The sequence below is a fragment of the Natator depressus genome, chromosome 13 (genome assembly GCF_965152275.1).
Source record: "Natator depressus isolate rNatDep1 chromosome 13, rNatDep2.hap1, whole genome shotgun sequence".
Classification (NCBI taxonomy): domain Eukaryota; kingdom Metazoa; phylum Chordata; order Testudines; family Cheloniidae; genus Natator; species Natator depressus.
In genome coordinates, this window is record NC_134246.1 from 41,697,365 (window position 1) to 41,769,453 (window position 72,089).

General features: G+C 49.2%; 1 long non-coding RNA gene and 1 gene segment (V, D, J or C); both read right to left on the minus strand.

Annotated features, from left to right (window-relative positions):
• Positions 1-24,917: 24,917 nt before the first annotated feature.
• On the minus strand, positions 24,918-26,690 carry LOC141997589 (uncharacterized). Its single transcript, XR_012641741.1, has 3 exons — positions 25,911-26,690; positions 25,431-25,568; positions 24,918-25,245 (listed from the first exon to the last, which is right to left on the minus strand). It is a non-coding gene; the product is annotated as an uncharacterized LOC141997589 (long non-coding RNA).
• A 42,069-nt stretch (positions 26,691-68,759) lies between these two features.
• Positions 68,760-69,319, minus strand: LOC141997210 (T cell receptor alpha variable 27-like). The segment is given in 2 exon segments: positions 68,760-69,070; positions 69,286-69,319. Coding segments are annotated over 2 exon segments (345 nt in total).
• Positions 69,320-72,089: the final 2,770 nt, after the last annotated feature.

Genomic DNA, 72,089 nt, shown 5'->3' on the forward strand with positions numbered 1-72,089 from the left:
GGTCACTGGGGCAGCATCACAGCGGCGGTTTGCCTCACGCACTTTGCGATATGCATTCCACAGCTCCTTCACTTTAATCCTGCGCTGCAGTGCATCCCAGTCATGGCCCCTTTCCATCATGTCCCTTGATATCTGCTGGAAGGTATCGTAATTCCTACGGCTGGAGCACAGCTGGGACTGGACAGCTTCCTCCCCCAAACACTGATGAGGTCCAGCACCTCGGCATTGCTCCATGCTGGGGATCGCCTGGTGCATGGAGGCATGGTCACCTGGAAAGATGCATTGAGAGCATTCCACACTTGGCTGAGCAAACAAGAAGGGGACTTTCAAAATTTCCAGATAATTTAAAGGGCGGGTCTGATGGTTGGTCACCTGAGGGCAGGGCAGTAGAGTTCAAAGTGATGACCAGAGTGGCTAGAACAGGCATTGTGGGACACTTCTGGAGGCCCATCAGGGCACATTAACAGACCAGGGCCTCTGCACTGGTGCCGCAGCACTCTAGCTGGGGCACAGCAACCGTTATGCTGCTCATGGAGGTGGATCACCAGGAGCGCTCAAGCCGCAGAGTCAGGGCACTCCACATGCCTTGCCAGCATGGACGCATCCTGAGTTAGGGCTCCCGGTGCTGCTTTAATTAGCTCTAACTTGCAAGTGTAGCCATGCCCTTAGAAAGAGCTAATGAAAGATGACAAATACAGGAAGATATAACAGACACACCGCGCGATGACAGAAAGACAGCAGCTACACTCAGGTACACGGGAACCCCACCAGATGCAGGCAGTTATAATGACCACATATTCCGAGACACGTCCAGCCAGAGAGACGGAGTTATCGCCTGGATCCATCACAAGTGATCAGGCTGAGGAAGGAAATCTCACTCTCTTAGAACAGACATGAAGAAAACAGTTGAGACCCAAGATGAACACATCCTTGGGATTCAACGGGTCTGGGACAAAAAGAACCGTAATGCCAAGTGCCAACGCCAGAAAGAATTAATTTGCCTTTGTATCCAGCATCTTCAGGGAAGGGAAAGAGCTTTTGTCTCCCTCTCGATCTGGCGCTCTCTCTGCTAGGAAAAGGTTTCTGAATCGGGGGTCTCAGAGATGAGGGCATTGGGAGGGCAGAGTGGCTGGGTAGAGGTCAGGAGAGTTCAGAGTTATTCAGAGAGGTTTCAGAGTAGCAGCCGTGTTAGTCTGTATCCGCAAAAAGAAAAGGAGGACTTGTGGCACCTTAGAGACTAACCAATTTATTAGAGCATAAGCTTTCGTGAGCTACAGCTCACTTTATCGGATGCAGCCCATGAAGTGAGCTGCAGCTCCGGAACGCTTACACCCAGATAAATTTGTTGTTCAGAGAGAAGAAAACTGTTTCTGGAATTATTTCTCTGGCACAACACCGCCCTCACGTGGCAAAATACGTGCACAGATGGGAAACGGTTCCTGTAGATTTTCTTTGCTGGTTAAATTGAGGTAGAATTTGTCTATTCCAACAAGTGGACGATCTTGTAAAGAGTCACGCTTCCCATCCATGTATCCATTTATCTGGATGGATGGATAATACCTGTCAGGGCTGGTCTAGATAATACTTAGTCCTGCCTTAAGTGCAGGGGACTGGACTAGATGGTCCCTTTCAGTTCTATGATTCTATGATAAATGGCTACATGGATGGATAACCAGATAATCCATCCATTTTATCTGATCTCTCCCTCCATTTATCCTGGTCAGGTAACAATTCCTGAACTGCTCAGTACCAGTTTTCCTATAGAACATGAATTTCTCCTCCATGATCATGGCTGATTTCCTCTGCTGGTTAGCTTTGTCTCAGTGATATTTGATTGTCTGGTTGCACTTTCGTTCAAGAACAGCGCTAAAGGCAGCTTTCACCGGAGTTGTTTTGGATGTGTTCTGATCTTTCCTGATTTTACCTTAATGGGTGATTCATGGCATTCACCATCGTTAACTAGGTGGTTCAACTCCGGATTAGGGGAAAGAAAGAGAGAAAGATTTCTGTTCCAAGTTCAGTATTTGCAGACTTCCCCGCCCCTGAGTCGCCCCCAGACCCGGGTGCCCGTATCCCTGCTGCTCCGCACAGACCCTGCCCGGTTTTTGCGCAGCTCCCCTGCTGCTTCGTGTCACTGTGTTGCTCGCGGCGCAGTAATAGGTCGCGGAGTCGGTCAGTTCGCTGGACGGTTTCCACAGGTGGAAGGATTTGTGCTTTTTATCGTGGGAGGCATCGAACCCTTTGGTGATCCCTTCATCCGAGTCCTCCGGTCCCAGGTCCCTCAGGAAGAGTCTGAGGGCCTGGTTGGGATATTGCACGTACCAGACGGGGTAAGGAAACCCAGAAACCTGATATGTGCAGTTAAGAAGCACCGGGTCCCCTTGGGAGATGAAAACGCTGCCGTCAGTTTGGGTCACTGAGTCCGCTCCATAGGTGCCTTCTGTGGAAGAAACACACTCAGATATAACAGAGCTGGAGCTGATCCACTCCGAGACAATATCCATATAACAGACACCAAGAATACAGCTAGGTACGTGCTAGATCAACACAGGTACAATAGAAAGGTGGTAGGTTCATTAAGACATAATAGAAGCACAATACATGCAGGAAGAGACCATGCAGGCACAAAAGGATGCAATCAAACACACCAGCAACATAATATTTAGATTCGGATTTTATAAAGAATATTGACACAACACAAACACGGCACATGCATCTACATATAAGAGAAACACTATAGTTATGTTCAGATATATTAGAAAGAGAACATTGACCCTCATTGACAATGCAAACATACCAGATACAATCGGATATAACGGAAGCACTTCCTGATTTTAGGCACTGAAACAAACTAAAGTATGAAGACAGGATACAGACGTGGTTCGATAGAATGTAACAAAGCTGAGACCGAGACTGTTACTCACCTAGAATAGCTACCGTGACTATAACGCCGGAGAACCAAGTTGGAGCCATCCGTGGGTTGAATGATTCTTTGACTAAACCGAGCTAATTTCCTAATCCCGGAACAATTGATCTGCCTTCGTGTCTAGCAGCTACAATTTAGAGAAGGCAAGAATTCTGTCCTAGGTACATTAAATGTGCCTGAAAATGAATGTTGTATCTCTGAGCAGGAGCTGTCAGAATAACATAAACCCAGCTTCACACGAGTGAGCCTCTCTGCTCTGTAAAGCCTCCTCAATGGTGCCGTCAGAAACAGGAGAGTCTGAAGGGCAAAAGGGGCTAGACTGGCGTCAGGGGCGGGCAGAGAGCAGGGGGCAGAAGAACGGGCTGTTCCTTGTATTGTTTATCTAGCACCACACCGCCCCCGCGTGGTAAAATGTGTTCACACGTGGGGAATGGTTCCAGCAGATTTTCTTACACCTTTGCCCGTAAACCAGCCTTTCTCACAGAGCTAGTGAGCATTTTTCTGACACAACAGGTCAGGACGGTCTTCTAAAGTCTCTGTCTGTCTGTGTATACAGGGCGGGTGAAGATTTCTGAACTGCACAGTGCCAGTTCTCCTATAAAATGCGAACTTTTCCACCGTGATTATGGCAGATTTCGTGTGTTTATTGGTTTAGTTTCAGTGACATTGAATTGTCCGATTGCACATTCCTTCGAGAACAGGGCTGGGGGCAGCTTTCACCAGAGTTGCTCATGAGAGGGTGGATGTGTTCTGGTCTTTTGTGATTTTACCTTACTGGGTGATTTCACGACTTTCACCACCATTTCTGAGATGGCAACACTCCGGATTAAAGCAAAGAAGGAAAACACAGAGACCGATACAGAGAGAGAGAGAAATATTTCTGTTCCAAGTTCAGTGATTGCACATTTCCCCCCTTTCTGCCACCCAGTCGCCACCAGACCCGGGTGCCCGCATCTCCACTGCTCCGCAGAGACCCTGTCCGGTTTTTGCGCAGCTCACGCGCTGCTCCGTGTCACTGTGTCGCTCGCGGCGCAGTAATAGGTCGCGGAGTCGGTCAGTTCGCTGGACGGTTTCCACAGGTGGAAGGATTTGAGCTTTTTATCGTGGGTGGCATTGAACCCTTTTCTGATCCCTTCATCCGAGTCGTCCCGTCCCTGGTCCCTCAGGAGGAGCCGGGGGGCCTGGTTGGGGAAATGCACGTACCAGAAGGGATAAACAGTAACACTGGAAGAAAATTGATAGGTACAATTCAGATGCACCCGATCCCCTTGGGAGATGGTAACGCTGCCTTCAGTTTGGGTCACTGAGTCTGCTCCATCGGTGCCCGCTGTGAAAAGAACAGAGCCGAACAGACCCACTCAGATAGAACAGAACCAACCGGGGCTGAGACCCTCCGAGACAAAATGCATGTAACAGATACAAGCAACACAGCAAAACATGATAAACACGGATACAATAGAAACGTGGTAGATTAACAAAAAGGTAAGAGAAACATAAAGTCTGCACTGAGAGACCACGCAAGCATAAAAGAGTGCAACCAGACACAACTGCAACATCGTATTTACACTCGGCGATAGTAGAGAATATTGACTCTCAGTGATAATAAAAACACTCTACATGCAATCAGATACAATAGAAATATAATACTTATGCTCAGATATAATAGAGAGCATTGACACTCTAGAGACTGTATACTCATAATAGATACATTCGGATATAAGCACTTTGTAATTTTAGGCACTGAAACAAAATAAAGTATGAAGACAGGATACAGACATGGTTCGATAGAATGTAACGAAGGTGAGAACGATAATTTTACTCACTTAGAATAGCTATGACTGTAAGAGCGGAGAGCCAAATTGGAGCCATCCTTGGGTTAATGATTCTTTGACTAAACAGAGCTAATTTCCTAATCCCCCAAGAACTGATTCGTCTTCATGTCCAGTAGCTTCAGTTTAAGGCAGGCAAAAATTTTGTCCTGTAATCGGTGTCTTAAAAATGTATGATGTATCTCTGAGCAGGAGCTGTCGGAACTGCACGAACCTAACTTCACAGGAGTGATTCTCTCTGCTCTGTAAATCCTTCTCAATGCTACTGTCAGAAAGGCAAAGGAAGCTAGATTGGTCTCAGGGGAGCGTAGAGAATATAGGACACAAGAACGCTGTTGCTTGGATCATTTCTCTATCACCACACCGCCCCCAAATGGCAAAATGTGATCACAAATGGATATTGCAGCAGATATTCTTACACCCTTGCCGGTAAATCAGCCTTTCTCACAGAGATAGGGAGTATTTTTCTGATGTGCAAGAGGTTAGGATAGACTTTCAAACACTCGTCTGTCTGTGTGTCTATGTATATGGAGCAGATCAAGATCCCTCAAGTGAAGAGTACAAGTTTTTCCATAGAATATGAATTTCTGCACCGCGATCATGTCCGAGTTCCTGTGTTTGTTTAGTTTTAGTGACAGTGAACTGTCTGGCTGCACTTTATTTCAAGAACGGGGCTCGGGGCAACTTTCACCAGAATTGCTCATGAGAGGGTGGATGTGTTCTGGTCTTTCCAGATTTTAACTTAGGTGGTGATTCAAGATGATCTCCATCATTTCTGAGATGGTAACACTCCGCGTTAGTGCAAAGGAAATCACAGAAAGAGAAAGAGAGAGAGAGAGAGAAGTTTCGGTTCCAAGTTCAGTGATTGCAGACTCCCCCCCCCCTTTTCTGCCCCCGAGTCGCCCCCAGAGCCCGGTGTCCGCCTCCCTCCTGCTCCGCGCAGACCCTCCCTGGTTTTCGCTCAGCTCCCCTGTTTCTCCGTGTCACTGTGTCTCTCACGGCGCAGTAATAGGTCGCGGAGTCGCTCAGTTCGCTGGATGGTTTCCACAGGTGGAAGGATGCTGTTTTCCTCTCGGCTTTAGCGTTGAATCCTCTCCTGGCACCCTCATCCGCGCCCCCCCTTCCCACATCCCTCAGGAAGAGCGTTAGGGGCTGGTTGGGGTCCTGCACATACCAGAAGGGGGAAGGGTACCCAGGAAACTCATAGGTGCAGTTCAGAAGCACGGGGTCCCCCTGGGATACCATGACGATTCCTTCCGTTTGGTTCACCGAGTCTCCATAGATCCCTTCTGTGGGGATGACAAAGCATAACATAAAGTCAGAGTACATATCCTCTCATATAATGAACACCTAATAAATGTATACAATAATGGGTTAAACTGAGAGCAGATTCAGACAGATCTGATATGCCCAGAAGTGATGCCCATGAATGAGTTCATATACAATAAACTCACAATACATTCGCTCATATACAATACTACACTCAGAGTCCTACATTATAGGGGTAGAAGGAACCCCTGTGATCACCTGGTTTGACCTCCTCTATAGCACAAGCCACAGAATTTCCCCACATTAATTCCTGTTTGAGCCAGAGCAGATCTTTTAGAAAAAAATATCCAGACTTGATTTTCAAATGGCCAGTGATGGAGAATCCACCAAGACCCTTGGTAAATTGTTCCAATGAGAAATAATCCTGCCTGTTTTTTTTTTAAAAAATGCACTTTTATTTCTAGCTTCAAATCCCAGCCATTGGATCATGTTATACCTTTTGTCTGCTAGAGTGAGGAGATTTCTTTCCCCCATGTAGGTCTTGAACAGACTGATCGAGTCTCCCCTCATCTTTCTCTTTGTTAAGCTTAAACAGTTTGATCCTCCTGAATCTGTCCCCATGAGACATGTCCCCCAGTACACCCATCCTCGAGACACACAGTGATGTAATAAACGCACCAGGATCACGGGGATGGAAACAAACTCAGCTACAAAAAACAAAAACAAAAACCCAGGGAAGAATAAAATGGAGGAGGCTGAGAGGTTGGATTTTACTCGCCTAGAACAAGCACAGTTAGAAGAGCCGAAACCCAAGATAAATGCATCCCGGGGATCCCAGGAGTCTGGGCCGAGAAGCTGTGTTAGGAGGACTCAAAAGGATGAATTTCTCTTGGTGTCTAGGCGCTCCAAAGAAGAGAAGGAGAGAGATGACAGCAAAGGTACCCCGGTGCCATTTAATGGCTGTGTTGCTGTATTTTCCACTGCATGCATCCGATGAAGTGGGCTGTAGCTCACGAAAGCTCATGCTCAGATAAATTTGTTAGTCTCTAAGGTGCCACAAGTCCTCTTGTTCTTTTTGGTGTGGCTTTTGGAACGCACTGGCTCCCCCTTGTGGCCCATTTAGTCGCACTAGAGAACCAGCGAAAACTTTGGGAGGTGCAGACGTGAGCAAATGCAGTCTGGTGCCCAGATCCTCTAACTCTCCTCGGCTCCTCTGAAAATCCCTGTCACCGGGGCGTTTCTCTGCCCGGGTTCCCCCTTCCACTCTGCCCCGCACCCACACACAGCCGGGACATGGGTCGGTTACCGCGGGGGCCGCCCCTGGTTGTCACACCGTGTCGCTCCGAGCACAGTAATACACCGCTGCGCCTGCCAGCCGCGCCCTGCCCAGGGCCCGCGCGCTGGGCTTTCTGTCTGGGGAGAAGAACAAAGTCCCCCCGGGTCGGTGCTGGAAGTCCGGACTTTGAGTCCTTCAACGATGATTACGTCGGGCCCCTGGCTGGGGAGCTGGCGGCACCAGAATATCCATTCGCTTGTCACGGAGGGGTGAGAGCAGGTGAGGTTCTGCCCAGCTCCCTCCGAAGCCCCTGAGGAGACCGGCTGCAGGATTTCCGCACAGCCCGGGGCACCTGGAAGAGAGAAGTTGGCACCGAATTCACCCACATACAACCCTTAGGGGCCAATTGCACTCTTCCCCTCCCCCGCTCCCAGGCGCATTGTAAGGAGACAAGATTCTAATCCGCATTAGTGTATTGAGACCCGGCTGGGGCAGGAAACCTCACTCACTTAGAGCAAACACCGTTAAGGCAGCTGCTGTCCAGCGTGACAGCATGGTGAGGTTTTCAGGGAGGCTGGGACACCACTGGGCTGGGCCCCAGACCAAGCTAGGGCGAACGGGGCTGTGTCTCTATACGGTAGCTCCAGAGAACAGAAAAACTTTAAACAAAAAACCCTTGTGTCTTTTGTCTTGAAGCTGCCACTCGCGGGGATCACCCGCAGAGAGGACTGCACAGCCGTGAGTGTCTTTCTCTGTAGGAGGCTGCCCGAGGGTGGTCTGGTGTGAAGGGCAGAGACTGGGGTGGGTGGCCCTTCAGAGGAAGGCAGAGAGCATGAGGCAGGAGAATATGGTCCTTTGTCCTATTGGACACAAATCAGATGTCAAGAATTATAACATTCATAAACCAGTCGGAGAACACTTCAATCTCTCTGGTCACGCAATCAGAGACATGAAGGTCGCTATCTTACAACAAAAAAACTTCAAATCCAGAGTCCAGCGAGAAACTGCTGAATTGGAATTCATTTGCAAATTGGATACTATTAATTTAGGCTTAAATAGAGACTGGGAGTGGCTAAGTCATTATGCAAGGTAGCCTATTTCCCCTTGTTTTTTCCTACAACCCCCCCCCCCACCCGAGACGTTCTGGTTAAACTTGGATTTATGCTGGAAGTGGCCCACCTTGATTGTCATGCACATTGTGGGGAGAGTGGTCAGTTTGGATGAGCTATTGCCAGCAGAAGAGTGAGTTTGTGGGGGGGGGGGGTGAGAAAACCTGGATTTGTGCTGGAAATGGCCCACCTTGATTATCATGCACATTGTAGGGAGAGTGGTCACTTTGGATGAGCTATTACCAGCAGGAGAGTGAGTTTGTGTGTGTGGTTTTTGGAGGGGGGTGAGGGGGTGAGAGAACCTGGATTTCTGCAGGAAATGGCCCACCTTGATTATCATACACATTGTGAAGAGAGTGGTCACTTTGGATGGGCTATTACCAGCAAGAGAGTGAGTTTGTCTGTGGGGGGGCGGAGGGTGAGAAAACCTGGATTTGTGCTGGAAATGGCCCAACTTGATGATCACTTTATATAAGCTATTACCAGCAGGAGAGTGGGGTGGGAGGAGGTATTGTTTCATGGTGTCTGTGTATATAATGTCTTCTGCAATTTCCACAGTATGCATCCGATGAAGTGACCTGTAGCTCACAAAAGCTTATGCTCAAATAAATTGGTTAGTCTCTAAGGTGCCACAAGTACTCCTTTTCTTTTTGTCCTATTTTTCTACCTCAACACCGCCCTCACATGGCAAAGTGAGTGCACAGAAGGCAAATCTTAGTGTATATATATGATACCTCTCCCCCACTCTGTGTCTGTCTTGTCTATTTAGACACTATTGTTCATGGTTTCCTTGTATGCCCTCCTCTGTCTATCTGTCTGTCTGTCTCCACCTGTTTTCTCTTGTCTTGCACTTGGAGGCAAGGACTGTCTTTTTGTTCTGTCTTTGTACAGCGCCTAGCACAATAGGATCTAGTCAATGACTGTGGCTGCTGGGCGCTAGGATAACACCAATAAATAATAATATCTGTCTGTCTGTCTATCTATCTGTGTGCTCTTTGGTTTGGTTTTGGGAGGGGTTGGGGAGGGTTTACTATTTTTCATTTCCCAGGCAGATTATGTAGGTCCGTTCATTCGTTTCCTGTTTCCTGAGTGGATGCTTAGTTTTATTCTGCCCCGTGCATCCTGCAATCCTAAAATCCTGGACTGTCTGCAGCAGAAAGAGGCGATGCAGACTTGAGGAATGGCTAAAGAGGGCCTGTGAGATTGTGTGCGCTCGTTTTGTGAGAGACAGAGAAGTCTGTTCCTACTCCAGTACGTGCAGAATTCCTCCCCTTCCACCCCAGCTCTCTCCCAGGAGCCTGCGGTTCCTGCCACAGCTCCTGGGAGGTTTTCGCTGAGCTCCCTGCCGGTCTGTGTCACTGTGTCTCTCAGGGCGCAGTAATAGGTCGCGGAGTCGCTCGAGTCGCTGGCCGGTTTGCAGAGGTGGAAGGATTTCTGCTTTTTACCGTGGGTGGCATCGAACCCTTTTCTGATCCCTTCATCCGAGTCCTCCCTTCCCAGGTCCCTCAGGAAGAGCCTGGGGGGCTGGCTGGGGAACTGGACGTACCAGAAGAGAGAGGGAGAAGCAGCCTCATAGGTGCAGTTAACAACCACAGATTCTCCTCGGGAGATCAGGACGCTGCCTTTGGTTTGAGTGATTGGGTCTCCATTGCTCCGTCCTGAGGCGGCGGCGGCAGGGGGGGTGGGGGTGGGGATAGCGTATTTTGTGCACTCAAATGTAATAGCAACACACTAGATACACAGATAAAATAAAAACGCAATAATATAAACACTCAAAATAGAAACTGCATGCATCCGATCAAGTGAGTTGTAGCTCACGAAAGCTTATGCTCAAATAAATTTGTTAGTCTCTAAGGTGCCACAAGTCCTCCTGTTCTTTTTGTGGATACAGACTAACACGGCTGCTCCTCTGAAACCTGTCATATACAGTATATACAGAGAGACATAATAGCAACTTAATGACACACAAGTTATTGTACACGTAACAGAAACATATAATAATGGAAACATGCTAAATATAGAGAGATGGGATAGTTACATTGAGATGTAATAGAAACACAATAGATAGGAATACTAAGAACATTGTAGATACATTCAGATATAATAGAAAGACAAAAGACACAGATGTAATATAAACGTATTAGGCACATTCAGATATAACAGTAACATGTTGAATACAAAGTAATATAACAGAAATAGTGCATCGAAACACATTAGATACAGGGAGACAATAAATACATAACTTAGATTCAGATATAATAGAAACGTAACAGGTATGAGAAGACATAATAGGAATATACTATTTCAACTCCGTTCTAATAGACATACGGTAGACACAGACATCATGTAGGCATCACAGATGCATTCAGATATAATGGAAATACAATGCATGCATAACACAGACATACTGTATAAGCACAGATATAATGCATTGTATTTCCATGCATAATACAGACATAGAAGCACACACAAGATTTTAGGCACCGTTAACATCAAGTGATGTATGCGAATAAGGTTATCAACTGGAAGAATACAATGGGAACAGGCTGAGGGATGGAATCTCACTCACTTAGCAAAAAGAAAGGAGTACTTGTGGCACCTTAGAGACTAACCAATTTATTTGAGCATAAGCTTTGGTGAGCTACAGCTCACTTCATCAGATGCATTCAGTGGAAAATACAGTGAGGAGATTTATATACTCACAGAACATGAAGAAATGGGTGTTATCATACACACTGTAAGGAAGGTGATCCCTTAAGATGAGTTATTACCAGCAGGAGAGCGGGGGAGAAAACTACAAAAGGTTATATATTCCTATTTCCTATATATATATTCCTATTTCATGTTAAATTGAGTTTAATGTTATTCCCCATAATGGCAGAAATCGTACACCCACTTTAAGGGAAATCACAGGGCTGACTATGAGCACAGATGGAAAGAAATGTTATTCTGTATTCTCTATATGGAAAATACCTCCAGTCCTCATGACTTCCCAATCGCTCAGACTCCAGCCCGCAGGTTCCTGTGCGCTGTTTTTGCTCCTTTCCACCCTGTTCTGTTTCCCTGTGTCTCTCACGGCGCAGTAATAGGTAGCGGGTCGCTGGCGGGTTTCCCCAAAGGGAAGGATTTTTTCTTCTCATCCTGTGCAGTATTGAACCCTCTTCTGATCCCTTCACCTGAGTCCTCCCTTACAATGTACCTACTGCGCCTACCAGAAGGGATAGGAAGAAACAGACTTAGAGGTGCAGTTGAGAAACACATGGTCTCCTTGTGAGACAATAACGCTGCGTTCAGTATGGATCACTGGGTCTCCATAGGTCCCCTCTGTGGGGGGAGCGAAGCAACACAGAATAAGCGCAGTGACAATGGAAACAAAATAGACATTCGGCGATATAACAACAAAATAGATGCACACAGAGGAAATGGAATCATAATAGATAAACAAAGATATAACAGAAACATAAAAGACATACTCAGACATAATATACAGATAATAGATACATCCATATATAATCGATACATAATACCTGCATTCAGCTATATAGAAACATAAGATACACTCAGATATGAGATACATAATATTTGCATTCCAATGTATTATAAACTTGACACTCAGATATAACAGATACATAGTAGAGACACAGACAGAATAGAAACATAATAGATGCACACATAGGTGATGGAAACATTAAATAGATAAAGATACAATCGAAACATAATAGTTATACTCAGACATAATAGATACATTCAGGTGTAATGTACACATAATAGATACAGATCTATTAGATACGTAATAGAGACACTCATATTTCACAGAAAAATAATAGATACATACTTAGATATTGGAAACATTCTAGCTAAAGACAGAATAAAACACAATAGATGTACTCACAGGCAATGTAAACATAACAGATACATGCAGATATAACACACACATCTTGGATACACACAGAGATATTGGAAACACGATAGATAAACTCAGAGATAATGAACACAGGCCAGAATTTAGGCTTTGGGACAAATGCAGTGATAGAAACAGGGTTATCACCTGGAAGAAAAGACTTTCCCCAGGTAGACAAATGGAATCTTACTCTGCACAGAGAGGATCAAAACATCTGAGACCCACATTAAATGCATTGTGGGGTTTCAGTGAGTCCTGGGAAACCACTGTGCTAGATCCTCACACCACAAAGAACAGATTTGCCTTTGTGTCCAGCAGTCACTGTGCAGGGAATAGAATGGTTTTGCGGCAAAGCCTTAGAAGTCTCTGAAGCCTATGCAGTCCCTGAGCTAGGGACCCCACCTCCATGAATCCCATTGAGCTGACTGTGTAGAGGTGACTGTCTCTGCTATAGCAAATGCTTCTGTGGGAAGCTGTGTTGGCCAAAGCCCCTGCCGTCCTGTTGGGCCATGGAAAGGGGGAATGCCCAGTGTGTTTGTGCCCTGGCCTGCCAGAGTGGGGCAGTGGGAGAGGGTGATTGGGTGGGGCTGGCCCAGGGCCCTGCTGAATTGCAGCTCATGTGTACGGGGTCCCAGTTCTACAGAGCTGTGTGCCAGGGGCCAGGCTTTGTGGGAGTTTCATGGCTCATCATTCCAAGGCCTGTGTGTCAGCAGCTGTGCAGAGAATCCCAGGCCCAATTCCCCCCATGCTGGGTCTCCTGAATATCCCCTGCCCTGGGGGGGTCCATTCCTCACCCAATGGTTCCTGCTAGCAGAGATGTTCTGAAAGACGTCTATGCTCTGGGTCTCTGGGCTTCCTGGGCTGGGAGGCAAGCATTGCTGTCTCCAGGCAGTTCTGCAGACTCTGCCGCAGCTGCACGTCAAGTGTGCTAATGCAGCCCTAGCCCTCTCCAGAGCTCAGGGAGGACCCTGCATTGACAGGGCAAAGGGACCAGCACCGGACTGTCCTGGTAAATAGAACAATGGCTCCTGGCAAGCCGAGAATGCCTGTTCCCCCGGCAACCTCAGTGCCATTCCCTATGGAAGTGATGGTGTCAGCAAAGGTGATGGAGGTGGTCAGGTCTAGTGTTTGGAGCTGGACTCAGGAGGCCAGGGCGTGGGTGGAGTGAGGCTGGAGTGAGACCAGGGCTAGGAACAGGGCTGTAGCAGTCTAAGACTGTTGCCAATGTCAGGCAGGAGCGAGTTCCTGGCCCTGGAGTGATGCTGAGCAGACTGAGCTGCTGCTGTGAGACTGATATACCTGCTCTGCGAGTCACAGGGCCAGTTCCTGGCTTGTGGATTGGCTGGAGCCCAGCACCGGAGGGACTTAGCACCTTACAGATGGCTCCAGTGGGCGCTTGGCTCCCGGCCCCCTCCACTGGGTACTGACATGTCAAGTGCCCCAGAGCCTTATCCTCAGCCTGTTCCCAGGCCTGGCATGGCAGTACATTTCCTTCCCAATCACCGTCCCCTGGCATTAAACCAGGGACTCTGCACTGGGATGTGCACCTGGCAGCGCACAGACAGGCCAGGCTACAGGGCAAGGGCTCCCAGAGAGAAACAGCAGGAGAGCAATGCTGGGAACTCCTAGGCTATCTTCAGCTAGAGCACGAGGGCGCCCTGGCATCCTGGAGAGCATGAATCTAGCTTTAGCTCAGTCTTTGTCCCCCTCCTCCCCGTTCTCTGTGCTAGATGGGTTGGTCTCCTGGAGCAACCTAGGTGTCGATCAGGAGTTCCTGGCTTATGCACTGCCAGTTTCCAGCTCTTGTAAAAAAAAAAAAACGGTGACTTCCCTGGCCCAGGAGCTGGCGCTCTTCAGGCTGTGCTGTGCTTGTACATGTCTCACTTTCGGGGCGTGCACCCAGGGCACGCGAGTCGCAGGCGTTTGCCAACAGCACCACGGAGCAGTGCCTGCACCCCTGCTCTCCCTGTGTGCTCAGGCTTGGGCATCAAAAGAGCACGTCTGCCACCTCCCTCTCAAGTCCTTCTCACCTGCGTGCTGCCAGGGGAACATCCCCATTTCTACTGAGGCCTCAGGGACAAGGTTTATGACAAACTGGCTGGGGTTGATTACCCTGCCCCCAGTTTGGATCCCCTACAGCTAGCTGGGGATCCAAACTGACACTCACCTATTTGAGCCCCTGCCTAGGCAGGCCCTGTTCCCTCCCCACAGGCAGTTGCTGGCCCTGAACCCCGCAAGCAGCCATGAGACACAGGCAGGGCCAATCTGGGGGAGCAGGGCAGGAGGGCCATTTGGCCTGGGCGTCAAGCTCAAAGGGGGTCTCAGATTTAGACACTTGTTAATTTTTTGGCATTTGATAAGTTTCACAACTTGTTTTTATGTGCATCCTGTCACGGAGTCCCTGGGTGATGCTCTGGAACTGCTCCCTATGAAGCCAGGCAGGACTCTGGGGAAGTCTCCTCTCTGTGAGCAGACTGTCCGCAGGACACACAGCTCACACAGTTTCCACCTTCCTGGGTCTGACCTCGGAGCATTCAGCATCCTCTGCCCCTCCGTGCACTTCCCACAGCGAGTCCACCCAGGCAGTCTCCTGGGGAAGCCAGAGGGTCCTGCACCCCAACTCCGCAGTCAGATGTGACTCTCAGCTAGCGTAAAACAGAGGTTTATTAGGTGACAGGAACATGGTCTAACACAGAGCTTGTAGGTGCAGAGAACAGGACCCCTCAGCTGGGTCCATTTTGGGGGGCAGTGAGCCAGACAACCATGTCTGTACTTCACTCCATGTCCCCAGCCAGCCTCAAACTGAAAAACTCTCCAGCCCCTCCTCCTCCTCTGGGCTTTGTCCCCTTTCCCAGGCCAGGAGGTCACCTGATTCCTTTGTTCTCCAACCCCTTTAGCTCTCACCTTGCAGGGGGCAAGGGCCCAGGCCATCAGTTGCCAGGAAACAGGGTGTTGGCCATTCTCTGAGTCCAGACCCCTGCACACACCTGCCCTCTAGGGCTCTGCAATGATCATACACCCTTACCCCACCACCTAGATATTTAAGAACTGCATAGGGGAAACTGAGACATCCCCACACTATTCAGAGGAAACATTAAGAACAGTCCCACTTCGTCACACATCCCTATTGGACCAAAATGTGACACACACTCTCAGCCTAGAGCTGCAAATTTAAGCAAATAAGAGATGTGATTTGGTAAAAGACATAATTTTTGTTGTTAACTGATATAGATTTTGTCATATTAAAGAGTTAAAAATGTTCATATATATTAATAAAAATATATCGGTTCTGATGGCACAAGATTAGACTGTGGTGAACGTGTCCTCTCCGATCAGCTGATTATATAAACAAACCACTACTAGTGGCTGGTGCTGAATCAAGTGCATGTTGAAAGGCAGAGAATTGTTACATGTTCGTGTCTTTATAGTTTTAAGTCTAGTTGACTAAGGAATTCTTTATGTGTGAGGATTCCTCATTATTATCTTCATATGGTAGTTAAAAGAGGTGATTGGTTGGTTGGTCCCTAGCTTTTTATTTTTTTTATATGGAGATATACCTATCTTATAGAACTGGAAGGGACTTTGAAAGGTCATGAAGTCCAGTCCCCTGTCTTCACAGCAGGGCCAAGTACCGTCCCTTATTTTTGCCCCAGATCCCTAAATGGCCCCCTCAAGGATTGAACTCACAACCCTGGGTTTAGCAGCAGGCCAATGCTCAAACCACTGAGCTATCCCTCCCCCAAAGCTTGGTAGCTTGGCCATCATCATAGGCTTTCGTAGTCTATAGGCCTTGGGAGGCAGGCCAATCCTCACTTACAGACAGCCCCCATACCTGAAGCAAATACTCACCAGCAACTACACACCACACCACAGAAACACTAACCCAGGAACCAATCCATGTAACAACCCTGTTGCCGTCTCTGTCCCTATATCTACTCTAGCAACACCATCAGAGGACCCAACCACACCAGCCACACCATCAAAGGTTCATTCACCTGCACATCTACTAATGTGATATATGCCATCACGTGCCAGCAATGCCCCTCGGCCATGTACATTGGCCAAACTGGAAAGTCTCTATGTAAAAGGATAAATGGACACAAATCAGACATCAGGAATGGTAACATACAAAAGCAAGTAAGAGAACACTTCAATCTTCCTGGACACTCAATAACAGATTTAAAAGTAGCCATCCTTCAACAAAAAAACTTCAGAAACAGACTTCAAAGAGAAACTGCAGAGCTACAATTCATTTGCAAACTTAACACCATTAATTTGGGCTTGAATAGGGACTGGGAGTGGCTGGCTCATTACAAAAGCAATTTTCCCTCTCTTGGTATTGACAGCTCCTCATCAATTATTGGGAGTGGACCACATCAACCCTGTCTAAATTGGCCTTCAATACTGGTTCTCCACATATAAGATAACTCCCTTCTCTTCATGTGCCAATATATAGTTATGCCTGTATCTGTAATTTTCACTCCGTGCATCTGAAGAAATGGGTCTTTTTTAACCCACAAAAGCTTATGCCTAAATAAATCTGTTAGTCTTTAATTATGAAATTAACTATGAAATTAGGTCGATCTTATGGAAGTTTATTTTTAGAAATCGGTTTTATACAGTCGATTGCCTATGTCCACACTAAGCGCATTAAGTCGGTGGAGTGCATCCACAGTACTATGGCTAGCGTCGACTTTCGGAGCGTTGCACTGTGGGTAGCGATCCCACAGTTCCCGCAGTCTCCGCTGCCCATTGGAATTCTGAGTTGAGCTCCCAATGCCTGATGGGGCAAAAACATTGTCGCGGGTGGTTTTGGGTACGTGTCAGTCGCCCCTCCCTCTGTGAAAACAACGGCAGACAATCGTTTCGCGTCTTTTTTCCATGCAGATGCCATACTGCTGGCAGCAAGATGGAGCAGTAGGACTGCTAAACATCGTCGTCATCCACTGCTTCCACTGCAACTCTGCTCTGCTGCTTTTGTCTCAATAGTGAATTTCTCCATGTTGTCTGTCATGGGCTCCCCGTACTTGTGTTCTTCCTCGGGAAATGTGCTCGGTGCTAACCGTCCTCCACCACTTCCGCTGCAACTCTGCTCTTCTGCTCTCCTGGTGCCATGAATCCACCTCGCAGGTCCTCTCATTATTCTGTATAAATATCTATTCTCGTGGCATCCGTCATCATCCACCGCTTCTGCTGCCACTCTGCTCTCCTGCAGACACCATACCACGGCAAGCATGGAGCCCGCTCAGCTCACCGCTGCTGTTGTGAGCATTGCAAACACCTCGCGCATTATCCTGCTGTATGTGCAGAACCTGCAAAAGCAGGCGAGGAGGTGACAACAGCGCGATCACGATAGTCTTGAGGACATGAACACAGACTTCTCTCAAAGCACGGGCCCTGGCAATTTGGACATCATGGTGGTAATGGGGCAGGTTCATGTGGTGGAACGCTGATTCTGGGCCTGGGAAACAAGCACAGACTGGTGGGACTGCATAGTGTTGCAGGTCTGGGATGATTTCCAGTGGCTGCGAAACTTTTGCATGCGTAAGGGCACTTTCATAGAACTTTGTGACTTGCTTTACCCTGCCGTGAAGTGCAAGAATACCAAGATGAAAACAGCCCTCACAGTTGAGAAGCGAGTGGTGATAGCCCTCTGGAAGCTTGCAAAGCCAGACAGTTACTGGTCAGTCGGGAATCAATTTGGAGTGGGCAAATCTACTGTGGGGGGCTGCTGTGATCCAAGTAGCCAACGCAATCACTAAGCTGCTGCTATCAAGGGTAGTGACTCTGGGAAATGTGTAGGTCATAGTGGATGGGTTTGCTGCAATGGGATTCCCTAACTGTGGTGGGGCCATAGATGGAACCCATATCCCCGGAGCACCAAGCCGGTGAGTACATAAACCACAAGGGGTACTTTTCAATAGTGCTGCAAGCACTGGTGGATCACAAGGGATATTTGACAAACATCAACGTGGGATGGCCGGGAAAGGTACATGATGCTCGCATCTTCAGGAACTCTGGTCTGTTTGAACAGCTGCAGGAAGGGATTTACTTCCCAGACCAGAAAATAACCATTGGGGATGTTGAAATGCCTATAGTTATCCTTGGGGACCCAGCCTACCCCTTAATGCCCTGGCTCATGAAGCAGTACACAGGCACCTGGACAGTAGTAAGGAGCAGTTCAACTATAGACTGAGCAAGTGCAGAATGGTGGTAGAATGTGCATTTGGACATTTAAAAGCATGCTGGTGCAGTTTACTGACTAGGTTAGACCTCAGCGAAACCAATATTCCCATTGTTATTGCTGCTTACTGTGTGCTCCACAATATCTGTGAAAGTAAAGGGGAGACTTTATGGCGGGGTGGGAGATTGAGGCAAATTGCCTGGCAGCTGATTACGTGCAGCCAGACACCAGGGAGATTAGAAGAGCACAGCTGGGCACCCTATGCATCAGAGAAGCTTTGAAAACCAGTTTCATGACTGGCCAGGCTATGGTGTGACAGTTCTGTTTGTTTCTCCTTGATCAAAACCCGCCCCCTTGGTTGACTCTACTTCCCGGTAAGCCAACCAACCTCCCACCTTCAGTCACCACTTTCAGAGGCTATAAAGTCATTATTGTTTCAAAATCATGCATTCTTTATTAATTCATCACACAAATAGGGGGAAAACTCACAAGGTAGCCCGGGAGGGGTGGGGGAGGAGGGAAGCACCGGGTGCGGTGGTGGAGGAGGAGGGAAGGACAAGGCCATGCTACAGTTCAAAACTTATTGAATGCCAGCCTTCTGTTGGAGTGGCTGGGTGCCCGTAGCCTCCCCCCACCCCTGCATTCTTGGGCATCTGAGTGAGGAGGGTAGGGAACTTGAGGAGGAGGGCATGTGGTTATATAGGGGCTGCAGCAGTGGTCTGTGCTCCTGCTACCTTTCCTGCAGCTCCACCAGATGCCTGAGCGTGTCACTTTGCTCCCCCATTAGCCTCAGCATTGCATCCTGCCTCCTCTCAGTGTGCTCCTCCCTCCTCTCATCGCGTTCATTTAATGCTTTCCTGGACTCTGCCATTGTTTGCCTCCATGCATTCTGAGCTCTTTCAGTGCAGGAGGACTGCATGAGCTCTGAGAACATTTCATCACAACTGTGTTTTTTTCCCCTTCTAATCTGCACTAGCTTCTGGGACGGAGATGATAGGGGGAGCATAGAAACATTTGCAGGTGCGGGAGGAAAAAAAGGGAGAGTAGTATTTAAAAAGATACATTTTAGAGAACAAAGGGAAGACTATTTCACACTGAATCAAGCGAGTCACATTACATAGCACATGTGCTTTTGGTACAAGGTTGCATTTCGCCTCTTATATTGAGTGCCTGCCAGTTTGGTGTGAGACACCACACATGCTCGGCTGGGCAACAGAATTCGACTTGCAGGCAGCCATGGTAAGGCAAAGGGTTTCAGCTTCTTTAACCTTCACAACATGTGGGAACAGTTTCAAACAGCAGCACCCTCCTTTCCCATACCAGGCAAAGCCCATTGGGTTGGCCATTTAAAAGGAGGGGCTGTGGTTTTAGGGTGAATGTGCAGCACAACCCAACCCCCCCACAACCCAATTCTCTGGGATGATCGCTTTACACATACACCGCGTGGCTAGTATCAAGGAAGATCCCTGTCAGCCAAACACAAACAGCTCAGCATGAACGGGCCTCCCCCAGCCACGTGGCTAAAACAGCAGGGATGATTTCTTTTCAGCCAAAGGCAAACAGCCCAGCAGGAACAGGCACCTCTGAATGTCCCCTTAAACAAATTTCCCATATTTGAACCAGGTGACCATGAATGATGTCACTCTCCTGAGGCTAACACAAAGAGATAAAGAACGGATGTTGCTTGAATGCCACCAGAGCCCAGGCCCATTTGCTGCAATGCTTTGTTCTGCAACGATTCCAGACTACTTGCTACTGGTTTGGTGTGTCCTACCATGGAGGACGGAATAAGGCTTACCTCCCCAGAAACCTTCTGCAAAGGCTTTTAGAGTACCTCCAGGGGAGCTTCATGGAGATGTCCCTGGAGGATTTCCGCTCCATCCCCAGACACATTAACAGACTTTTCCAGTAGCTATACTGGCCAAGAATGCATCCCAAGTCTTCAGGGCAAATTAATCATTAAACATGCTAGCTTTTAAACCCTGTATTATATTTACAAAGGTACACTCACCAGAGGTGCCTTCTCTGGCTTCATGGTCCGGGAGCCTGCCTTGGGAGGGTTGGGAGGGTATTGGCTCCAGGGTGATGAACAGTTCCTGGCTTCCGGGGAGAAGGGATTCTCCACTTGCCTGCTGTGCGCTATCCTCAACCTCCTCCTCATCTTCCTCATCCACAAAATCCTCATCCCTGTTGCGTGAGACTCCCCCCTTGCAGATGTCCACAGACAGTAGTGGGGAAGTGGTAAGGATGCTCCCTAGAATTGCATGCAGCTCATCATGGAAGCAGCAGGTATGGGGCTCTGACCTGGAGTAACCGTTTGCATCCTTTGTTTTTTGGTAGGCTTGCCTCAGCTCCTTAACTTTCACTCGGCACTGCTGTGTGTCCCTGTTTTAGCCTCTGTCCATCATGCCCATGGAGATTTTGGCAAATATATTAGCATTTCATCTTTTGGAAAGGAGTTCTGATAGTGTGGATTAATCTCCCCATACAGAGATCAGATCCAGTGTCTCCTGTTCGGTCCATGCTGAAGCTCTTTTGCGATTCTGGGACTCCATGGTCACCTCTGCTGATCAGCTTGCCACGCTGGCCAAACAGGAAATGAAATTCAAAAGTTCCCAGGGCTTTTCCTGTCTACCTGGCCAGTACATCTGAGTTGAGAGTGCTGTCCAGAGCGGCCACAATGGAGCACTCTGGGATAGCTCCCCGAGGCCAATACCATCGAATTGCATCCACACTACCCCCAAATTCGACCTAGCGAGGTCAATTTTAGCGCTACTCCCCTCGCCCAGGAGGAGTACAGAAATCGATTTTAAGAGCCCTTTAAGTCAATAAAACAGTCTTAGTTGTGTGGACCGGTGCATGGTTAAATCGACCTAACACTGCTAAATTCTACCTAAACACAATCAGCACAATGGCTGAGCCCGGATTTGGTACCATCCTTCCACCAAAATCTGTCTCTCTCTACTCCCCTGCAAGGATCAGGCCCCTTTCTCTCTGCCTGGACCCGGTGAAAGTCAGCGAGCGGGAAGCTCTGCTCTTTAGCTACAGCTGGAATCCAAAAGAGGGTGTGACTGTGAGTGACTCCTAGAGCCAAGCAACATTAACTTGGCTCTCTGTCTCTGGGCAGGCTACACTTGCAGATGTAGAGCGCTGTGAGTTAAACCAGCCCTCAGAGAGTGCAGTAGGGAAAGCACTGCAGTCTGTCCACACTGACAGCTACAGGCGCACTGGTGAGGCCACATTTGCGGCACTTGCCACAGTATTGGGAGCGGTGCATTATGGGAAGCTATCCCACAGAGCACCTCTTTCCATTCTGGCGCTGTGGCTTGTGGGAAGAGGGCGGGGGCATGGGGCATTCTGGGTCCTGTCCCAATGCCCCGTGATGCATTGGTTCATATCCCAGCAATCCCTGTTCTTCCGTCCACATTTGGCACCATCTTTCAATGTGTTTTTGTACTGCATGCTCTGTCTTCCCTTTTGGTATGCGGGAATGGAGCCCGAACTGCTGAGGAGTATGCTGACGAGTCTCGCCAGCACGTCGCGTTTGGCAGTCGGGTTACTCGTTAAGTTCCAGACTGACAGTGAGGACTCCGCCGATGATATCGACTCAAGTAACACATACAACTCGAGATTGCTTGAGGTATTCAAGGACATGCTCACCACCGTGGAATGCTGCTTTGGGGCTTGGGAAACAAGCACTGAGTGGTGGGATCACATCGTCATGCAAGTCTGGGATGACGAGCAGTGGCTGCAGAACTTGCGATGAGGAAAGCCACTTTCATGGGACTGTGTGAGGAGCTCGCCCCCACCCTGCGGCGCAAGGACACAAGATTGAGAGCTGCCTTGACGATGGAGAAGCGGGTGGCTATTGCAGTCTGGAAGCTGGCAACTCCAGACAGCTACCAATTAGTCGCTAGCCAGTTTGGAGTGGGGAAGTCGACTGTTAGAATCGTGTTGATGCAAGTTTGCAGGGCCATTAATTGCATCCTGCTCAGAAGAACCATGACTCTGGGTAACGAGCATGAGATTGTGGCTGGCTTTGCACAAATGGGTTTCCCTAACTGCAGAGGGGCGATAGATGGGACGCATATTCCAATTCTGGCACCAGCCTACCTAGCCTCCAAGTACATTAATCGGAAGGGCTATTTCTCTATGGTTCCCCAGGCACTTGTGGACCAACAGGGGCGTTTCACTGATATTAACGCAGGCTGGCCCAGAAAGGTGCATGACGCACACATCTTTCAGAACTCTGGCCTGTTCAGGAAGTTGCAAGCCGGGACTTTTTTCCTAGACCAGAAGATCACCGTAGGGGAAGTTGAAATGCCCTTTGTGATCCTTGAAGACCCCACTTACCCTTTAATGCCATGGGTCATGAAACCCTATACAGGGAGCCTTGACAGCAGCAAGGAGAAGTTCAACAGGCTGAGCCAGTGCAGAATGACTGTGGAGTGTGCTTTTGGCTGTTTAAAGGGCCGCTGGTGCTCTCTGTATGGGACGCTGGACCTGGTCGATGACAGCATCCCCGTGGTTATAGCCGCGTGCTGTACGCTCCATAACATTTGTGAAGGGAAGGGTGAGAGATTCACTCAGGCATGGAACTCGGAGGTTCAACACCTGGAGGCTGAATTTGAACAGCCAGAGAGCAGGGCTATTAGAGGGGCTCAGTGTGGGGCTGCAAGGATTAGGGATGCCTTGAGGGAGCAATTTCAGGATGAAAGCCACCAGTAATGTCTCGTGCCCTGCATGGGAGTGAAGTGCAGTGGTTCCAATGTTACTAGGAATCTGTGTTTGCTATGCTGACTTGCAGTGCCTGTAGTTTTCCTGGGCTAAGGTATCTTTTACATTATGCAATAATAAAGAATGTTTTCAAAGCCAAAAAATCCATTTATTGAAAAGAAAATTCATTTATTGAAAAGAAACACAACTGCTTGGGAAACAGAAAGTGCAAGGGGGTGGGGTGGGGAACGGTACAATCACAGATTTGTGTATGGCCTGTCTGGAGTGCTGTACAATGCGAGCTGCACTTCAGGATGGCTATACTGCATGGTGATGGGGGTTGAGTGCAGTGGGGAAGGGTCGTAGTTTTCAGGGCTGGGTGGTGAAGTTACAGGTGTTGGAAGCAGCTGGTGGTGATAAGAACCAAAATGTTGGGGAAAGTTGGTTGGAGGCAGGGGTGAAAGTAAGTTAGAGGACTTACCGGTATGCCGGAGTCCTGAGCAGGGGCGTGGACTCAACCGTAAGAGGCGTGGCCTCAACCAGAAGAGGCAGGGCCTTAAATCCCCGGGCCCTTTAAATCTTGATTTAAAGAGCCAGGGCTCCAGCTGCGGTAGTGGTGGCTGGGAGCCCGGGGCCCTTTAAATCACCCCCCGAGCTACCAGCTACAGAGACGGCTGGGAGCCCCAGGGCTCGGGGGCGATTTAAAGGGCCCAGGGCTCCAGCTGCTGCTACCGCAGCAGAGCCCCGGGCCGTTTAAATCACTGAGGAGCCCTGGGGACTTCTGGCTGCCACCGCTACCCTGGGTCTCTGCGCTCTGGCAGAGCTTTAAAGGGCCTGGGGCTCCGCTGTGGTAGCAGCTGCCGGAGCCCCGAGCCCTTTAAACCCCTGTCTGAGCCCTGCTGCCCGAGCCCTGGGGTAGCGGCGACCAGGCTCCATCGGGGATTTAAAGGGCCCCAGGGCTCCAGCCGCCCCTACCGCCCCGACCCTTTAAATGCCCACCAGAGCCCCACCACCACTACCTCAGGGCTTCGGCAGCAGGGCTCCAGCAGGGGATTTAAAAGGCCAGGGCAGTAGCAGTGGCTGGAGCTCCGGGGCTCTTTAAATCCCCACCAGAGCCCCCCCACACCCCTACCCCAGGGCTCAGGCAGCAGGGCTCAGGCGGGGATTTAAAGGGCTTGGGGCTCCAGCCACCGCTACCACCCCGGCCCTTTAAATCCCCGCCAGAGCCCTGCTGCCGCTACCCTGGGGCTCGGGCAGCAGGGCTCAGGCGGAGATTTAAAGGGCCCCGGGAGGGTAGCGGGGGCTGAAGCTCCGTGGCCCTTTAAATCCCCGCCAGAGCCCTGCTGCCCGAGCCCGGGGTAGTGGCGGCAGGGCTCTGGCGGGGATTTAAAGGGCCCTGGGAGCGTAGCAGCGGCTGGAGCTCCAGGGCCCTTTAAATCCCCCCCAGAGCCCCGCCACCGCTACCCCAGGGCTCAGGCAGCAGGGCTCAGGCCAGGATTTAAAGGTCCCCGGGGGGGGGGGTAGCAGTGGCTGGAGCTCTGGGGCCCTTTAAATCCCTGCTGCAGCCCCGCCGCCACTACCCCAGGGCTTTAAATTGCCCTCTCGGAAAGCCGGTCCTGGAACGGCGCACCGGGGCGTACCAGCTTACTTTCACCTCTGGTTGGAGGTGACATGGGGGCACAAGAGAAAGAGTTTTGGGGCAAGGGCTGCGGGGAGGAAGAGAGAGGGTGGGCACAGTAGTGCTCCGCCTGCATGCCTGCGACTGCCTGGATCGAGTCCACTTGGTGCTTCATGATGCTTATCAGCTGATCTGGGCTTTGCTACCGGAGCTTCGTACTTTTGTGCTGGTGCTCCTCATTCTGCTGGTGGATCCTCCTTTCACTCTCCCTCCACTCCTGCGCTTTTAGATTCTCATTAAGGCACTGCTGCATTACTTCACGCAGCATGTCTTTGTTGCTTCCATGTGGCCTCTTGTGAATTCCTTGGAGTCTTTTGGCCAGTGATAACACGAACAGCTGAGATCTCAAGGTTGCATCTGTAAAGGCAAAATGCAACACTTAACAGAGGCAGCATTGTTCACACTGACAGCGCAATGGTTCCCCCATACTCAAGGGCAAGCACAGTGTACACAATAGCATAATTTGCCCATCCCAAAGCAAGCACGCACAACCCATGGGAGCCCCAAAATGGTGAGTAAGCACAGGATCAAGGGGAACTGACTGTTTCACGGCCGTACTGTCCTCTGGGTTTCTGCGCCTTGGAGAGAGCCAACAGCTGCAGGTGGCCCCTATGCTGAACACTGTCCCCACATTTTCCACAGAAGTTCGTCCTGGGAGAGATCTCGCTGTTGACGGTGACCTGGGAAGCAAGGGAGGGTCTTCTAATACAATGCAGCTTCCACCCTGGCCCATATGCAGCTTGCCTGTGTGCATCAATGGTTCCCCCACCCCTCACAGCACAGTGGTGTGGACATGTTAGCCTGACTGGGACAAGAACCACACTGGCTCTCCCGAGAAATCTGAGCAAGCGTATTGCCAGGTTCTGGATGAGACCTTTGAAGAGATCACTGAGGCCGATTACCATGATGTGAGAGAGAACATCAATGCCCTATTCCGCATCAAGGCATGCATGCAGTCCTAACCCTCCTCACCCCAAGACCCCGCACCGAATAACTTCCTTCCCAAAATAAAAGCCACTTACCGGGCACCTCCTCTGGTGTTTGTCCTTCCCCAAGCACCAGCCACCGTGACTGGCTACCTTCCTCCTGGCTGAAGAACAGCTCCTGGCTGCATGCATCTAGGGATGCCAGGGTGTCTCCCTCCTCCTCAGCACCCGCACTCCCGCTTTCCTCCTCCTCCTCCTCCTGCCTTGTTGAACTGGGCTCTAAGGTGTCCATGGTGGTCCTTGGAGTGTAGGTGGGGTTGCCCCCAAGTATCGCATCCAGCTCTTTGTAGAAATGGCAGGTAGCAGGGGCAGCACCAGAGCCATTGTTTGCCTCACGGGCTTTGCATTAGGCACTCCGCAGCTCCTTCACTTTAACCCTGCACTGCTGTGCATCCCGGTCATGGGCCCTTTCCATCATGTCCCTTGATATCTGCCCAAAGGTATGGTAATTCCTATGGCTGGAGCACAGCTGGGACTGGACAGCTTCCTCCCCCCAAACACTGATGAGGTCCAACACCTCACCATTGCTCCATGCTGGGGATCGCCTGGCATGTGCAAGCATGGTCACCTGTAAAGATGCACTGAGAGCACTCCACGCCTGGCTGAGCCAACAGGAAGGGGACTTTCAAAATTCCCAGAAAATTTAAAGTACAGGTCTGACGGTTGGTCACCTGAGGACAGGGCAGTAGAGTTCAAAGTGATGACCAGAGTGGCCAGAACAGGCATTGTGGGACACTTCTGGAGGCCCATCAGAGCGCATTAATAGACCAGGGCGTCCACACTGGTGCCACGGCGCTCCAGCCGGGGCACAGCAAGCATTATGCCATTCGCCGAGGTGGAGTACCAGGAGCGCCGTAGCCGCGGAGTCAGTGCACTCTAAGTGCCTGGCCAGTGTGGATGTGTTGTGAGTTAGGGTGCCCGGGTCTGCTTTAATGCACTCTAACTCGCAGGTGTAGCAAAGCCCTTATTCTGTTCTTTAACTGAGCCTCCAAACTGCCTCCCCATGTCCTGGAGGAGGAAGTCCCAGAGGGGTCAGAGAGAGTTACTTGAGAGGAGGTCCTCAAGGAATCCATTTTGAAGCACTTGGAGGAGGGGAAAGTGATCAGGAACTGTCAACATGGATTCACCAAGGGTAAGTCATGCCTGACCAACCTGATTGCCTTCTATGATAAGATAACTGGCTCTGTGGATATGGGGAAAGTGGAGGACATTATATACCTTGACTTTAGCAAAGCTTTTGATACCATCTCTCACAGTATTCTTGCCAGCAAGTTAAAGAAGTATGGGCTGGATGAATGCACATAAGGTGGATGGAAAGCTGGCTAGATCATCGGGCTCAACGGGTAGTGATCAACGGCTCAATGTCTAGTTGGCAGCTGGTATCAAGCAGAGTGCCCCAGGGGTTGGTCCTGGGGCTGACTTTGTTCAACATCTTTATTAATGACCTGGAGGATGGTGTGGATTTCACCCTCAGCAAGTTCACAACTGACACTAAGCTGGGGGGAGAGGTAGATACACTGGAGGATAGGGATAGGGTCCAAAGAGACCTAGACAAACTGGGCCAAAAGAAATCTGATGAGGTTCAGCAAGGACAAGAGTCCTGCACTTAGGATGGAGGAATCCCATGCACGGCTACAGGCTGGGGACCGACTGTCTAAGCAGCAGTTCTGCAGAAAAGGACCTGGGGATTAGAGTGGACGAGAAGCTGGATATGAGTCAGCAGTGTGCCCTTGTTGCCAAGAAGGCTAACGGCACATTGGGCTGCGTTAGTAGGGGCATTGCCAGCAGATCGAGGGAAGTGATCGCTCCCCTCTATTTGGCACTGGTGAGGCCACATCTGGAGTATTCTGTCCAGTTTGGGGCCCCCCACTACAGAAGGGATGTGGACAAATTGGAGAGAGTCCAGCGGAGGGCAACGAAAATGGTGAGGGGGCTGGGGCACACGACTTACAAGGAGAGGCTGAGGGAACTGGGATTGTTTAGTCTGCAGAAGAGAAGAGTGAGCGGTGTGGCAAAATACCTTGTTCGCCTCAGTAGGCTCAGTACTTTTTAGCCTTGGAGACTCAGGTTTGGGGCAAGGCAAATCCTTATAGGTGGCACAGGATCCTGCTACTCCTCTCCTCAGTCAGTCCCTTGGGCTTGTTTTCCTTCCCTTCTGGGGAGCGAGCGCAGCCTCCCTACTGGGAAGGTCTGGTGTCTTGCTGCAAACAGCCTACTGACAGCTTCCCTGCTCCTCTCCCTCCCTCACTCTCCCCCTCTTACCACCCAGGGGAGGGTTTAAAAAGGTCCCAAGTAGTTGGAGTCAGCTGAACCTAATTGGTTCCCTAGCAACCCCTTTTCCAGCTGAACCTTGTTGCCCTGTGGTTCTCTCTCCCCAGTGGATAGGGAGGGGCCTTTTAATCCCCTGGGACTAATTACTACCCCCCTTTTGTAGCTGTTTGTCCTGGGTTTACCACAAGGGGGATTTGATAGCAGCCTTCAACTACCTGAAGGGGGGTTCCAAAGAGGTGGCAGATGATGGAACGAGGAGCAATGGTCTCAAGTTGCAGTGGGGGAGGTCTAGGTTGGATATTAGGGAACACTATTTCACTAGGAGGATGGTGAAGCACTGGAATGGCTTACCTAGGGAGGTGGTGGAATCTCCATCCTTAGAGGTTTTTAAGGCCTGGCTTGACAAAGCCCTGGCTGGGATAATTTAGTTAGGGTTGGTCCTGCCTTGAGCAGGGGGTGGGACTAGATGCCTCCTGAGGTCCCTTCCAACCCTGATATTCTATGATTCTGTGGAAATTCATTGGTCAAATGCAAAGGACGGGAGTTATCAGACTGCAGTGAAACCTTACCAGTTACGACTCAATATGCGCTATGGGGTGGCGAGTGGGGAGGGAGGAGAAATCAATTGGAAGACGCTACTATAAGGTTTATCTGTCTGACCGTCTATCGACCCCCCATCATACAAACTTTGAAGTATCTGGGAATATTGTGGTTACCTTCTTGGTTTCACCTTTAAACCTGCTTCATCTTTTTTTTTTTCTGAATTTGGTTGCCTTATAATACTGCCAAAGAGTCCAACTTTCTCATACTGAAGGAACGGCCAATCCCTGGGTGGTGCGGTAAGGAAGGGGAGTTTACTAGTACCTTGTTTAAAAGACGAGGCTATTTTACATGGTTTGCCTACAGGATTTAACTGCTGAAATACTACGGTTCTGGGGGACATTATAAAACTGATGATAGATAGATGGGTATGTATGGAGAAGGATGGATGGGTACGTATGGGGTGGATGGACAGATAGATGGGTATGTATGGGGCGGATGGATAGATAGATTGGTATGTATGGAGAAGGAAGGATGGGTATGTATGGGGATGGATGCATAGATAGATGGGAATATGGGGAAGGATGAATAGATAACTGGGTAGGATAAACCAAGGAGGATCCACGTGACAGGGATGCTCACAGCGTGACCCAAACCACATTGACGTCAATATGAGTCCGTCTTTTGAGTTAAACTGTTTCTGGCTCAGGCCCTAAATTCGGATTTTCCAAGGAGCCTGGGGGAGTTAGGTGCCCAAATGCCACTGAACTGCATCTGTCTCGGGACTTCTTTAGAACCCAACCCGCTTAAATGTTCTCTTCCTCCTTTCTGGCTTCTTAGTTTGCCCTTCTCCTCTCTCTTCCAGTACCCCCTTGTCTCCCTCCCCATGGACACACACTAGCACCCAGCTCCTGAGTAGGGAATTTATTGTACGGGGGCCGCCCCTGGCTGTCCCACTGTGTCTCTCCGAGCACAGTAATACACCGCTGCGTCTGCCAGCCTCAGCCTGCGCAGGGCGAAGGTGCTGTTTCTTTATCCTTGGAGATGTGCAAAATTCCCTCTGGGTCGGGGCTGTGAGCGGTTTCCCTGAATCCAGTCACTATAAATTCGGGTCCTCGGTTTGGAAACTGCCGGTACCAGGCTATATTATGACTGCTGGCTGAGGGGTGAGAGCAGGTGAGGTTCAATTCAGCTCCCTCCAAAGTTTCTGCTGAGACCAGCTGCTGGGTTTTAGCTCTGCCTGGGGCACCTGGGAAGGAAGACCAGACAGGGAATTAAGTCAGTGAGAATTAAATGTCTAAGGAACTTTAGGGGGTAAATTCCCGCACCACAAACCCCATCCTTCCTGGGACTGCCATGCCTGTTTAATGACAGGTTTCAGAGTAGCAGCCGTGTTAGTCTGTAGTCGCAAAAAGAACAGGAGGACTTGTGGCACCTTAGAGACTAAAAAATTTATTTGAGCATAAGCTTTCGTGGGCTCATGCTCAAATAAATTGGCTAGTCTCTAAGGTGCCACAAGTATGCCTGTTTAAGACAGCTAGGAAGAGAGTATGCAGTAATGGGGGAGGGGGGAGACGGGGTGTATTGGGTTAGATGGATGGGTGGATATTGGAAAGAAGAGATCTTACTCAAAACAAGGACCAGCACAGCCGCTGAGCCCCTGATTGTTCCCATCCTCGGAGAAATCTAAGTGTCTCTACTCTTCTGCAAAGATCAGCCCCTTGTCTCTCTCTCCAGCCCCGAAGACCGTCACTGGGACAGACGCTCGCTCCTTTTTCCTGCAGCTGCAAACCAAAGAGAGACGCGTGCAGTGATGCCAACCACATAAACCTCTCGCTCTCTCGCTCTCTCCTTGGCAACTGCCCTTCAGCTGAGCGGCCAGGCTGCAGAATGCCTCGCTCTGTCCGCCAGGAGGCGGGCTCAGAGCGGTGACAGGACAGCATGGAGAGGCCAAAGGGTGAAATGGACCCGGGGTCACCATTTCTACCCGGAGCGCTCCTGCTTGTTCCGCAGCGCCCTCTGCCGGCCAATGTCAGAAGTGTTCAACAGAAAACCTCTCCAGTTCCACGACTTTCCCAAGGGAGTTCGTCCCTGCAGCATGGGCGGATGGTTTGCAAAAGGCGGGTCTTGTCAGGCAGTCCCAGTGCAGTACTTATTGACGCTGAATCCGCGCTGCATCTTGAGACATTAATAAAGTAGAATGGGATTTACTAACTAATTAGTAAATTGTTTTTTTTACAGTAATATTTTTGGCCAGCTGCAAGATAAAGGAGGGTGCGGTAGTGTCTATCGATCTTTCAGGATAGACACTACAGCTGCAGCTGCAGTGGGACGGGATTTTTTTGTTGGTTTGTGCCGTGGTTTTACCGTTTTCTGGGCTTCCGATTTCTCTCCGAAGAGGATTTTCTTAGACCTTTGTCAAAGTATCAGCTCTCACCAGCCGCCTCGGTTAATAATTAGGCGCACAGAGAGACCTTTGTAGATTTGGCCCTAATTGTTTTATTAATTTCTTTTTTCTGCTCTGGTCACCTTTGCTTCCCACCCTCCACCCCCCGCCCCGGAAACACACCCCACATCCCCACTTCCCACCCTCCACCTCCCTCCCAGTGCGATACTTATTGCACGGGGGCCGCCCCTGGCTCTCACGCTGTGTCGCTCAGAGCGCAGTAATGCACCGCTGCGTCTGCCAGCCGCGCTCTGCGCAGGGCCAGGGCGCTGGATTTTCTGTTTTCCGGAATGTGCAAAGCTCCCTCTGGGTCGCTGCTGTTAACCATTCCCTGGTATCCCGAGACTATGAACTGGGGCCCTCGGTTCGGGAGCTGCCGGTACCAAACTAGAGTTTCAGTGGTGACGGAACCGAGAGAGCAGGGGAGGTTCAGTTCGGCTCCCTCCCAGGCTTCCGCGGAGCCCGGCTGCCGGATCTCGGCTCTGCCCGGGGCGCCTAGAGGGGAGAACGCCGCAGAGAATTAATCTAGTGGGCACGAAACTTCTAGAGGTGTTATGTCGCCAAACCCCATCCTTTCCCTGTGACTGCCAGGTGTGGTTAGAAGAGCTCAGAAGGGAGAACGCGCAAGGGGAGAGAGAGACTGGAAAATTTGTAATCTTACTCACTTGAAACAAAAATCAGCACAAGCGCTGAGCCCAGCATTGGTGCCATGGTCACAGGAGAATCTCCGTGTCTCTGCTCCTCTCCAGGGATCAGCCCCCGGTCTCGCTGCCTTGCCCCTGTGGAAATGGGCGAGAGGGAAGAGTTGCCCGTTTCCTATAGCGGTGAGGACTAAATAACAGGCAAAGATGCTCCTGCCGGAGCTGGAAGTGTGAATGACTGGGGGGCGGGGCGGAGGGGAGTAACCGTATAAACACCCTCCCCACCTGCTTTGCTGGGTAACTGCCTTTCTACCAATGTGATCTATGCCATCATGTGCCAGCAATGCCCCTCTGCCATGTACATTGGTCAAACCGGACAGTCTCTACGTAAAAGAATAAATGGACACAAATCAGACGTCAAGAATTATAACATTCATAAACCAGTCGGAGAACACTTCAATCTCTCTGGTCACTCGATTACAGACCTAAAGGTCGCAATATAACAACAAAAAGACTTCAAAAACAGACTCCAACCAGAGACTGCTGAATTGGAATTAATTTGCAAACTGGATAAAATTAACTTAGGCTTGAATAGAGACTGGGAGTGGATGTGTCATTACACAAAGTAAAACTATTTCCCCATGTTTATTTCCCCACCCCCCACTGTTCCTCAGACGTTCCTGTTAACTGCTGGAAATGGCCCACCTTGATTATCACTACAAAAGGTTTTCTTCCCCCTCCCCCGCTCTCCTGCTGGTATTAGCTCATCTTAAGTGATCACTCTCCTTACAGTGTGTATGATAACACCCATTCTTTCATGTTCTGTGTGTATATAAATCTCCTCACTGTATTTTCCACTGAATGCATCCGATGAAGTGAGCTGTAGCTCACGAAAGCTTATGCTCAAATAAATTGGTTAGTCTCTAAAGTGCCACTAGTACTCCTCTTCTTTTTGCCTTTCCTTTGAGCCTCCAAAACTGCATCCCTGTGTCTGGCAGGAGGCGGGCTCAGGATGGGGACAGTACAGGAGAACCCGACTTCATGAAAAGCCAGGTGAAGGAGTAGAGTCCGAGGTGTCATTATGTCTAAATAGGGACCATTTATGCTTGTATTGCAGCGACCCCTGGAGGGAGACGGCCTGAGTTCCCAGCAAATGAAACCAGAAAACTGTCCCCATCACATTCCCCAAGGGAGTTCGTCTCTGCAGAATTCACCGGCGGCTTGTGAAAGGGAGGAAGAAGTTATCAGGCTCTGCAGTGAAATCTTACAAATTAATTCCGAATTCGTGCTACATGGTGGGAAATTATTAAATCACATTCTGCTTTACGAGCCAATCGGTGGGTAAATCATCTTTTCCAATAACACAGAATCATAGAATATCAGGGTTGGAAGGGACCTCAGGAGGTCATCTAGTCCAACCCCCTGCTCAAAGCAGGACCAACCCCAGCTAAATCATCCCAGCCAGGGCTTTGTCAAGCCGGGACTTAAAAACCTCTAAGGATGGAGATTCTACCACCTCCCTAGGTAACCCATTCCAGTGCTTCACCACCCTCCTAGTGAAATAGTGTTCCCTAATATCCAACCTAAACCTCCCCCACTGCAACTTGAGACCATTACTCCTCATTCTGTCATCTGCCACCACTGAGAACATCTGAGCTCCATCCTCTTTGGAACCCCCTTCAGGGAGTTGAAAGCAGCTATCAAATCCCCCCTCATTCTTCTCTTCCGCAGACTAAACAATCCCAGTTCCCTCAGCCTCTCCTCATAAGTCATGTGTTCCAGTCCCCTAATCATTTTTGTTGCCCTCCGCTGGACTCTCTCCAATTTTTCCACATCCTTCTTGTAGTGTGGTGCCCAAAACTGGACACAGTACTCCAGATGAGGCCTCACCAATGTCGAATAGAGGGGAATGATCGCATCCCTCGATCTGCTGGCAATGCCCCTACTTATACATCCCAAAATGCCATTGGCCTTTGTCATAAATATAAAGGGAAGGGTAAACCCCTTTAAAATCCCTCCTGGCCAGAGGAAAAATCCCCTCACCTGTAAAGAGTTAAGAAGCTAAAGGTAACCTCGCTGGCACCTGACCAAAATGACCAATGAGGAGACAAGATACTTTCAAAAGCTGGGAGGAGGGAGAAAAACAAAGGGTCTGTGTCTGTCTGTGTGATGCTTTTGCTGGGGACAGAACAGGAATGGAGTCTTAGAACTTAGTAAGTAATCTAGCTAGGTATGTGTTAGATTATGATTTCTTTAAATGGCTGAGAAAATAGCTGTGCTGAATAGAATGAATATTCCTGTCTGTGTGTCTTTTTTGTAACTTAAGGTTTTGCCTAGAGGGATTCTCTATGTTTTGAATCTAATTACCCTGTAAGGTATTTACCATCCTGATTTTACAGAGGTGGTTCTTTTTTACTTCTATTAAAAGTCTTCTTGTAAGAAAACTGAATGCTTTTTCATTGTTCTAAGATCCAAGGGTTTGGGTCTGTGGTCACCTCTGCAAATTGGTGAGGATTTTTACCAAACCATCCCCAGGAAGTGGGGTGCAAGGGTTGGGAGGATTTTGGGGGGAAAGATGTTTCCAAACTACATTTTCTCAGGAACCCAGATAAAGATTGGTGATGGCAGTGGAAGTCCAAGGGCAAAGGGTAAAATAGTTTGTACCTTGGGGAAGTTTTAACCTAAGCTGGTAAATGTAAGCTTGGGAGGTTTTCATGCAGGTCCCCAAATCCGTACCCTAGAGTTCAGAGTGGGGAAGGAATGTTGACGGCCTTTTTGGCAACGAGGGCACACTGTTGACTCATATCCAGCTTCTTGTCCACTGTAACCCCTAGGTTTTTTTCTGCAGAACTGCTGCCTAGCCATTCGGTCCCTAGTCTGGAGCGGTGCATGGGATTCTTCAGTCCTAAGTGCAGGACTCTGCACTTGTCCTTGTTGAACCTCCTCAGATTTCTTTTGGCCCAATCCTCTAATTTGTCTAGGGCCCTCTGTATCCTATCCCTACCCTCCAGCATATCTACCTCTCCTCCCAGTTTAGTGTCATCTGCAAACTTGCTGAGGGTGCAATCCACACCATCCTCCAGATCATTAATGAAGATATTGAACAAAACCGGCCCGAGGACTGACCCTTGGGGCACTCCACTTGATACCGGCTGCCAACTAGACATGGAGCCATTGATCACTACCGGTTGAGCCTGACGATCTGGCCAGCTTTCTATCCACCTTATAGTCCATTCATCCAGCCCATACTTCTTTATCTTGCTGGCAAGAATACTGTGGGAGACAGTGTCAAAAGCTTTGCTAAAGTCAAGGAACAACACATCCACCACTGTCCCCTCATCCACAGAGCCAGTTATCTCCTCATAGAAGGCAATTAGATTAGTCAGGCATGACTTCCCCTTGGTGAATCCATGCTGACTGTTCCTGATCACTTTCCTCTCCTCTAAGTGCTTCAGAATTGATTCCTTGAGGACCTGCTCCATGATTTTTCCAGGGACTGAGGTGAGGCTGACTGGCCTGTAGTTCCCAGGATCCTCCTTCTTCCCTTTTTTAAAGACGGGCACTACATTAGCCTTTTTCCAGTCATCTAGGACCTCCCCCAATCACCATGAGTTTTCAAAGATAATGACCAATGCCTCTGCAATCACATCCGCCAACTCCTTTAGCACTCTCAGATGCAGCGCATCCGGCCCCATGGACTTGTGCTCGTCCAGCTTTTCTAAATAGTCCCGAACCACTTCTTTCTCCACAGAGGGCTGGTCACCTCCTCCCCATGCTGTGCTGCCCAGTGCAGTAGTCTGGGAGCTGACCTTGTTCGTGAAGACAGAGGCAAAAAAAGCATTGAGTACATTAGCTTTTTCCACATCCTCTGTCACTAGCTTGCCTCCCTCATTCAGTAAGGGGCCCACACTCTCCTTGACTTTCTTCTTATTGCTAACATACCTGAAGAAACCCTTCTTGTTACTCTTAACATCTCTTGCTAGCTGCAACTCCAGGTGTGATTTGGCCTTCCTGATTTCACTCCTGCATGCCTGAGCAATATTTTTATACTCTTCCCTGGTCATTTGTCCAATCTTCCACTTCTTGTAAGCTTCTTTTTTGTGTTTAAGATCAGCAAGGATTTCACTGTTAAGCCAAGCTGGTCGCCTGCCATATATACTATTCTTTCTACACATTGGGATGGTTTGTCCCTGTCAAGGTTCCTTCCCCACTCTGAACTCTAGGGGACAGATGTGGGGACCTGCATGAAAAAACCCCTAAGCTTATTTTCACCAGCTTAGGTTAAAACTTCCCCAAGGTACAAACTATTTTTCCTTTTGTCCCTGGACTTTTTTGCTGCCACCACCAAGCGTCTAACAAATATAACAGGGAAAGAGCCCACTTGGAAACGTTTTCCCCCCCAAAATCTCCCCAAGCCCTACACCCCCTTTCCTGGGGAAGGCTTGATAAAAATCCTCACCAATTTGCATAGGTGACCACAGACCCAAACCCTTGGATCTTAAGAACAAGGAAAAAGCAATCAGGTTCTTAAAAGAAGAATTTTAATTGAAGAAAAAGTAAAAGAATCACCTCTGTAAAATCAGGATGGTAAATACCTTACAGGGTAATCAGATTCAAAACATAGAGAATTCCTCTCGGCAAAACCTTAAGTTACAAAAAGACACAAAAACAGGAATATACATTCCATTCAGTACAGCTTATTTTATCCGCCATTTAAACAAAACAGAATCTAATGCATATCTAACTAGATTGCTTCTTAACCCTTTACAGGAGTACTGACCTGCATTCCTGCTCTGGTCCCGGCAAAAGCAACACACAGACAGACAGAGAGAACCCTTTGTTTCCCCTCACCCTGCCCCGCCCTCCAGCTTTGAAAGTATCTTGTCTCCTCATTGGTCATTTTGGTCAGGTGCCAGAGAGGTTATATTTAGCTTCTTAACCCTTTACAGGTGAAAGGGTTTTTCCTCTGGCCAGGAGGGATTTAAAGGTGGTAAGCCTTCCCTTTATATTTATGACAGTCCCTGTAACCTCAATAAGGATTCTTTAAAATACAGCCAGTTCTCCTGGACTCCTTTCCCCCTCATATTATTCTCCCAGGGGATCCTGTCCATCAGTTCCCTGAGGGAGTCAAAGTCTGCTTTTCTGAAGTCCAGGGTCCATATTCTGCTGCTCTCCTTTCTTCCTTGTGTCAGGATCCTGAACTCGACCATCTCATGGTCACTGCCTCCCAGGTTCCCATCCAGTTTTGCTTCCCCTACTAATTCTTCCCTGTTTGTGAGCAGCAGGTCAAGAAGAGCTCTGCCCCTAGTTGGTTCCTCCAGCACTTGCACCAGGAAATTGTCCCCTACTCTTTCCAAAAACTTCCTGGATTGTCTCTGCACCACTGTATTGCTCTCCCAGCAGATACCAGGATGATTGAAGTCTCCCATGAGAACCAGGACCTTCGATCTAGTAACTTCCGTGAGTTGCCGGAAGAAAGCCTCGTCCACCTCATCCCCCTGGTCCGGTGGTCTATAGCAGACTCCCACCACGACATCACCCTTGTTGCTCACACTTCTAAATTTAATCCAGAGACTCTGAGGTTTTTCTGCAGTTTCATACTTGAGCTCTGAGCAGTCTTACTGCTCCCTTACATACAGTGCAACTCCCCCACCTTTTCTGCCCTGCCTGTCCTTCCTGAACAGTTTATATCCATCCATGACAGTACTCCAGTCATGTGAGTTATCCCACCAACTCTCTGTTATTCCAATCACATCATAATTCCTTGACTGTGCCAGGACTTCCAGTTCTCCCTGCTTCTTTCCCAGGCTTCTTGCATTTGTGTATAGGCACTTGAGATAACTGACTGATCGTCCCTCTTTCTCAGTATGAGGCAGGAGCCCTCCCCTCTCGCGCACTCCTGCTAGTGCTTCCTCCTGGTATCCCACGTCCCCACTTACCTCAGGGCTTTGGTCTCCTTGCCCCGGTGAACCTAGTTTAAAGCCCTCCTCACTAAGTTAGCCAACCTGCTTGTGAAGATGCACTTCCCTCTCTTCATTAGGTGGAGCCCGTCTCTGCCTAGCACTCCTCCTTCTTGGAACACCATCCCATGGTCAAAGAATCCAAAGCCTTCTTACTGACACCACCTGCGTAGCCATTCGTTGACTTCCACGATTCGACGGTCTCTACCCAGGCCTTTTCCTTCTACAGGGAGGATGGACGAAAACACCACTTGTGCCTCAAACTCCTGTATCCTTCTTCCCAGAGCCACGTAGTCCGCAGTGATCCGCTCAAGGTCATTCTTGGCAGTATCATTGGTGCCCACGTGGAGGAGCAGGAAGGGGTAGCGATCCGAGGGCTTGATGAGTCTCGGCAGTCTCTCCGTCACATCATGAATCCTAGCTCCTGGCAAGCAGCAGACTTCTCGGTTTTCCCAGTCGGGGCGGCAGATAGATGACTCAATCCCCCTGAGGAGAGAGTCCGCGACCACCACCACCCGCCTCCTTCTCTTGGGAGCGGTGGTTGTGGAACCCCCATCCCTAGGACAGTGCATCTCATGCCTTCCAATCGGCGGAGTCTCCTTCTGTTCCCTTCCCTCAGATGTATCATCTAGTCCACTCTCCGCATTAGTACCTGTGGAGAGAACATGAAAACGGTTACTTACCTGTATCTGCATTGCTGGTACATGGACACTCCCCTTTCTTCTTCTGGAGGTCACATGATGCCAAATTTCTTCACCGTCCTCCTGTCCCCGCTGCGCAGCCTGCTCTGAATCTTCAGAACGTTGTGTCCGTAGAAGCATATCCTGACGTCTGTCCAGGAAATCTTCAGTTTCTCTTACGCAACGCAAGGTCGATCCTTGTTTCTCCAGACCTTGAACCTTCTCTTCCAATATGGAGACCAGCTTGCACTTTGTACAGACAAAGTCACTTCTGTCCTGTGGAAGAAAGACAAACATGGCACATCCAGTGCAGGTCACAACAGCTGAACACCCCCCATCCATATTACCTTCCTTCTACGAGCTTCCTCAGGAGTTGTAGAAACTACTCAGAGAAGCAGGCAAGATGTAAGCCTCAGTGGGCTCTCCCCGGGCGAACTCCCAGGCAAACTCCCTCTGTTAGCCTCTCTACCATTCGCCGCTCAGCTGACTGGCTTTTTATAACAGTCAGGCCCACTCAAGGCTCACCTGGAACAAAGCACTCCCAATTCACACTTTTCAAACAACCAATCAAGCACACGGTCAAACTGTCCCCACAACAGACACTCAGATACTCACCAACACAGCCTCCCTAATGCAGCCCTTAGCGTATCTCCTCTCAGGGAGATCCAAGGCAAACTCCCTCTGTTAGCCTCTCTGCTGTTCGCCACAACCCCGCAGATCCAAGACAAGGATGGTGTTGACTTGATAGATAGATGGATGGAGAGATAGATAGATGGGTGCGTATGGGGATGGATAGATAGATAAGAACGTAAGAACAGCCACACTGGGTCAGACCAAAAGTCCATCTATTCTGTCTTCTGACAGTGGCCAATGCCAGGTGCTTCAGAGGGAATGAACAGAACAGGGCAATTATCCAGTGATCCATCCCCTGTCATTCAGTCCCTGGCAAACAGAGGCTTGGGACAACATCCCTGCCCATCCTGGCTAATAGCCATTGATGGACCTATCCTCCATGAATTTATCTAGTTCTTTTTTGAACCCTGTTATAGTCTTGGCCTTCACAACATCCTCTGGCAAAGGCTGATGGTGCGTTGTGTGAAGAAATACTTCCTTGTGTTTGTTTTGTCTGTTTCCTATTAATTAATAGATAGATAGATAGATAGATGGGTCCATAGGGGAGGGGGGGGAGAGAGAGAGAGAGAGAGAGAGAGGGTGGCATATGGTGATAGATAGTTGGATAGATAGATAACTTATCTATCTATCTAGATAATGTGCTTGCGGATATCTTGACAGGGTTTATTTACTTCCATGGTTTTACCCTTCCTTTACTGTTCTTCTTAATTCCCTCTTAAGGGGGACTTTCTTAGAAATTTTCCAAAGTATCAAATCTCACTAGTTGAATGTGTAAATAATTAGGCAGATAGAGACATTTTTGTAAATTTGTCCCTAAGTGTTATTGTCACGGAGTCCCTGCGCGATGCTCTGGAACTGCTCCCTATGAAGCCAGGCAGGACTCTGGGGAAGTCACCTTTCTGTGAGCAGACTGTCTGCAGAACACACAGCTCACACAGCTTCCACCTTCCTGGGTCTGACCTCGGAGCATTCAGCATCCTCTGCCCCTCCGTGCACTTCCCACAGCGAGTCCGCCCAGGCGGGGTCCTGGGGAAGCCAGAGGGTCCTGCACCCCAACTCCACAGTCAGACGTGACTCTCAGCCAGCCAGTAAAACAGAAGATTTATTAGATGACAGGAACATGGTCTAACACAGAGCTTGTAGGTGCAGAGAACAGGACCCCTCAGCTGGGTCCATTTTGGGGGGCAGTGAGCCAGACAACCATGTCTGCACTTCACTCCATGTCCCAGCCAGCCCCAAACTGAAACTCCCTCCAGCCCCTCCTCCTCTGGGCTTTGTCCCTTTCCCGGGCCAGGAGGTCACCTAATTCCTTTGTTCTCCAACCCTTTAGCTCTCACCTTGCAGGGGGGAAGGGCCCAGGCCATCAGTTGCCAGGAAACAGGGTGTTGGCCATTCTCTGTGTCCAGACCCCTGCACACACCTGCCCTCTAGGGCTCTGCAGTGATCCTACACCCTTACCCCATCACCTAGATACTTAAGAACTGCATAGGGGAAACTGAGGCACCCCCACACTATTCAGAGGAAACATTAAGAACAGTCCCACTTCATCACAGTTATATTCCTCTCTTTTTGTTCTCCCTGGTCGCCCCCTCCCCCGCACCCACGGAAGCCCCATGTTCCACTCCTCCCCCCTCCTCAGCCCCAGAGTAGGGGTGGGATATTTATTGCACTAGGCCCTCCCTGGCTATCACACCGTGTTGCTCCGAGCACAGAAATACACCGCAGCATCTGCCAGCCTCACCCTGTGCAGGGCCAGGGTGCCGGACTTTCTGTCGGCAAAGATATACAGAAGGGATTTCCCTACACCCCCCCCATGGGAGTGTTTACTCCCTCCCCCCAAATTTCCCCAACACCCCCCCCAGTTTTATGAACGAGTTACATGCAGTGTTGCCAATTTAGTGATTGTTTGGAAATTTGAATTGAAATTGAAACATTAATACACACTTTAAAAGCATATACAGTGTATGATAAAATACATGTATCTGAAAAAGTAGAATAGATTTGAAAAGCATGAACACAGACTAACTTCCTTATACAGCTGTTGGTTTTATTACCATCAGTGCATTCATTTTGGTGATGTTGGCCAACCTAATAATTTCAGATGATGATTTGTAAGCAAAGTCTAAATGAGCTCTCCCTGACAGCTAGTGATGAGCTGGGGGTGGGGGAAAAGGCTTCAGAACCAGATTGTATTTACAGTCACACCTAATCTACCCAGGTATCCAGCAAAGAGAGCTGTGTTGCCCAAGTGATAGATTTTGGCTGGGGTTGGGTTACAAATCACTTGAATGCGGGGCGGGGCGGGGGGGAATGAAATGTTGTTATTCTTATTGTCTGAGTAAAGGGCAGTAGAACTGCCATTAGCCTGTGCTGATTGAGGGCATGGTGAGGGGGCGGGGCAGGTGTTTTGCTTGATGGTCTGCCTGAGTCACAAGTACTATTAGACCTGCCCCTCTCCACTGTTTAAAGACAGAGCTGATTCGGCTCCATACAGAGTCTTTGTTTTGTTAAGTGACCAAGACAGCTGAAATCACTGATAATCAGGTCTAAGTGCTTAGACTGGCTGTGGGACAGTGTTTCTGTGGAAGAGATGGCCCAGTCTGCACTAGCAGTGAGGTTCCCGCACTGACAGCTCAGCTGAAATCACTGAGAGCCGGTGGAACCTCAAGAGACCAACTCGCAGAGGTCACAGTGGAGGTGGCAGCCGAAGGTGACGGCGCAGGGCCATTGACAACAGAGCGAAGGAGTGAACGGTGGCACAACGAACAACAGTGGCCAGAGCGAACACTGAGCAGCTGGAGGAACAAGCAAGGTGCCTTCTTGCCCCCACCTGGGAGGTGAACTCATGTGAAAGCAGCTCTGAACTCTGAGTCTCCGCTCACCAAGGACAACACCGGTGAGTGTTAATGAGGCGGTTAAGAATGTTGGAGACACAACACAGTTCATGCGAACAAACATGGCTGTGGCATCCTACTTTCTATTTAAGCAAGAGATACCACACACTACAAACTGGAGGCCGATGTTAAGTGCATTGTCACTTGTTCATCCTGAAGTTGAACACTGGTTCTGAACAAGACCAGCAAATGCTCGCTATCTTTCTGCAAAAAAACTCAACTGACTGGCTAGATGCATGTGGTGCAACAGTGAAAGACTCAACAGTTGAAAAAGTGAAGAACTCTCTCATCACATTCAAAAAAATTGCATGCGTGGCTGATGAATGCACCGATGCAAATGGTCATCAAGTATTAAGTCACTGTGTATGTTATCTTGATGTCAGTGGTAGGCCAGTAGATGCATTTCTAGATGTTCAAGTTATAGAAGACACATCGGCTGCATCTGTGACAACCCACATCTTAGAAGAGTTAAATGCTTGTCAGTGGGACCCCAAACACATGGCTGCTTGTGCATTTGATGGAGCTGCAAACTCCTCTGGAAGACATGGTGGAGCACAAGCTTTGCTCAGAGAAAAGTGTAGCCCTAATCTCTCCTATACACACTGCAGAGGCCATCTACTCCAACTAGCGCTAGTACGAACTGCAGAATCTTCAAAAGACATTCAAAAAGCTGTACATTTAATGTCTTCATTATATTCTTTTTTCAGCAAGAGTCCAAAAAGACTGAATATCCTGGAAAATAGACGATACACTGGGATTGAAGCTCAAATTACTCCAACCTGGGAAAACCCTCTGGCTTTCTCACGAGCAATCCTTGGCTATTGTCTTAAAATTACTCCAGCCATTATTACTGGCTTTAGAAAATATCTACCAAGATGGGATGGATCTAAGTAGTGAGGCTTGTGGATTACTTTTGCTACTACGTTCAGAGAAGACTATCGCCATTCTCTCTCTTGTAAGTCTACTGTTGAAACCACTTGGGTCATTAAACAATGCCATCCAGGCATCTGCTAGGACAGTAGTAGATCTTTGTCCAGCAATAGAGGCTACATTTGGATCAATCAGAGAGCTATCCATTGAAAAAGTATTGGAAGAAGCAAAGACTTCAGTCCAGAAGTTGACTAATGAAGGCACTTATATTGAATCCTTAAGTGAAGAGGACAAGAAGTGTTTGTTAAGACACCTGAAAAAATACATAGACTTGATTCTTAAAAATCTATAACAGAGACTTCTAGATTCTACTCAACCACCATGTAGGTTTTACAGATCCCTGTCTTATAAAACACTGGCAGTTGAGTGGAGTGAGGCACGAACAGCAAGGGGGCTGCCATGTGCGCAGGACAGAATAGAGAATTTGAACACAGAGTGGAATATCATACGACAAATGAATGAAGATTTGACTTCAACTTCTTTTTTATCATCACTAGTGGCTCGACTGGATCTTTGTGTTCTGTTTCCTGGGCTGAAAGAAGCAGGAATTCATCTCTTGCTACTCCCAGTCACAACAGCTACAGTTGAGCGTTCTTTTTCATCATTGAATAGAATTTTGTGTTTTGAAAGAAGTCGCCTTCTGCCTGATCCTGTGAATGAACTAATGAGCATATCAATTGAAGGAATGAAAGTACCAGACACCCGAGAAGCCACCAAAGATGAATGCATTGCATTCAAGAAGTTCAATAACAGAGTTGTGCAAAATTATAACAAGAAACCAAAAAGTGAACAAGGTTCAAAAAGTGCTTCATAGAAGGCTTGAGTAGCCAACTTTAATTTGTGTGATGATTTTAAAATCTAATAAAATGGTCATGAAACATTTTTCAGTTTTTACTACGGTGCCATACAGCCCACCTTCACCCTCACGATCTCACCCGTCATAGGCCCTGACCCCCCCTCCCCCACGTAAATTTGAACACCCCCCCTAATTTCAATTCCTGGGGAAAACACTGCGAGCGCCCTTTGGCTCAGGGCTCTTGGCAGTTTCTTTGTATCTGGTAACTATAAAACGGGGTCCCCTGGTTTGGGAGCTGCCGGTACCAGACTGTGCTGTCACTCGCCTTGGTGGCGGGGTGAGAGCAGGTGAGGTTCAGTTCGTCTCCCTCCAAAACTTCTGTGGAGCCCAGCTGCTGGATCTCGGCTCTGCCTGGGGCCACTAGGAGTGAAAACCAGCAAGAGAATTGATTCAGTGAGCGTGAAACTTCAGAGGGACCCTAGGGATAAATTACCTTTCGCTGGCCCCCATCCACTGACTGCCCCCGGTGTTTCCAAGGGCCAGGGAGTGAAAGAATGTAGGGGGAAGGAGAGAGAGGTGTGGATGGATTGAGAGAGAAGAGGAGTGTCTGATAGAGATTGTGTGTATTTGTGAGATGGAGGGTGCGTAGAGGAGAGGGTGTGTATTTGTGAGATGGAGGGTGGGTAGAGGAGAGGGGGTGTCAGGGTGAGATGCAGGGTGGGGAAGAGGAGGGGGGGTGTCAGGGTGAGATGGAAGGTGGGGAAGAGGAGAAGAGGGGTCAGGGTGAGATGCAGGGGGTAGAGGATTAATAATAACATCAACGAAGAAGAATTTTGGTTGGGTGGGTGATGGTGCTGGATAGAAGAGGGTCACTCTAAGTTGTGTTATTCTTGTGATGGAAAGGCGCTTTCTGAGAGCCATTAACAGAACGATGGGGTGAAACTGGGCCATCGCTCACAGCCGTGTAGTATCTCCAGAGTCACTCCGATGCAGTAACCGAGCTACTCTAGAATTACGTCACTGAAGGTGGAACTACACTCTTGGGGATTTGGGGTACAATTTTCAACAGTGCCTTCATGACTTAAAGGCTCAGTACCATTTTTCAAAGTGACTTTGGACCAGATTTTTAAAGGCGTCCTTATCATTGGGGGGGAAACCCAATGAGCTAAAACCTTGTTCAAACTGATGTGTGAACATGCCCTTCACTTAAGAGAGTTGTAAGAAACGCTTAAGGGATCACACCTAAAATAAAGCCTAGTAGAGTCTGCTCAAGTTGGGGTGGGGTGGTTCCAGTGGGTATTGTAAATAGATGGGGATTCAGGGGGGTCATTTGCTATGGGACAATTGTCCCCATAACCTTGGCTTGCCTCCTCCCAGACTTTTCCTAGGTGCTCCACTTCCTCCCCATTTCCCCAGTTGTTGCAGGATATAATATAATTGCATCTAATGTTTTGTATGCTCACACAGCTTCCCCCTGCCCCCTGCCCCCGATTTTTCTGAAATGATTCCTGAGGGGGAGAGGAAGGGGAGGCAGAACACAGAGAAACTGAAAACAGACAGGAACAGAGAGGATGCCGAAAGCCAAGCAGCAGCCTGGGTGGTGTGTGCATAGCGGGTCCCTGGGGAAAGCCAGCGAGAGCGCTTCGGAACCTGGTGTTGGCTGAAGCAAGAGAAGCTGGTTCCTGCTGTTTTATTCCCTCTGCATTCAGAGCTACAGGCCTTTGCCCGTTCTTTGTAAATCCGTAAAACCACAGCAAATAAATATCTATTACCAAGCCCCCCAACCCTGCACCTTGGCAGGGGGTAGAGTAGATGGCCGCTCTGACTCTAATTTCTGCTCCCAACAGGGACATCCACAGGGCCCCAGACTTTGACTATATGCTGTGGTCAAAACAGTATTTGGGAGCCCAAAGACTCAGAGGCCAGGTGCCTAATGAGGTTTCCAAACGCAACTAGGCCCCTAACTTCCAGGGAAGCCAATGGGAGTTAGGTGCTTTTCAAAATCCTACTAGGCACCAGCAGATTCTTTAGGCACCTAAGTACCTCTGCAAATCTGGTCCCTGGTGCCTCTCTGTATCTTTAGGTCCCTAAATATCTTTGCAAATCTAACCCTTCGGAGCCTTATTTTCATTGCAAGACCATAACAATTAGGCTTCTAATTGCCTGAGTCACTTTGGATACAGTCATGAATTTCTATATGGTGTTGTTCAAAGTTGAGATTTTCAAAAGAGCCCAAGGGGGTCAGGCGCTTATTGCTCACTGGGGTTCAATGGGTCGAATCTCCTGGCTCCTTTGAGGATCCCAGCCTGCAATCTGATTATCTGTGTGGGAGTCCTGGGCAGGAAGAGAAGGAAGCTCAGACTCGGGGAGGTTTTTGTTCAGCTCGCCCTGCATTTCCTCTCGCTGTGCCTCTCACGGCGCAGTAATACACCCCCGAGTCCTCCACCGCCCCCTTGGTGATGCGCAGCGGGGCGGACCGGCCGGAGGGGTCAATGGACAGTTCAAACCGCTCCGACGTCTCCGCGGAGTTGTAGCCAGAGATCACAGCTCGAGGGGCAGCTCCGGGGCGCTGATAGTACCAAAAAATTCTCTCGTAGCCAGCGACACTGTGGTTACAGGGGAGGTCAGCCCTGCCCCCCGCCAGGAAAAGCAGCGCAGCAGGCTGAGAAACCTTCCCGTCCACCGCTCCGCCTGGGAATAAAATAAAACCACAGCATGAAAAATCCCCCAGACACAGACAGGGAAACTAGCCGCAGGTGCAGCGTGAAGTGCCGCCGAGAAGGACACCTGGACACAGGCGAAAATTAATAAATACGGGGTGGGGGGGGGGGGAGAATAATGCCCAGAAATGCCGCGTGGGAATCTGACTCACTGGAAACAAGGAGCAGCGCAGTCATGGAGACCAGGGTTTTAAGCATCCTCCCAATGAAGATTCGGTGTCTCTGCGCCTCTTCACGGAGCGGCTCCGTTTTCTCTCCACTCAGGCACCCCCCGCCCCCAGCAATGTCAGAAGAAACGAATTAGGCCCTCTCCTCGCAGAGGGAAGCCGACCTCTGTCTTCTGAGGGCTGAAGGAATCCGGGAACGCTGCTTCCGCTCCGAATTAAATCGTGACTCTTGGCGTCAAGCATCAAATCTCTCCGAGCTTGGTTGGTAGCTGCCTTTGAGCTGCTAGAAAGTCTCGCAGGGTCCGGGAGGGGGCGGGGGGGGGACTAGATGTCCAGAAACACCAGGGAGCGCGCTCGTTTCTGGAGCGCTCCGGTCGGCGCGGCAGCGCCCTCTGCCGGGCTCTTGTCTGAACTGCAGGGCTCTACGGGGGAGCAGAGAACTTTGTTCCGACTTTCCTAGAGGAGTCGCGGTTTCTGAAGGAAGGAGAGTGGGGGGCGGGGCTAGGTTAGTTTTGTTTGTTTATTGTTGCTATGGAAACGCAGGTGATTTTACAGCTTTGAAGCCAGAGATATTTTGCATTCGGCTCCCTTAAGGGAATACGTTTCCCACTGGAAATGTTTAGTAATGAACTTTCCTTTCGAAAGCGTCCCATAGGAAGAAAAGGGGAAAAAATGAACTCATGTCTCGGATTTGTTGTAATCTAGTCACCACAATCAAGACATGTGGAGTGACTCCGGATTTACGCTGATGTTCAAACAGCTGTCCCAGGATCTGCAGACCTGGGTTCTAGTCCCCGGGTACTTATGATATGGCCCCGTTGACTCCGCTGGAGCTTTACACCATCTGAGGATCCGTCCCCGCATCTCCTCCCCTAAGCTGCCTGTCAGAGGATGAGGGTTTTTGCCCTAAGCCCAGCTCTGCCTGTGTCACTGTGCTCTCACCGCACAGAGGTAGCTGCCTGAGTCCCCCAGCTGGGAGCCGGTGATGTGCAGAGAGCTGCGTTTCCCACTTTCCAGGCGCTCGCCTATGAACCGCCCCACGGTGACATTGTCATTAGAGCTCGTGGTCAGCAGGTGGGTCGGCCCTTGCCCAGGCAGCTGCTGGTACCACTGGAAGGTTTGGTAAGCGCTGGTGAAAGAGCAGGACATGGTGGAGACCTCCCCTTCCCCTGCAACCAGCCACTCGGGGCTCTGAACCACTTGGGCTTCGCAGCAGGAGACTGGAGGGGAACAAAATAACAGTAGGTAACATGAGGAATATGAGAATGCCACATTGCCTGTTTTTCTATGGCCGTATCTACCCAGCCTTCCCTCTGCAGCCTCCGTCCATCCTTCTTTTGTTCCAGCCCCAGCATCTATATCTACATGTCTATAGATAGATAGATATAAATCCTTCCATCAACATCCGTTTATGTAGTTCTGTTCTCTCCCTGAATCTTAAACTATCAGGACAAGAAAGTCTAACAAATAACTCCAAACCAAATTACTGTCCAAATAGATCAGAGGCTGAGATATGCCCCATTGGCATGGGTGCAGTAGCTCTTAGATAGATAGCTAAGATATATATATAGAGAGAGGAATGAAGAGCTAAGAGATCTTGCCCTTCACTGACTTCCAAGAGTTGGCATCTTTTTACCCTTTAGAATGAGAAAATATTTGTTTCACTCACAGAGAAAAGCAAAGGTGAGGAGAAGGCTCCACAGAGCAGTTCCACTCTCTGAGGCCATGGTGAGCTCCGTTTCTTCTGTCCCTCGCAGAGGAATATACCGAGGCAGAGTCAATCCGTGGAAGGTCTGCAGGAGACAAGCGGAAATGAGAATTCTCCCTCCCCTCAGGTTTCAGCCTTCTCAAGGGGAAGGATTCTCCGCCTACAGAGGCTGCTGTTTCATTGTGTGCCCCGGGGGGGAACAGCAGCTCTGTGAACTGGGCTGGGCTGGGTACATTGAGGACAGCCCGGACCTCAGGCTGTGGGAATTAACCAGGGTCTGCAGGGGAGGAGGGTGAGCCCTCTAGCGCCATCTGCTGTCCGGTTAGAGAAGGGAGGGTGCGGGGAAATTCTTGGCTTCAGGGGAATCCCAGCTCGAAGATGGTAGGAATGATACAGAACCACGCACCACTTCACCCCTTTTCTCCAATGGAGTTACCGCTGATTTACACCCCCTGAGGACCTGCCCCATTAGCTGCAATTGAGAGCGTCTGAGTCGCACTAGATGAGGATCTGGCCCAGTGATGTAAATGAAGATGTTGGGGACACTGGGCGCTACACTAGGTAACTCGGGAGGGTGGAAGACCACGAGTGTCGATGAAGCCCTCCTGCTCTAGGCCCGGATAAACCAAGGCCCCTTTGCTTCTTGAACCCTCTGTGATCCTGCATAACACTGAGGAAGCTAGCACACAAACAGACAGGTTTGCACACGGCTCGCCAGCCAAGGCCAGCTTCGGCCTGGGAAACAGATAGATAAGGCAGAAATTTTTAGCAAAAACTAGTAACAAATAGGACCAAATAAGGCAAGGCTCGGGCAATGCTACTGAGGAAAAACACAACTGGCTGCTTTAGCTGATTGGCTACGGTATTGTACGGGGCAACAGGTAATTGGTTGCATAAGCTTGTGTAGTGAAGTAGGAAAAGGTATAAAATGTATACTGGAATCTGCATGTGGGGCTGCAGGATTTGAGACAGCTCAGTCTCCCTGCGCCCTATTTGGAGCTCCAAATAAATCTCTCTGCTTCTCCACCCCGTTGTGGTCATTGGTGCGACGCATACCGGGCAACGAACCCAGCTGTTGCTTGCCTCGGGCACTCTGTGCCAGCAACAAAGATATTGCTGATTTGCACCAGCTGGGGGTCTGATTCAGTGACTCCAGTGGAGCAACAGCCACTTTACACCAGCTGGGGATCCGTCCCTGCAGCTCCTCGGCCCAGCTGCCTGTCAGAGGATGAGGGGTTTTGCCCTGAGCCCCGCTCTGCCTGTGTCACTCTGCTCTCACTGCTCAGAGGTAGCTGCCTGAGTCCCCCAGCTGGGAGTTGGTGATGTGCAGAGGGCTACGTTTCCCATCTTCCAGGGGCTGCCCCAAGAACCGCTGCTCGGTAGCATTCTCCTGAGGGCTCAAGGCCAGCAGGTAGGTCAGGCCTCACCCAGGGAGCTGCTGGTACCAGTGGAAGGTTTGGTACTTGGTGGTGAACGCGCAGGACAGGGTGGAGACCCCCTCCTCCCCAGTAACCAGCGACTGGGGGCTCTGATCCACTTGGGCTTCGCAGCAGGAGACTGAACGGAAACAAAAGAACAGTTGAAATGTAGCATTCAAGTGTAGGTGAGAGTGTGTTACTCTGCCTGTCTACCTATCTGACCATTCTTCCCTAAGTGCTGTCTCCCTATCCTTCCCTCTGAAGCACCTTTCCGTCCATCCATTGACCCATGCACCCTTTCTCTCTCCACCTAGAATCTTCCCCAGTCTGAAAAGAGGCAAGAAATGCTAACAAAGAACCCCAAGACAAGATGACTCTGTAAATAGATCAGACACGGAGTGTGTCCCATTGGCAGCCCCCTCTTTCCCATATATAGGTGGTGTAACTCTGAATCAAACAGAGCAGGGAACTGAATCAAATACCTCTCCAGTCATTTCTGCCTTAATGTCCGACAAGCGAAGCAGCTGGCTTGGAGGAGCCCAGAGTGTTCTGAGCAGAAACTTACAGTGCAAAGGAAGAAAGACCCAGGGGATTTGCAGCCTCATGATTCCCAGGGGGGTGAGGTGAATTTCTGGCACCGGTAGCAGCCGGGCACTGAGGTGCAATGGTGCCTGGCTCATCTCGGCCTGATTTTTCTTTTCTCCTCAGACACAGCATGTGACACCCCCCAGCCTAGGGTCCTGTGGCGGCCTCAGCTTGCTCCTGCACAAGCTCAGCTGCCCTCTCACAGCTGTACACCCCCAGCGTAGACAAATGCACCCAGCATGAGGGGCTTCCTTGGGAATATCTGAACAGCACCCGCTGCGATGAGGCAGGAGGGTCCAGTGGCTATAATGTTAGCCAAGGCCTGGGTTCGAGTCCTTCCTCTACCCCAGGCATTCTCGGAGCTTTGGGAATTGGGAAAGTCACTCAGGGCCATGTTTTTAAAGGAATGGCTAGTGGGATTTTCAGACACACCCAGGAACCCTACACCCACTGATTTCAAAGGGTGTTTGGCACTGAGGCACTTCTGAAAAATCCCACCAGGTACCCAAAGACCTTTAAAAATATGCCCTTCTGTTCATCAGACCCCCAGCCATAAAATGGGGGTAACTTTCCCACCTCGCAGGGGTGTTGTATGGACAAATAAAGTGAAGATTGTAAGGTGGGTAGACACTGTGGTAATATGGTCAGAGAAATACCTAATGCAGGCAGTTTTAGGCTGGAATGGTCAAAGATTTCTGAGGGAATTCATAGCCCAATTTCCCTTGCATTCTACTGGGTTCCGAGCACCTAATTCCCTTAGGTTCATTTGAAAATACTTTAAAAGCTACCTGGGTGCTTTTGTCTCCCCCTTGACCCAACCCCTGCAGTATCTCAGCACCCCACAGACATGAATGGATTTAGCCTGGGATTTTCAAAGGAACCAAAGGGAGTTGGGAACCGATGTCCTGTTGAATTTCAGTGAAGTTTGGCTACCTAGATCCTATAGCTCTCTTTGGCAATCCCAGCCTTGAATTCAACACAACATGGGTTCCTAACCTGCTGCCCGTGAGCCCTCAGCAGAATGCTATCGAGCAGCGGTTCGTGGGGCAGCCCCTGGAAGATGGGAAATGCAGCCCTCTGCACATCACCGACTCCCAGCTGGGGGACTCAGGCAGCTACCTCTGTGCAGTGAGAGCAGAGTGAATTTGTTGTGTTTGAAACTTAGGGAGTGTGCATTTGTGTTTGATCTGCACGTGAGTGAGTTTGGTATATGTGCTAGTTTGTGTGTGTGTGAGTGTCACTGTGAATGTATGAGTGAGAGAATTTGAGGTGTGTGTGTGTGTGTGTGACTGTGGGTGTCTGATGTATGTAAGAGCAACTTTGGTATATATGTGATTCTGGGTGTGAGTGGCTTTGTGTGTGTGTGAACTGTAAGTTCACATACATACGAATGTGTGTGTGTATGTGTGTGTGTGTGTGTGATATAGAGAGAAGGCGAGAGAGAGAGTGGAACATGCATGTTTGTCTGTCTGTCTGTCTGTAAAATACATAAGTAGTTGTGTGTCTAAACAACATTTCAATGCCCAGGCTGTATCGAGGATGTGCCTTTATATTTAATAGTAAAACAGTGGTGGAAAACTCCTGCACCATTTCCATTAATTCCTGCAGCTGTCAAATTGGAACGAAATGGCCGCCAGATGGCAGCACATGATCACAAGCCTGTTGTTTGCTTTCAGCCCGGGGTTTGCCCCATTTTTATCACATTTTTTTTTCAGATCAACCCAGCAGGGCCTGAGGCAGCTCGGTTATTTCGCTCTCGGTTTTAGGTGATGGGGAACTGTCCACTTTCAATGCATTTTATAGTTCCTTGTGACTTGAAAACACAGGATGAGAGTTTGAAACCAGCCTAAGGGAATTAGATGCCCGATTCCCATTAAAATTCATGCAGATTGAGCATCCACATTTCCAAAGCAGCCTAAGGGAATTAGATGCCCAAATCCTATTGAATTTCAATGGAAGTTGATCCTCTAAATCGTCTAGGCCTTTTTGAGAATGCCAGCCTCAGTATAAATCTGGGAACTTTCTTTCCAGGAATAACTGAGCTCTTCTGATCATATGGTGATGTTTGCCCCGGTGCAGAGGGGCCAGTGCGAGCCCCAGGTCACAATTAAGTCCATAAATTGAAGGCAGAAGTGAGGGTTAAGCGTCACTTGGGTTAAGTGTCAACCCAGGATGGAATTTCAGCTGGGATTTCCGAAGGAGCCTAAGGGAGTTAGATGCTCAGCACTCATTGGTTTTGAATAGAATCAAGGTCCCTAACTCCACAAGGAACCCATTCCAACCTTCACCCCCCCTCAGGGAGATATTAATAGATTGCTTGATGCATGGATCCTAAAGTGAGAAGAGACCTTTGTGATCATCTAGTCTGACCTCCTGCATGAACACAGGCCAGATAATGATCCTCAAGGATTCCTGCACCCAGCCCATAGCCTGTGGTTGACATAGAGAAGAGACACCCAGTCATGATTTAAATATTTCAAATGATGGAGAGTCCACGATGTCCCTGGATCAGTTGTTTCAGTGTTTAATTACCCTCACAGTTAAAAATGTGCACTTTGTTTCTAGTCTAAATTTGTCTCACTCCGGCTTCCAGCCATGGGATCTTATTCTGCTTTTGTCTTGTTCCATCTCCTCTTTGCGGCGAATTTCTGAGTATCATTGTGGTGCCCCCTTTTCCCAGAAATCAGGAAGAGGTTTTCATCTCCAGGAACACAGCTGTGGTAGGTCTCACCCCACTTCATAACCCTCTCCCCACCCCGCATCCCCACCCATTTCCTGCCCATGCTCGCCTCCTAACTTCACTTGCAAGAGTCAGTTTCTTACAGTAGTTGGAGAGGTGTCAGGTTTTTGTTCAGGGCTCCCTATGAATTTCAACATTGTGTGTGTCTCTACTGAAAGCGCAGAAGTACATGGCCGCGTCCCCCAACTCCAGAGCTGTGATCCTCATACTGACGGAGCTTTTGGATTTCTCCAGATTGAAAAAAAATCTCTCTCCTGCCTCATTTGTCTTTTCTCCTCCAGAATGTTGCCAAGAAAGGAAAATAACCTTTTCCCTGGGCAGCTGTTTATACCAATAAAAAATATAACTGCTCGCCCCAGTTTCATAAGTGCAGTCCAGGGAAACGGACTCACGCTCCACCCCTGACACTGAAGGCTGGGTCTGAGTTACAGCATCTTCCATGCTGGAGCCTGGCACAAGGAGAGGGGGAAAGAGAGGTTAGTCGGAGGATGCTGTCACTGAGGGGAGTTCTTTGTTCTAGGATTTTTTAAGGATCTGCAGGGAATTCATGGAATCACAGAAATGTCAGGCTGACCTCAAGAGGTCATGCAGTGCTCCCCCCTGGCCATGAGACCACCCCTGACAGGTGTTTGTCTAACCTGATCTTCAAACCCTCCAACGATGGGGATTCCACAGCCTCCCTACTTAACGTGTCCGGAGCTCAACTCTCCTTATAGTTAGAAAGGTTTTCCTAACATCTAATCTAAATCTCCCTTCCTGCAAACTAAACCACATATTTCTTGCCCTGCCACAGAGAACAGATCACCCTCCTCTTTATTTAGGCCCCCAGATTCATTGAAATTCAATTCCAGTGGGATTTGGGCATCTAAATCCTTGCCTGAGAGCCTCCCTTATTGCAGAGGAGGAGGAGGAGGAGGAAGGTCTGTTTAATCTCTCGGCACCAGTAATGAAGGGGGAGGCAGGTGGAGAATCTTTCAGAAATGGGATTTGGAATTTTACTCACTGAAAAGCCAAATCAGCACAATGGCTGAGCCCGGGATCGTGACCATCCCCCCAGCGTCTCGGCTCTTCTGCAGGGCGCTGCCGCTTTTCTCTCCAGCCAGCCTGGGAGAGAATCACCCAGGCGGCAGCTCTTCTCCTCCACCTGCAGCCCTGGGCCGAGGGAGGCGAGAGAGCCGGTGTCTGAATGGTGACGGTTAGACATCAGGCAGTGATGTCACAGCTGGAGGTGGGGTCAAGCATGAGCCTCCCCGCCCCTCAGTACCTGCCCTGCCGCTGAGCCCACAGGTGCTGGAACTAAGGGTGCTGGGGGGAGAGCGGGGGCTGCTGCACCCCCTGGCTTGAAGTGGTTTCCATCAGATCCAAGGTTTACAGTTTGGTTCAGTGGTTCTCAGCACCCCACTGTACACATTGTTCCAGCGCCCCTGGCTGAACCCCCCACGTGCCTCACCACATATGAAGGGGCGGCAGGAGAACTCGACCACAGGACAGCAGAGGCTGGAATAAACTGGTGTGCCCTGTCCATGGAGAGCCACGCTGATTGTGCTGCGGTGCCTTCTGGAGGAGAACAGCCCGAACCGCAGCCAGACCCAGAGCCAGCCGGAAACTGACCCATCATCTCTGTCCCAAAAGCTGGGGGCGTTTTTCCCTTCGCTGCCGGTGGATTCTTCCATGGCTGCAAATGCTGGATGATGCCATGTGGTCCAGAGAAGGGACTTTTCCCTGTAAAATTCCATTTCCTAAAGAAAAGTTCCCCTCCAGGATTAACCCGTTGCTTTTAATGTGTGTGGCCATAGGTTTTAAGGCGTGTCAAGCAGGAAAGAACAGCACTAGGACTCCCAGCCCTATATCTGGTTACGTCAGTGAATGTAAACCCACAGTGGTGCCAATAAAGTCACCGTATTTGATAAGCAGTGTGGTATGGTGGATAACCAGCTGGAATGGGGTTCAGGGCTGCTAGGTTCTTTCCCTCCCCCTCCCTTTGACTCTCTTTCCACTTTCTGCCTTTCTCTCTCTAGCCCCTATAGCTTGTGAGATCTTGGGGGCAGGGACTTTCTCTGTGTCTATATACACCAGCTGGGGATCTGGCCCATTGACTCCAGCTGAGCTATGATGCATTCACACCAGCTGGGGACCTCTGTGCTGCATCTGCCCCACCAAGCTGCTTTGCAGAGAATGAGGGTTTTTACGCTAAGCCCAGCTTGGGTCGTTGTGCCTCCATCCCACACAAGTAGGGGCCTGAGTCCCCCAGCTGGGAGTCTGAGCTGTGCCGAGAGCTGCTTTTCAAATCCTCCAGGTGCTCGCCCATGAACCACCCATCAGTGGCTGTCTCCCTAGCATTGACAGTCACTGGGGGCCTAGCCCTCTTCGGGGGGAGCTGCTGGTACCACAAGAAGGTTTGGTAAGCGCTGGTGTAAGTACAGGTCACGGTGGAGATGTCGCCTTCCTGAACAACCAGTGACTCAGGTCTCTGAACCAACTGGGCCTCACAGCAGGAGGCCGCAGGGAAATACAATGATAGCAATTAAAACGATGTATATCAGAGTGTTACAGTACCTGTTTAACCTAATGTCTGTTTGTCTGCCGGAAGCTGCAACTGGGCGACAGAAAATGGATCACTTGATGTTTACCTGTTCCATTCATTCCCTCTGAAGCACCTGGCATTGGCCACTGTGAGAAGACAGGATACTGGGCTAGATGGACCTTTGGTCTGACCCAGTATGGCCGTTCTTATGTTCTTATGTCTATCTTTGTATCTATTTACCTCTCTTTCTTCTGTTGACTCTAAGTTCTTAATTCTCCAATTGATCCATATCTATCTGTCCTTCCCTCTTCATCATCTATCTATACATCAATCTGTTGTAAAATGCAGTTTCCATATCTTTCCGTCTCTCTATCTTGATGCTCTTCTGAAATCTTGAAAAAAGGAGGTAAGCAATGCTAACAAATGCTCCAAATCACTACAAATACTGAAATACAACAGTGACATGTCCAGCTGGCAGCCCCCTCTCTCTTTGTGTGCAGTACCTCTTACTCAAACAAAGCTGTAAATGGAATCAAATGCTGCTTCAACCATTTCTGATTCAACAACCCACAAGCAAAGCAGCTGGATTGGAAGAGGCCAGAGTATTCTGAGCAGAAACTTACAGTAGAAGAAACCAAGGGGGGTTTCAGCCTCATGGCTCTCAGTTGAGTGGTGTTAATTTCTTGACACCTGAGACATTCAAGGCACTGAGATACACTGACTGCCTGTCTCATCTCTGCCTCTGCTTGCTAGGCACCTAGATAAACCGCCTTCATACAGCTCTGCAACCCCGGCATAGACACCTCACTTAAAGCAGATCCACAGGGACTATTCCAGAAGCCTCAGCTGAGATAGAATGTCTTCAGGCTGGGATGGTGAACATTGTGGAGGCTGGAATGTGGGTGTTTGTGAATGACTGTGTGAGTACGTGAGAGTAAATTTGATGTGTTTAAGTTTGATTGTATGAGTGAATTTTATGTGGATGAGTGGATGTGTCCAGAATATGCTGGGTTATATTTCTAAATTACAGGTCACAGGTCCTGGATGACATGAGGAAGTACACTGATGTTTGACATCAGGCTAGTAGAACAGTGGTGGAAAACTTCAGGACAATTTTATACCATTTTTCGGTAGATGTGAACACTGGATGAAATGGCCAGTAGGTGGCAGCACTTGAACACAAACCTGCTATTTCCTTCCAGACAAGGACAGGTCACACTTTTATTAAATTTTCTGTATAAATAAACACACTGGGCCTTCAAACTGTTCTATTCTTTCACTTTTGGTTTTGAGTTATGGGGACTCTTCTACTTTCAATCCATCTTATATTTCCTTGTGAGTTGAAAATGCAGGCTGCAACTGTGAAGACTGCCTAAGGGTAGGCAGGTTAATTAATACCTAAAATTAATGGGGATTGGGCATGCAGGATGGGATTTCCAAAGCAGACTAAGAGAATTAGGTGCCCAAATCCCTTTTAATTTCAATGGGATTTGACCATCCTTTGAAAATTCCAGTATCAGTATAACTCTGGGATGTACTTTTTTCAGTTCTGCCTAAACACCTCTTTTGATACAGTGGTGTTTGCCCCTGTTCAGAGGGGCCAGCACACAGTACATTATGCACTGAGGGTTGAACTAAGATTTAAGTGGTGCATAGGCCTTTTTGCTGATCAGCTGCACAATTTCATCTGTGGGGAGTTAGGCACTAAAATCCCCCTTGAGTTTCAATAGAATGTGGGTGCCTCACACCGTGAGGAGCCTGTGACAATTCCAGCCTTCACAACCAAGGATTTATTCAGCAGGTTCATGGATTTGTAAGGCCAGAAAGGACCATTATGATCATGTGATCTGCTCCCCTGTATTACACAAGACAGAGAATTTCAGCCAGTGCTCCCTATGGCTGAGTTATAGTGTGTCTTTTAAAAAGAGAAATCCATTCTGGGTTTGAACCATACAAGTGATGAAGAACCCAGCACCTCAGTTGATAAGTTGATGCAATGGGTAACTGAAACACTCTGGAAATTTTTTGCCTTATTTCTAGCCTGAGTTTGTTCAGTTTCCTGACATTGGATCTCATTCTGACTTGCTCTACTAGATTAAAGACCCTATGTAATCATGCCTTTGTGGGTCACAACTGAGGATGCCAAATTCAGGACAAACTGCTGAGAAGCAGGACAAACACAACCCAAAACTGGTGGTTATTCTTTTATAAGATATACCAAACCAGCCACAAAAGTAAACTCCTGTTTCACCTGTTGGCTAACAAGAAAACATAAAGGCAGTTTCCTCAGGCTTCCCAGTTCTTATATCACCACCAAAAACACTGGATTCAGAGATGAGTGGTTCTTTACAACCAGTCTCATCAAATAATAGGTTCTTCTGATCCCAAGGGACCAGCCACACACCCAGGTCAATATATAACTTAGATCTTACCCAAAAATCACGCTGATGCCAATCCTTTAGTATCTAAAATCTAAAGGTTTATTTATAAAAAGAAAGAAAGAAAGGGGAGAGTTAAAAATGGTTAAAGAAATCAATTATATACAGTAATGGCAAAGTTCTTGGTTCAGGCTTGTAGCAGTGATGGAATAAACTGCTGGCTCAAGTCAAGTCTCTGGAGAACATCCACAGCTGGGATGGGTCATCAGTCCTTTGTTCAGAGCTTCAGTTTGTAGCAAAGTTTCTGCAGAGGTAAGAAGCAGGATTGAAGACCAAATGGAGAAGATGCAGCTGCTTTTTATAGTCTCTTGCCATGGGCCTGTGCTTCCTTTGTTTCAAACACGAGCTGCCCAGCACATGGCTTGGAGGCCTTAGAGTTCTGCCCGTGGGCATGTCCCTGCATCCCTTGCTGAGTCATAACATGTACCTGCCTTCTCTCAATGGGTCAGTTGTGTAGCTGTTGGTCCTTAATGGGCCATCAAGCAGGCTAGGCAGTGCTGATGCCACACTGTCTGGCAGTGTCACCCAGAAGCATAGCACAAGTTTGAAATACAGATATACATACATATCTATAACTCATAATACAAAGGTGATACAAACATATGAACAAGATTATCATATCTGGAAAATTATAACATTTTTGCAGAAATCTGGCTGTGACTGGTGTCCCCAGGAGGGGATAGCTATGGTCATTCAATTAGGGTTAACTGCAAAGAATGGGGCAAACAATCCCCATAGAGCTAGTGGATATTCCAATACTTATAACTTCACATACAAAAATGATACGCACATACAGATAGCATAATCATAACCAGCAAATCATAACCTTTTCACAGACACCTCACTCGACAACATTTGTGCAAGATTTGCTGCAAATATATAACATGGTTGCAACAATGATTTATATGGTTATATTATAATCAGATAATGTCACACCCTTTGCTACCAGAACTCTTCTCCCAATAAGGTCCCTCCAGTCCTTGGGTTTCATTCTGCTGTGTTTCCTTCCAGCTCTCCCCTTTGTGATGAATTTCTGACCACAACTGTGGTGCTGATTCCCAGAAATCGGTTAGAGGTTTTCATCTCCAGGAAGCCAGCTGCAGCAGTACCCCCTCTCCTCCCATCTCCCCACCACCACCACTACCACCACATACACACACACCCCTTTCCTGTCTGTGATCTACTTCTAACTTCGCATGTAGGAGTCAGTTTCTCAGGGAAGGAGAAAGCTGTAGGAGTTTTGTGCCAGGTTCCCTGTTAATCACATCACTGTGTGTCTCTATTGAAAGCACAGAAGTACATGGCTGAGTCCCTCAGCTACAAACCCATGATCCTCAAACTGATGGAGCTTTCGGATTTCTTGAAGTCCACAGAGACTCTCTCCCCAGCCTCATTGTTCTTTAATCTTCTGGAATAGTCCCAATGTAGGAAAACAAACTTTTCCGCTTTATGTTGTTTGTACCAATTGTGACGGGGCAAGACCAGATGGCTATAGAAAAGTAGTGGGAGATAGATATATTAGCTCCAGGCTAAACAAATCCCTGGTACCAGGTTAAGTGAAATGGAAGATGCTCCAGGTCAATTAAGACACCTGGGGCCAATTAAGAACTTTCCAGAAGGCAGGGAGAACACTAGGTTGATTGGGACACCTGAAGCCAATCAGGGGCTGGCTGAAACTAGTTAAAAGCCTCCCAGTCAGTCAGGTGGGTGTGCATGTCAGGAGCTGTGGGAGGAAGTTGCGCTGTTGGAGAGGCTGAGCAGTACACACCATGTCAGGCACAAGGAAGGAGGCCCTGAGGTAAGGGTGAAGTGGAGCTTGAGGAAGTGAGGGCTGCTGTGGGGGAAGTAGCCCAGAGAATTGTACGTGTCATGTTTCTAAAAGGTCAGCTACCATAGCTGATACTATTAGGGTCCCTGGGCTGGAGCCCGGAGTAGAGGGTGGGCCCAGGCTCCCCCACCCTTTGCCCCCTGATTAATCACTGAGACTGGGAGACAACAGGGACTGTGCAAGGAAGGATAACTTCTCCTCACCTCCCTCGCTGGCTTATGATGAAAATGGCTCAGTAGGCTGTGACCCTTGTCTCTAGAGAAAGAAGGGTTACGTGGAGGGTCACAGTGAGCCTCTGAGGCTAGCGAAATCCACCAGGAAACGTGGGACCCACGGAGGCAAGGACAGAGCTTTGTCACAACTGGTGTAAGAAGTGGGATTTTGTTCACAGCATGGCGGAAGAAAGAGGTTTAAAAAAAAAGTGCACTGGGGTTTTGGATTTTTTTTTTGTTGTTTTCTTTTTGTTTGCTTTGTACCACAATGGAGGAGGTGGTCAGAGCTCTGCTACAAGCCACGGCAGCCCAGCAGGAGGCCACCTGGGTTCAGGCAATGGCACAACAGGAGGCTATGCGGCTACAGCAGGAAACCAATCGATTATTGGTGAGCCAGGTGACCCAAGATCGTGCCCTCTTGAGAGAGGTGGTGGACCAGATCCTCACCACCCAGGCCCGGGGGTCCGACGGGATGCAAACCCTGAGGGCCACTGGTTGTCTGCCAAAGATGACGTCAGGAGATGACGTAGAGGCATATCTCCTCTCATTCGAAAGGACAGCTCAGCGTGAGGCGTGGCCCCAGGGCCAGCATTCTCGTCCCTTTTTTGTGTGGAGAGGCCCAGAAGGCCGACTTTGACTTGCCTGCCACGGATGCCACTGACTATACCCGTCTGAAGACAGAGATCCTAGAACGATCAGGGGTAACGGCAGCGGTAAGGGCCCAGAGGTTCCATGAGTAGAAATACCAGGAGAACAAACCCCCGAGGTCCCAGCTATTCGACCTCATACACCTCGCACGGAAGTGGTTACAGCCCGAGGTGTGTAGGCCGGAGGAGATTTTGGAGACCCTGGTCATAGACCATTACATGCGGGGACTGCCGCCAGATCTCCGCAAATGGGCAGGCCAGAACGATCCGTCCATGTACGATGAGATGATCACATTGGTAGAAAGACGGATGACAGCCAGGGAACTGACCCAACTACCCAAGGAAGGCCCCTTTTGAAGCAAGCACCCAACCTCGACCCTGGAAGTTTGGGCAGCCAAACCCCTGGGGAGTCCTAGATGGAAGTAGGGGGGGCTGAAAACCAGCGGAGACCCCAGAAGGAAGGGATTGGCCTGAGTGGGGGGAACCCCGGGACTAAACCCCCTAACCCCCAGGATAGGGGAGTGATTAAAAGCAATTATAGATGTTATGCATATGGGGAGTGGGGACACATAGCAGCACAGTGTCCCTGCACCGAGGAGCCTATGCAATGTAATTTGGGGGATTGGGAGGTCCCATGCTCCCTTATCCACCTCGCGGGGGTCACATTAACCCCACATAATTACACCAGGCCAGTGAGGATAAATGGAGTAGAGACTACAGCGCTTGTGGACTCTGGGAGTGCTATCACCCTCATATCGGGTAAGCTGGTAAAAAATAGTCAGCTGCTACAAGCCAAACACATAGCAGTGACGTGCATGCATGGGGCCGTGAGCCATTACCCCACCATCCCAGTGGAGATAGAGGTTCAGGGAAACCCCATTGAGGTGACCGTGGGCGTAGTTCCTAAACTTCCATATCCTGTAGTCATTGGGAGGGACTATCCAGGGTTTGATAATTTACTCCCCCTGGAGAGGCTGGAGGGAGGTGGGGACCCTGAGGACAGTGACTCATCACTGAGGGAATGTCAACTCCCAATGTTTGCTGAGATTTCTCAGGATCCGTTCTCAGCCCCCCGAAAGACCCAGAAGACAAAAAAAGAGAGGAAGGCCGCGAAAGCCTTGGGAACCCAGATCCTGACCCAGGGCCAGAAGACCTCCCTATTAGGCAGATGGACGAGAGCAGCCAACAGAGAAACTTCCACCACAGAAGGTGAGCCAGAAGCTGCCCCCAGCCATGACGGTGGCGAGCCATTGGAAGAAGCAGAAGCCGGCCCCTGGGAGCTTGGGCAGGTTAGTCCTGGGAGAGAGACTTTTGGGCGGGACCAGGCGGAGGACCCCAGATATGATAACGCCAGGAAAGAGGTGGCCGAGATCAATGGGATACCCATGGATGGGAAGGTCCGGGGTCCCGGACCTTACTTTATAGTGAAGAAAGATCTCCTGTACCGCGTGATGCAAATGCAGGAGCAAGAGAGACAACAACTTCTGGTGCCACAAAAACATCAAAAAGCCATACTGAGTCTTGCCCACAGTCACCTGTTTGGAGGACACCTAGGGGTAGAAAAAACCCAGGCACGGATCCTGCGGAGGTTCTTCTGGCCAGGAGTACATGAAGATGTCCGTCGATACTTCACCTCTTGTCCGGAGTGTCAGTTACATAGCCCGCGCCCGCACTTGCAGGCTCCTTTGAAAGCTCTTCCAATAATAGAGGTTTCCATTTAGTCTGGGATCGGTCCTGCTTTGAGCAGGGGGTTGGACTAGATGACCTCTTGAGGTCCCTTCCAACCCTGATATTCTATGATTCTATTCTATGATTCTATGATTCGAACGGATAGCCATGGATCTGGTAGGGCCCCTAGAGAAGGCAGCTCGGGGCCACCAACATGTGCTTGTTGTACTGGACTATGCAACCCCGTACCCGAAAGCTGTTCCCCTGCGCAACACAGCTTCCAAGACCATAGCTAAGGAGGTAGTACAGATCTTTGCCCGGGTTGGGCAACCCAAGGAGATATTGACTGATCAAGGGACACCTTTCATGTCCAAGTTGATGAAAGATCTCTGTTCATTGCTCCATGTACAAGCCCTACGGACCTCTGTATACCACCCGCAAACAGATGGCCTTGTGGAAAGGTTCAGTAGGACCCTCAAGGCCATGATCAGGCAAGTGGTGAGCCGGGATGGGAAAGACTGGGATACCCTATTGCCTTACCTCATGTTCGCCATCCGGGAGGTTCCGCAAGCCTCCACGGGTTTCTCTCCATTCGAACTACTATATGGGCGCCACCCTCGGGGCATATTGGACATAGCCAGAGAAGCCTGGGAAGAGGAGCCAAATCCCAGAAGGAACATAGTTGGGCATGTTTTACTGCAGATAAGAGATCGGATAGCCCGAGTTACACCCATTGTACGGGAGCACTTGGAGAGAGCACAGGAGACCCAACGAACCCATTATAACCACCAAGCGAAGTTTCGATGGTTCCAACCAGGGGATCGGGTGATGGTACTGGTGCCCACAGCAGAAAGTAAACTGTTGGCCCAGTGGCAGGGACCCTACGAAATAATTGAAGCCGTGGGAGAGGTGAACTATAAGGTGCGGCAGCCAGGCCGCTGGAAATCGGAGCAAATTTACCACATCAATCTTCTAAAACCTTGGCACGATTGAGAGGCATGCTTAGTCATGCAGGAGACCCTTCCCCAGGAGGATAACTTACACGAGCAAGTGAGGATATCATCTGACTTGACGCTGATCCAAAAGATCGAGGCAGCTGACATGATTAATCGCAACAGAGATGTGTTCTCTACAAAACCAGGGCAGATGACAGAGACCTATCACCATATCCGCACGATCCCCGGAGCCAAGTTAACATTGAGACCCTACCGAATCCCAGCAGCCAAAAGAGAAGAAATCAAGGCCAAAGTAAAGAAAATGTTAGAATTAGGGGTTATTGAAGAATCTTACAGTCAGTGGTCCAGTCCCATTGTTCTAGTGCCTAAACCTGATGGTACCATGAGATTCTGTAATGATTCACTGACTGAATGAAATATCCCAGTTTGATGCATACCCCATACCGCGCATCGACGAACTGGTTGACTGGCTGGGTAGTGCCTGATTCTTGACTACACTGGATCTGACCAAAGAAGCTAAAGAAAAGACAGCATTCTCCGCCCCGGATGGGCTATTCCAGGACACCGTCCTCCCTTTTGGGCTACGTGGGGCCCCAGCCACATTCCAGCATCTCATGGATAAGCTGCTGCGCCCCCATACTAGTTATGCAGCTGCATACCTAGATGATGTCATCATCCATACGCCAGACTGGGGAACCCACTTGGAGAAAGTTGAGGCAGCACTGCGCACCTTAAGGTGGGCTGGCCTCACTGCTAATCCCGCTAAATGCGCCATAGGGCTAGCAGAGGCTAGGTACCTGGGATATATTGTGGGAAGGGGCATAGTGAAGCTCCAAACGAATAAGCTAGAAGCAATTCAAAACTGGCCCCGGCCGACCCGAAAGAAGCAGGTCTATGCGTTCCTAGGCGTGGTAGGCTACTACCGACGGTTTATTCCCCACTTCACCACTAGGGCAAGTCCCCTAACGGACCTGGTGAAGGCCCGAGGTCCAGACATGGTAAAGTGGAGTGACGCAGCAGAGGGGGCATTTACAGACCTTCGGACGGCCCTCTGTAATGACCCCGTACTCATAGCCCCAGACTTTAACAGGGAATTTATTTTACAAACAGATGCTTCCGAGGTGGGAATGGGAGCAGTTCCGTCGCAAATGGTGGGAGAAGAGGAACCCGATCCTCTACCTAAGCAGAAAGCTTCTCCCAAGAGAACAGAAATACGCAGTAGTCAAGAGAGAATGCCTTGCTGTCAAATGGGCTATGGAGACACTGCGTTATTACCTCTTAGGCTGGCGATTTACTCTTGTGATGGACCATGCACCCCTCCAGCGGATGCAGCGGAATAAGGAAAAGAATGCAAGGGTCACCAGGTGGTTCTTATCCCTCCAACCATTCCAGTTCCACATACGGCACAGGTCTGGATGCCACCATGGCAATGCTGATGGTCTGTCACGAGCATACTGCCTGGCGTCCCAAGTTGCCCAACTCTATGGTGTTGAGCAGGGGGGCGGGATATGTGACAGGGCAAGGCCAGATGGCTATAGAACAGTAGTGGGAGATAGATATATTAGCTCCAGGCTAAACAAATCCCTGGTACCAGGTTAAGTGAAATGGAAGCTGCTGCAGGTCAATTAAGACACCTGGGGCCAATTAAGAACTTTCCAGAAGGCAGGGAGCTGAAGCCAATCAGGGGCTGGCTGAAACTAGTTAAAAGCCTCCCAGTCAGTCAGGTGGGTGTGCATGTCAGGAGCTGTGGAAGGAAGGTGCCCTGTTGGAGAGACTGAGCAGTACACACCATATCAGGCACAAGGAAGGAGGCCCTGAGGTAAGGCTAAAGTGGAGCTTGAGGAAGTGAGGGCTGCTGTGGGGGAAGTAGCCCAGGGAATTGTACATGTCATGTTTCTAAAAGGTCAGCTACCATAGCTGATACTATTAGGGTCCCTGGGCTGGAGCCCGGAGTAGAGGGTGGGCCCAGGCTCCCCACCACCACCTTTGCCCCCCTGATTAATCACTGAAACTGGGAGACAACAGAGACTGTGCAAGGAAGGATAACTTCTCCTCACCTCTCTTGCTGGCTTATGATGAAAATGGCTCAGTAGACTGTGACCCTTGTCTCTAGAGAAAGAAGGGTTACGAGGAGGGTCACAGTGAGCCTCTGAGGCTAGCGAAATCCTCCAGGAAACGCGGGACCCACGGAGGCAAGGACAGAGCTTTGTCACACAATACAAAGAATAATAGCTAGCGTCCTTTTCGTAAGCACAGTCCAAGGTCACAGACCCACTCTCCACACCTGACGCCGCCAGCTGGGTCTGCATTACCGCATCTTCCGTGCTGGAGCCAGTTACACAGAGCGGGTGAGGGAGAGGTTAGTCATAGAATGTTGCCACTGAATTGATTTATGGAGCGCATCCCTCATTGGTTATCCTGATGATGATAATAATCTTCTTCGTCATCGTCATCTTGAATCAGGCACTGACACTTATTTTCTTTGCAAAGCACCTACCCCGAGGTGGAAATCATTGGCTGTTGCAGATTAATTATGTTACGAATTACACCTTGTAGGACACGCACACAAGTGCTGCGAATTACACCTTGTAGGACACGCACACAAGTGCTGCGAATTATACCTGATAGGACACGCACACCAATGCTGCGAATTATACCTGATAGGTCACGCACAGTTCGAATCTAGGCTGAGGCACAGAAATAAAGTCACAACTGCAGAGTTCCCAAAAGACACTAAGTTTATTACGCTCGAGCGTGGTGCCCCCCTGCTAGCCAGGAGGGGACCCTGAATGCAGATTATACAAAGGTTATATACCTTTTAGCAAAGCATGTTGCCCTCATGCATCGGAAACCTTAGCCAATAAACAAACCCTTGTCTTATCTACCACCTATCCCTGCTTGGTGCATTCCTCGTGCTATACCAGTATGTTAATTACACAGCATGGTCCTAAAGCCATGCATCAGTAACTTTTATTATCAGGATGGGAGGCCTCACATCAAGGCCAAGAGACAGGGAGTTAGAGACTGACAAAAACCAGATACTGCAAATCAAGGCAGGCTGGAGACAAGGAGGAGGATTTTCACATGGATTCAGTATCTAAGGATTACTCCTCCTGGTGTATGATGTGCTGGCATTTAAACAATGGTGGGTCCCAAACCAAAATGGAGTCACATGTGCTAACTTTTCCTTAACAATTATTGGCAAATATATATATATGTTGTTATTATTTATTTATTTATTTATTTATTTTTCCAACCCACCATCAGTTTTACTCGGATTCCCAGTGATTTCCATTGCAACTTTTTACCCATAGGAAGACTGGCCCAAGGACTGGGCAGCATTGTGATATTTTCCCATTACATAAGAACATAAGAACGGCCAGACTGGGTCAGACCAAAGGTCCATCTAGCCCAGCATCCTGCCTTCTGACAGTGACCAACGCCAGATGCCCCAGAGGGAATGAACAGAACATGTTATCAAGTGATCCATCCCCTTCATCCAAGGTTTTTCAAAGCTTCAGGCTGAGATTTTTCAAAGGAGCAGAAGAGAACTAGGTACCCAAAACCTCCCTTTGAAAATCCCTGCCCAGTTCACCGAGTCCCCCCAACCCTCACTTCTAGTCGAGTCTATTCTGGCTCTGAGTTAAGAAGATTCCAATTGTAGAGTCTCTATTTACCAAAAAAAAAAGGGAACTTGAGGCACCTTCGAGACTAACCAATTTATTTGAGCATAAGCTTTCGTGAGCTACAGCTCACTTCATCGGATGCATACTGTGGAAAATACAGAAGATGTTTTTATACACACAAACCATGAAAAAATAGGTGTTTATCACTACAAAAGGTTTTCTCTCCCCCCAGCCTACTCTCCTGCTGGTAATAGCTTATCTAAAGTGATCACTCTCCTTACCATGTGTATGATAATCAAGGTGGGCCATTTCCAGCAGAAATCCAGGGTTTAACAAGAACGTCTGAGGAACAGTGGGGGATGGGGGGAGGAATAAACAAGGGGAAATAGGTTACTTTTTGAAGGAATAAACAAGGGGAAATCGGTTACTTTTTACTGGAAATTGTCCCAGACCTGCAACACTATGCGGTCCCATCAGTCTGTGCTTGTTTCCCGGGCCCAGAATCAGCGTTCCACCGCATGAACCTGCCCCATTAGCACCATGATGCCCACATTGCCAAGGCCCGTGCTTTGAGAGAAGTCTGTGTCCATGTCCTCGTCACTCTCGTCACTGCGCTGACGTCGCCTCCTCGCCCGGTTTCGCTTTGCCAGGTTCTGGTGCCGCATATACTGCTGGATAATGCGCGTGGTGTTTAATGTGCTCCTAATTGCCAAAGTGATCTGAGCGGGCTCCATGCTTGCCGTGGTATGGCGCCTGCACAGAAAAAAGGTGCGGAACGATTGTCTGCCGTTGCTCTGACGGAGGGAGGGGCGACTGACGACACGGCTTACAGGGTTGGCTTACAGGGAATTAAAATCAACAAAGGGGGTGGCTTTACATCAAGGAGAAACAAAAACAACTGTCACACAGAATGGCCACCTCAAGGATTGAACTCAAAGCCCTGGGTTTAGCAAGCCAATGCTCAACCCTCTAAGCTATCCCTCCTTCTGATAGTTCAGGTAGGACTGAATCTCCATTAAAGTTTTCAAGGTGCCCCTGACAGACCTCACCGAAATGATTGTCGGCCGATGATTTCACGGAGGGAGGGAGGGGGGAGCAAATGAATACAAAACAAATCTGGTCTATTTCTTGTTTTGATCCACTCCATCTATCTTCTACATCTTTGGCTGGCAGCAGACGGTGTGGTAGGACTGCAAGCCATCCACATCTCCTGGCTGCCCGGCAGAAGATGGTGCAATAGGACTGCCTGCAGGACTAAAGAGAATGACCTGGTCGAGTCACTCCTAATTTAGTCCATGCGCCCATGTCTGCCCAGGCACTCCTGACCGACCTTACCAAGGCAGCCAGGAGCACCTCGGACACGATGACGATGGTTTTCAGGCCTATTGCACTGTCTGCTGCCACAAGGCAATGGGTTGTTGTTGCTGTGTAGCAATGCATTACCGCGTCTGCCAGCACCCAGGAGACATACAGTGACAGTGAGCTGAGCAGGTTCCATGTTTGCGTGGTATGGCATCTGCCAGGAATAAAGGCACGAAACGATTGTCTGCCGTTGCTTTCATGGAGGGAGGGAGGGCCTGGCGACATGTACCCAAAACCACCCGCAACAATGTTTTTTGCCCCATCAGGCATTGGGATCTCAACCCAGAATTCCAATGGGTGGCGGAGACTGCGGGAACTGTGGGATCGCTACCCACAGTGCAACACTCCGGAAGTTGACGCTAGCCTTGGTACTGTGGAAGCACTCCTCCGAGTTAATGCATTTAATACACTTAGAGCATTTTGTGTGGGGACACACACAATCGACTATATAAAAACGATTTCTAAAAAAACGACTTCTATAAATTCGACCTAATTTCATAGTGTAGACATAGCCTGGGTCTGCACGGCACAGAGGTAGGGGGCGGTGTCCCCCAGCTGGCAGCCGCGGATGTGCAGGGAGCTCCACTTCTGCCCCGGATCGTGATCCGCAGTGAAATTCGGTTCTTGTGTCTCGCTCCCCTTGCCGAACAGCATCAGCAGGAAAAGGGGCCGCTCCCCAGGAGCCTGCCGGTACCAGTGTAAACGGGTGAGTGCGCTGGAGTAAGTGCAGGTCACGGTGCCATTCTGCCCCTCGGAGACATCCAGCCATTCCGGGCTCTGCTCCACAGAGAGCTGCCCGCTGGCCACTGGGAATAACGGAGACAAGGGGGAACCAAGTCAGAAGCTGCCACGAGCCACCTGCCCCTGGGAACGGCGGAGTGGGGTGGGAAGAGAGACAGGCTGCGGGGGGACATACTGACCAATCGCTCCATTTCACTCCCTTCTTCCCCACCACACAGTCAATGAAATCCAGCCCCAGCTCCCTGCTAGGAACCAGCGGTTCTGTCTCCCCAGCCCTTACCCCACAGGTGCAGTAGCTGGATCACAGCCCCCATGGCCTCCCCATACCGGCGCTCACTGACACCCCAGGGCGCGGGGACGCTGCTGGGTTCTCCCTGCGGCTGGCACGTGTGTTGGGGTCTCCTGTGCTGGAGGGATCGGACACGTTCTTCTCCCCCCTCGTGTGCCCAGCCAATCAGCAACCAGCCCCTTCTCTCCCATCACAGCCGTGTGTCACTCTCACGGCACAGAACTCCTTCGCTCAGGGCCCTTCACCTTGTGAGGGCTGCCCCCTTGTGGCCAAGTGTATAAGCGGGTGCAGAAATATTGAGTTCTTTTCAAAGGGAAGTCAGGCGCCCAGCTCCCATTGACCTCTACCAGAACTGGGTGTCCGAATCCCCTAGGCAACCTGCATGAAGAAAGCACTCCTCTCAATTACTAAGCTAAAGCTGTAGGGAGAGATTTCTCCAAATGACCTAGGGGATTCAGGAGTACAAATCCCCTTAAAAAACAATTGGGCAGTATTATTTTCATAGAGTTTGTCTATAAAGGTCCATTAGTCTGATCTCCTGTATATCTATATCACAGACCTTTAAATGTCATCCAGTTACTCATGTATTGACCCTAATAACCTGTGTTTGCCTAAAGTGTCTTCAAAGGATCACAGAATTACAGACATGTGGGGCTGGAATTCATCTATGTCTCATCCATCCCCCTATCCTGAGGCAGGACAAACCTAGATCATCCCTGACTGGTGTATGTCCAACCTGGTCTTATAAACTTCCATTGATGGGGATTCCATAACCTCCCTTGGAAGCTTATTCCAGCCCTTAACTACCCTTAGCTTTTGAAACTTTTCTCTACTATCTAAACTAAATCTCCCTTCCTGCATATTTAGCCCATTGTTTCTTGTCCTACTATCAGTGGACATGGACAACAATGATCACTGTCCTCTTTGTAACAGCCCCACATATCTGAAGACTGTTATCAAGTCCGTTCTCTTCCCCTCCCCCCCCCCCCCGCCCCTTGTGCAAGTCTTCTTTTCTTAAGACCAACCAGACCCAGTTTATTAGTTTTTCCTCATAGGTCAGGTTTTCTAAATCTTATCATTTTTGTTGCTCTCCTCTGGACTCTTTCCAATTTGTCCTCAGCTTTCTAAAAGTGCAGCACCCAGAACTGGACATAGTACTCCAGCTGAGGCCTCACCAATGCTGAGTAAAGTGGGAATCACTTCCCAGCTCTTACATATAACACTCTGTTAATGCACCCCAGAATTGTATTAGACTTTTTCACAACTGCATCACATTATTGGCTAATATTCAACTTGTGATCCCCAATAATCCCCAGATCTTTTTCAGCACTGCAGCCACCTACGTAGATATTCCCCATTTTGTAGCTGTGCATTCAATTATTTTCCTTCCTAAATGAAGTACATTGGTGTCTTTACTGACTTTCATCTTGCTGATTTCAGACCAATCTCTAACTTGTCAAGGTCATTTTGAATTTTAAGCCTGTCCTCCAAAGCGCTTACAAACTCTTTCAGCTTGGCGTCATCTGCAAATTTTATAAGCACACGCTCCATTCCATTATCCACATAATTAAATTGAATATTACTGAACCCAGGACTGACCCTCGTGGGACCCCACTAGATACACCCTCCCAGTCTGACAGAAAACTATTGATAACTACTCTTTGAATATAGTCTTTCAACCAGTTTTGCACCCACTTTATAGTACTTTCATGTAGACCAGGTTTCCCTAGTTTGCTTATAAGAAAGAGATGTGGGATTGTCTCAAAAGCCTGACTAAAATCAAGATATACCATGTAGACACCTTCTCTCAATCCATTAGGCCAGGGGTTCTCAACCTTGGGCCATGACTTGTTCAGGGTAAACCCCTGGCAGACCGCCTTACGCTTTGTTTACCTGAGCATCCACAGGTTTAGGCCGCTCACAGCTCCCACTGGCTGCGGTTCGCTGTTCCCGGCCAATGGGAGCTGTGGGAAGCAGGGCAGGCTGGGCCACCACTTCCCGCAGCTCCCATTCACCGGGAACGGCGAACTGCAGCCACTGGGAGCTGCGAGCGGCAGAACCTGTGGATGCTCAGGTAAACAAAGCATCTCGCAGCCCGCCAGGGGCTTACCCTGAACAAGCCACAGACCAAGTCTGAGAATCCCTGCGTTAGGCTACTAACCCTTTCAAAGAAAGGCAGCCAGTCTTGGTCCGAAGGCCGCAAGAGCTAGAGAATCTGCCACTTCCCTTGGTAGTTTGTGCCAGTGGTTAATCATCCTCAATGTTTTTTGGTTTTTTTATGCTTAATTTGAATGTGTCTGGCTTCAGCTTCCAGACATATTGGTTCTTGTTGTGCCTTTCTCCACGAGATTAAGCAGCCCATTTAGAACCAGGAATGTTCTCCCCAGGAAAGTACTTATACTCCATAAACAAATCATCGCTTGGCCTTTTTGATTAAACCGATTGAGTCTTTAAGTCTCACACTGTTTGGCATTTTCTCCACCTTCTGAATAATTTTTGTGGCTCTTTTTGGCACCTTCTTGAATTTTTCAACATCCTTTTGAAATGTGGACGTCAGAACTGGCCACCGCATTCCAGCAGTGGGGTCAGCAGTGCCGTACACAGGGGTAAAATTGCCTCTCCTTCTGCTCACTACTCCCCTGTTTGTACATCAAGGGCAACATCCAGGTGAGGCAATGGAGAAACAGCTGCTCAGTTTGCAAGCCCCCTGGTTAATAAATGTGGCTAGAGCCCAGCTGCAGAGTTTTTGCATCGCCTGGGAACCGCCCTGTGTCACTGTGTCTCCACTGCGCAGA